General features: G+C 40.5%; 2 protein-coding genes and 1 non-coding gene across 6 annotated transcripts; 2 read left to right on the forward strand and 1 right to left on the reverse strand.

Moving 5' to 3' along the window:
• The first annotated feature begins 2,708 nt into the window (after positions 1-2,708).
• LOC121994513 lies at positions 2,709-2,814 on the forward strand. Its single transcript, XR_006115752.1, has one exon. It is a non-coding gene; the product is annotated as a small nucleolar RNA R71 (small nucleolar RNA).
• A 46,641-nt stretch (positions 2,815-49,455) lies between these two features.
• Positions 49,456-51,252, forward strand: LOC122054709 (zinc finger A20 and AN1 domain-containing stress-associated protein 8-like). 3 transcript variants are annotated; one of them, XM_042616149.1, is made up of 3 exons: positions 49,479-49,573; positions 49,668-49,712; positions 50,456-51,252. In XM_042616149.1, the coding sequence occupies exon 3, from the start codon at positions 50,467-50,469 to the stop codon at positions 50,974-50,976; it is 510 nt and encodes a 169-aa protein (XP_042472083.1). In that variant the 5' UTR covers positions 49,479-49,573; positions 49,668-49,712; positions 50,456-50,466; the 3' UTR covers positions 50,977-51,252. The 3 variants fall into 3 exon arrangements, with proteins under 3 accessions (XP_042472096.1, XP_042472083.1, XP_042472089.1); XM_042616155.1 differs by having other exon boundaries at positions 49,506-49,573; positions 49,668-49,753; XM_042616162.1 differs by lacking the exon at positions 49,668-49,712 and having other exon boundaries at positions 49,456-49,573.
• Positions 50,547-56,833, reverse strand: LOC122054694 (transcription factor bHLH48-like). 2 transcript variants are annotated; one of them, XM_042616139.1, is made up of 7 exons: positions 56,192-56,833; positions 55,967-56,089; positions 55,827-55,892; positions 54,187-54,255; positions 53,945-54,019; positions 53,481-53,727; positions 50,547-51,617 (listed from the first exon to the last, which is right to left on the reverse strand). In XM_042616139.1, the coding sequence occupies exons 1-7, from the start codon at positions 56,666-56,668 to the stop codon at positions 51,580-51,582; spliced, it is 1,095 nt and encodes a 364-aa protein (XP_042472073.1). In that variant the 5' UTR covers positions 56,669-56,833; the 3' UTR covers positions 50,547-51,579. The 2 variants fall into 2 exon arrangements, with proteins under 2 accessions (XP_042472073.1, XP_042472068.1); XM_042616134.1 differs by having other exon boundaries at positions 50,977-51,617; positions 53,459-53,727.
• Positions 56,834-72,089: the final 15,256 nt, after the last annotated feature.

The following is a 72,089-nucleotide window of genomic DNA, read 5'->3' on the forward strand; positions in this document are numbered from 1 at the left end:
ACAAGAATTGCAAATCTAGTTACTTGATCATCATTTCTAAACACAATATTGAATTCATTGTCATTACCTTCGTTGCGTGAAGTCCTTTTGCCTTTGCCCTTCACTGGTTGTTTTCCTTTGTCCCTTGATGGCTCCTTCTCTTTGTCTCCACTGGATCCACCACCTCCTTTGCGAAGTTTCTTCAAAATATTGGACATCTTGATGAGTTTAGATAGGGGAAGAATTATCTAGGGTTGGAAAAATGGAACTCAAAGAACAAAACTTCAAAGAGCAAAGATCTTAGGTTAGGAGAACAAAAAGTCCAAGTCTTAGAGAGGAGGAGAATCCGGATCTAAGAGATCTTGAGAGATTAGAGAGGAGTTTTTAAGAGATTGGGAGAGAAAGATATGTTTTGGAGAGTTGGGGGTGTGTGGAACACGGCCAAGATCTGGTCGTGTAAGGTAGAAAGAAGACTTTAATAACTCTCCTACATGGGCCGTGCAGATCCACACGGCCTCCCCCTCTTCCTTTTCTGGATTCTTCGCACGGCCGTGTCTGGGACACGGCCTCTCCATCTTTCTTCTCTGGATTCTTTACACGGCCGTGTTTGAGACACGACCTCTCCATCTTTCTTCTCGGGATTCTTTACACGGCCGTGTTTGAGACACGGCCTAGACCTTTTTCTCCTCGGGAGATCCTACACGGCCGTGTCTGGATGACACGGCCCAAGCACTTCCCTTCTCTGCAACCTTTGCCTGGCCGTGTATAGCACACGGCCGGGCTCTGTTTTGCACCTAACCTGAAAACAAAATCAAAAGAATGCATCAAACTAAAAGAAATTAAAATACAAATCAAAACTAACTAAAAGAACCCTTGGGTTGCCTCCCAAGAAGCGCTTGTTTAAGGTCTTTAGCTCGACCAAACTTGATCATTCGCTTCTTTTCCTCGCCCTTGGAGGACAGATATACTTTTCATTTTTGTTGGGAGATCTTCTCCCAACATCTTCCACCACATTGTCTCCTTCGTTTGGTGGCCTTCCATGAGGATGGAAATTCCATTCCTCAAGTTTATAAATGCTTGTCCTGCTACAAGCATTTAAAAGAGACGAGACATGGTTAGAGATATTAAATAAATCATATTCCAACCTTTCCTTACCAATTACCAAAGAAAGCTTATGATTTTTTACATCAATTATAGCTCCAGCTATAGCAAGGAAAGGTCTTCCTAATATGATAGGAATCCTGGGGTCCTCTTCCATGTCCAACACGACAAAATCTGTGGGAATAACATTCTCATCCACCTCTACTGGCACATCTTCTATAATACCCAAAGGGTACCTGCAGGAATGATCGACAAGTTGAAGTGTCATAGTAGTAAGTTTAATGTTTTTGAGACCTAATTTATTACAAATTGAATAGGGAATGAGGCTAACACTTGCCCCCAAATCACAAAAAGCTTTTTCAAAAAATTCTTTTCCTATGTTGCAAGGAATATAAAAGCTCCCTGGGTCCTTTAGTTTTGGGGAAGTGTTCTTCTCCAAAATAGCACTACATTCCTCACTAAGCGCAATTGTCTCAACCTCTCCTCTTCTTCTCTTGTTTGACATGAGATCCTTCAGGAATTTGGAAAATCTAGGCATTTGAAGAATAGCATCAATAAGAGGTACCTCTACACAAATTTCCTTAACTTTTTCTAAAAACTTGCCAAATTCTTCATCTTTCTTGAGCATTGTAAGTCTCTGAGGAAAAGGGACAGCTTTGCTTTGATGGTTCAGTGGAAGAGTCTCTTCAACCTCAATGGTACTCTCCTCATTAGCTTGAATCTGATTTGATATAAGAGGAGAGAGCTCTTCTTCTCTTTGTACCCCTTTTGGAGCAGTCACTTGGGAGTCTCCCAAGGTCTGTCCGCTCCTAAGCTCAATTCTATTGCAATGCTCCATAGGATTCACATCAGATTTTCCTGGAAGTTGTCCTGGTGCTCTGGATGATGAGGAAGCTAGTTGGGCAATTTGACTATCCTGGATCTTTTGTTGCTTTTCAGAATTATCCATTCTCTGAACGAGCTTTGCTAAATCTTGCTTCATTTCATTCTGACTTGAGATAATTTCTTCAAGCATCTTTTCAATATTTGACTTTGGTAAGCCTTGAGAAGATAGATGTTGAAAATTTTGTTGCCCAGCTTGAAAATTTGGTCTTGCCCCCATAGATGGTCCTTGATCTTGATTATTTCTGTAAGAAAAATTGGGATGGCTCTTCCATCCAGGGTTATAAGTATTTGAGTATGGGTTGTTCTGCCTTTGATTGTAACTCATGATTGCATCACATTGTTCCAGTTGATTGATTTATGCAGTGATAGCTCCCAATGAACATGAGTTATTTGAGTGCTCTGAACTCCCACATACTTCACAAGATGTACTAATAGCATTGACCATATTAGCACTAGTCCCCATGTTCTCAAATTTCTTTGTAAGAGCGTCCAATTTTGCAGATAAAAGAGTGACTGCATCTACATCAAACTTCCCTGATGCTTTAATTGTTGGGTTTACAGAAGAATAGCCACCACTTCTTCCATTTGCCCATTGATGATGATTTTGTGCTACACTGTCAATAATTTCTTCAGCTTCATCTAAACTTTTATTCATAAGTGCCCCTCCAGCAGCTGAATTAAGGGACACTTTGGTATGATAGTTGATACCATTATATAAAGTGTGCAACACTAACCATCTTTCCAACCCATGATGTGGGCATTGTCTGAGCATACTATTATATCTATCCCATGCTTCAAAAAGAGATTCTGAGTCAGTTTGCTTGAAGCTTGCAATTAAATTCCTCATATGAGCTGTTTTGCTTGGTGGATAGAATTTATCAAGAAACTGTTGCTCACACTACTCCCAAGTGGTGATGCTATTAGGGGCCAAAGAATTCAGCCATTGCTTTGCCCTATCTCTTAAAGAAAACCCAAATAATAATAATCTAACTGCTTCTGAAGGAACTCCATTCATTTTCATGGTACCACATATTTCATAGAAGACCTCTAAGTGTTGATTGGGTTCTTCATGAGGTCCTCCACCAAATTGGTTCTGCTGCACCATAGATATAATTGCGGGTTTGATCTCAAAGTTATTAGCTTCCACTGAAGGTCTTGAAATACTAGATCGAAAACCTCTTGCATAAGGTGCTGCATAATCCTTGAGTGATCTATTCGCCATGTTCAAATGTTCCTGTTCTTCAATTTGTCTTTGCAGAATTCTTCTTTTATGGAAAGTTCTGTCAATCTCAGGGTCAAAAGGAAAGAATTCCCCTGCAAAATTAGATCTTCGCATACACAAGAACAAGATAGCAAATGACAATTCAACAAAAAAAGAAAAATAAAAGAATCAAAAATGCAGAATTGAATTTGTACAAAAAGAATTAACAAGAAGTAAAAGTTATACAAGAAAGTAAAAATAGAAATCTAATGATTAGTTACAACTATGCAATATGAAAGGAAAATAAATGTTATGTTTAGTCTAACTCAATTGATAATTCCTAATGTTATAGCGCAGTCCCAGGCAATGGCGCCAAAAACTTGTTACGCTCCGCAAGTGTATGGAAATGTCGCAAGTAATATAAAAGATTATCGTATCCACAGGGACTGGAATAAGCACTAGAAATGTCTCAATGCGAATTAGCTAAACAACTATCCAATTGTTTCAAATGCAAAGTGAAGGTAAACAAATCTAATATTAAAGATCAACAAACAAGAGTTTAGTGTTTTGGGTTATGATAAAGGGAGATTCTAGGAGTTTCAGTTTCTTTGTAAGATTTCTTGAATGTAAATGGTTCACCAATTCTTATCCCTCAATTGTCAAACACTAGTAGAAAGTTGCCGGTTCTCTCTTGCAATAGATAACCGGCTAAGGACTGAGAAATGTATCTAAATATGATCAATTAGACGTGAACCTACGTTGTCCTTACACAGAAGCGCACTATTACTATGCCTTCCTCGGATATCAACATAGAAGCCCACAACTTATTAATCTATCAAGATACAAGAAACTAATCACAAGATCCATCCTACTCTCTTGAATATTCCTATTTCCTCTTCAAGATTATCTCTCAAACGTCCTTACACGGGCTTGCACCTGTCACGTGGATCCCTCGGATGATCGAGTGAGAGTTTATCTTTACAAAGTCCACAAGAAATCCAAACAATCAATCAAGAATGAGAATTAAGCACAAATCACCATTAATCATTCAAGATCTAATTGATACAAGCAAGATAATGTCATTGAAACAAGAAATTGGTAAATCCACAAGAGATTACATCAATCCATCATACAAATACTCCTTTAATCCTAGAATACAAGATCTACTCCATGAATCGAGGAAGAATACCCGAAGAAATAAAGATTACAAGCATTTCTTAAATCCCTAATCCAAGAAACCAAGAAAAAGGGGAAAAGAGAAAACTTATCTACGAAGAAGCCTCGTCTTCGGATCCAATCCTCGCTCCGGAGTCGAAATCGTCAAGAACTCCCCTCGAATTGCCCAGAAATCCTCCCAAGAATGGGAGGAAACCACCAAATCTTGCCTTCTCCCAAAGGGGGAGAGATCCCCTTTCAATTCATGAAGGAGGGTTTAAATAGAGGAGGAAATCGGGCGCCACACGGCCCCATGACATGGCCGTGTGAGATTCACACGGCCATGTCCAGTTCCTTCTCTGCCAAAGCTGCACGGCCGTGTGACTCACACGGCCAGGACCCTTCTGTTCTCTGGAAATGCTACACGGCCGTGTGGTGCACACAGCCACCACCTGCTTGGCCTCTGGAAACCTCACACGTCCATGTAGATCTACATGGCCATGTAAGGTATCTGCTCTAATTTCTTCAAATCAAGACACGGCAATGTGAGATTCACACGGCCATGTCCTCTTCCCTTCCTGTTAAAACTACACGGCCGTGTGTGGTACACGGCATGATGCTCTCTCCCTTCAATTCCTTCCAAGCTTGTCCGAGGACGCATAATGTTCACCAATTTCGACTCCTGTGTACAGAAAATGCACAAAAAGCAGATCTCCGAACCAAAAGAGTAAATATGCTAAAAGGAAAGCTGGAAGTATAAAAATGCATAGATCAAGCATGCTCAAAGTATGTAAATGTGCGTAAAAAAATGCATAAAAGAGTATATAATCTACGCACATCACTCCACCAGCTCCTCCGTCCTCTTCAAACAATCCCATGGACTACCTTCCCAACTTGGTCAAACTTCTACCCCTGCATCATATGGACAACTTCAGCTAAATGGATCACTAGGTGAATCCTGATTACAATCTCAAACACATATGAAAAGAAGCACCCTATCTGAACGTACTGATGACCATAGTCGCCAAGCTATTGCAGTATGTTTTTAATCTTAACTTCCTTATTTCATAACTACCAAGTATAACCATGCTATTATTCTATCCAGTTCTATGCCTTAAGCTTACATTTGGGTAAGGTGGTTGTAGATTTGGAGAGAACTAATCAAACTTTAAAAGACAAAGTGGAGAAATTACAAGCTGCTTCCAACCTCCCTAACAACAAACTTATTCAGCTACGGGACAAGGTGAAGTCACAGGCTAAGTTTACTGCTAGCTTAGAAAAGGCTTTACAAGACAACCTCCAATTGCTACAATCTCGAGAGGAAGAAAAGAAAAACTTAGAGCTATAATTACAAGGGTTTTATTCTACTCTTAATGTTGAAAAGGCCTTAAAAGATAAAGCTCTCTCAGATGTTGCTCACAAAACTACTCTGCTAAACCAGCTGCAGCAATTACATAGTTTGGGGTCCCCTGAGTTAGGCCAGAGTTGGCTTCTAAATACTTTACCTTGTTTCAACAACAAGAAAGATTGTGAGCCCAAGATTTGCAAAGAAGCTCACTTTTTAAAAAACTAGCAGAGGTTAAAGCAGAGAAAGCTATTTTATAGGGGGAAAAGGATAACCTACAATTTGAGCTTCAAGCATATAAGGCAGGCGAGGAAGAGCGCTGGCAAAGCAGGCGCAGATCTTATTCAGATTCTCCCGAGTTTGGTAAGGGGTATGCTAGGAGCATTGTAGGAACTCTCACCCACTTTATTGAAGAAGTAATCCAACAACTAAGAGAGAGGGGTTGCCTATTTAAAGATCCTCATCCCCTATTTATAGATCGCAGATGACTTAACCAAGAACTTCTAAAAGACCTCCTAAGCAAATTTGAGTAAACTTGGGATCTTGTATCTATAACTTTTTATAATTTCATAACTACTGTATACTACCTGTTGTTTATAAAATGTTAATGAAAATTCATAATTACCTGTGTCTTCTTGTGTAATTTCCCTGTCTTCATAACCACCCAAATGTTTATATAAATGAACTTTTTTGATATACTCACCAGATGTAGAGAAATTGCATAAAGAAATTATACTCAAAGGAAGTATACCTCATAATCATTTTTTGAGTGATATAATGTTGAATGAACCTTTTTTGATGATCTCCGGATTTGTATGATAAGTTAAATACCTTGCTTATATATGAAGAATTCTCGACCTATATGATGGACCAGTCGGATCTATATACCCGGGCGAGTTTAATCATCTATAATATAAATGCTCCTTTGGGCTTTACTCGACTGCATGAGGAACTGGTCAAATTTGTATGCCCGGGCGAGACTAAACATCTGACTGCATGAGGGGTCGGTCGGATTTGTATGCGCAGATGAGATTAAACATTTCCAATATAAATGCTCCTTTAGGCTTTACCTGACTACACTAGGGACCGGTCGGATTTGTATGCCCAGACGTGACTAAACATCTGATTGCATGAGGGACCGTCGGATTTGTATGCCCGGATGAGATTAAACATTTGCAATATAAATGCTCCTTTGGGTTTTACCCGACTGCATGAGGGACCGGTCGGATTTGTATGCCCGGGTGAGATTAAACATCTGACTGCATAAGGGATCGGTCGGATTTGAATACCGGGGCGAGATTAAGCATCTACAATATAGATGCTCCTTTGGCCTTTACCCAACTGCACGAGGGACTGGTCGGATTTGTATGCCCCAGCGAGATTAAACACTTGCACAATAAGTAATGTTGATGCTAAAACCCATGGATGATCTTAGGGAAGGTTTAAAGTCTCCAATTCCCCTTAAGGAAGCATGTCTGATCACTCCTTAAGGTCCCCGATCGACTGTTCAATGGTTTAAAATCTCTGGTTCCCCTTAAGGAAGCCTGGTTGGTCACTCCTTAAAGTCCTCAATTGACTATTCAATGGTTTAAAGTCGCTGATTCCCCTTAAGGAAGCCTGACCGGTCACTCCTTAAGGTCTCCGATCGACTGTTCAATGGTTTAAAGTATCCAGTTCCCCTTAAGGAAGTATGGCCGGTCACTCCTTAAGGTCCCCGATCGACTATTATGATTTAAAGTCTCTGGTTCACCTTAAGGAAGCATGGCCGGTCACTCCTTAAGGTCCCTGATTGACTGTTATGATTTAAAGTCTTTGGTTCCTCTTAAGGAAGCTTGGTCGGTCACTCCTTAAGGTCCCCGATCGATAATTCAATGGTTTAAAGTCTCCGGTTCCCCTTAAGGAAGCTAGGTTGGTCACTCTTTAAGGTTCTCGATTGACTGTTATGGTTTAAATTCTCTGGTTCCCCTTAAGGAAGTCAGGTTGGCCACTCCTTAAGGTCCCCGATCGACTATTATGGAGGTTTAAAGAAGTATATGACTCCTCCCAAATAATATTGCCGACACTTTTTTTGTTATTCATATCAACAATGTTTGTACAAAATACATAAATGACTTACAGATATATTTGTTAAGTTCTATATGGTTGCAAATGATTAACATTCCAAGGTCGTTCGAGTTTTCTCCCTTCTACATCTTGGAGGTAATAGGAACTCGATACAAGTTTCTGCACGATTTTATAAGGTCCTTCCCATTGGGGTTCCAGCTTGTTAATATCTCCAACAGACTTGATGTGCTTCCATACAAGATCACCTACCTGAAAGAACCTTGGAATAACTCTTTTGTTGTAATTCTGTCTCATCCTTTAACGATATGAAATGAGCTGGGGTGCCGCTTTGTCTCGTGCTTCCTCTATTAAGTCAAGTTCCATGAGGCGTCGATCCACATTGCTATCATCATAAAGCCTTCTTTAATCAAATTCTACTCCAACTTCAATCGGGATCACTGCCTCACCCCCATAGACCAGGTGAAAAGGAGTAATTCTCGTGGCTTCTCGAGGAGTGGTACGATATGCCCAGAATACACTGGGTAATTCATCTTCCCAGCTACCATCGACGTGATCTAATTTAGTTTTCAGTCCTTTGATAATTTCCCTATTGGTTACTTTAGCTTGTCCATTACTCTGTGGATACGATACAGAGGTAAAGGCTTGTGTGATGCCATAATCAGAACATCATTTTTTAATTTTCCTACCCTAAAATTACCTTCCATTATCAGAAATTATTTTGTGGGAAATACCAAATCTGCAAACAATATGTTTCCATAAAAATTTAATAACTGCATATTCAGTAATTCAGGCCAACGGTTCTACTTTTACCCATTTAGAAAAATAATCAACGGCTATTAATAAGAATCTCCTCTGAGCAGGTGCAAGAGGGAAAGGCCCAACTATATTCATGCCCCATTGATCAAAAGAACAAGATGTTGGAACCCCAAAGAGTTTTGATGTGATCAAACAAGTTAAGTTAGGTCATGCTTTGTCTAACCATTGTGTCTAAGTGTGCAGGAGCTTAGGAACATAGGAAGTTGAGTGGAAGATGCGACTAACGATAAGGACGACATGGGGAGAGAGTCAACGGGCTCGGTGTGTCCGAGGGATGAGGTGACCGCGAAAGAGTACACTGGTAGACGAGAAGAACGTACGCGACGTTCGAGGGACGAGAAATCAGGAAGGAAGGCTGCTCGAGGAGAAGGTCGGAACTTGAGTTCGGGTGAGCCCTATTCCGGATGGTCGAGATCACCCAAGCTAGCGGAGCCGGAACAGAAGATCTGGACCAAGACGAGCTGAACCGGAGCAGTGGAACCGGACCACAAAAAGTCAATTAGGTTGACTTAAGTGATCCGGGCACCCGGAACCATTCCGGGCGCCCAGAAGTGGATTTTGACCAAATCGAGGTTCAACTCGATCTGAACATTGGGGGATAAAGTTTTATCCCCCCCAGGGCGCCCAGAACCCTTCGGGGCGCCCCGAACAGTGCTATAAAGCACTGATTTGCACATTTATTTACTTCACTTGTAATCAGTTTCTTTGCGCTTTACTTTTCTGTCTGTGCTGTCAACGTTGTAAAAATGCTACTCCGCCCGAAGGAGATCATCAAATAGTGCGTCATATTCATCTTGGATTAGCAATCTTCTTATTACAAACCAAGTAAATCCCCTGTGTCTGTTTTCTTTTAATTAGTCTCTATTTCTTTTATTACAAGTAGTGTTTATTATTTAGTTGAAAATTCGAGAAAGGTTAGATTTATTTTTTTAGGGCAATTCACCCCTCCCCTCTTGACGGCCTCCAAAGGGACCAACAAGTGGTATCAGAGCAAGGCACTTCAGGAGGACTAATCGTCGATCGAAGCAACGAGATGGCCAGACCAAGCATTGTTCCACCAAAATTCGAGGGAGACTTCGTACACTGGAAGCGTCGTATGGAGGTATTCCTGAAAACTGATTTCGAAATTCGGTTAATTATAAAGTATAGCTTTGTAGCTCCGACGAATCAGAATGGAGAAGAAAAAGAAGAGTGTCAGTGGACAAAGAAGGAGCAGAATGATTTAGTAGCGAACAACCGTGCGGAATATCACCTGCTGAGCGTGTTGCCGCCTCAAGAAGTCAACCACATCGGAAGCTACTCGTTGGCCAAAAAACTCTGGGAGAAGTTCCTGGAGCTCCACGAAGGAACATCCGAAGCCAAGCTAGCAAGAAGAGACATCCTCCGGAACAGACTGACGAACATCCGTCTGGAAAAAGGTGAGAAGGTAGTCGATCTACACGTGAAGGTAAAGGAATTGATTACTGGTCATGAGAACCTCGATGAAACGGTAACAAATCAGGACACCATACGCTACGCACTCAATGCGTTTCCTAGAACTCCATAATGGACATCAATCGTCGACACCTACTATATTTCAAAAGACCTGGAGGTAAGTACTTTAGAAGAATTGTTCTCTACTCTTGAATTACATGAAACCAGGTGTGCAGGGACAACAAAGGAATCAAGCCAAATGATCGCACTAAACGCAACCAAGAAGGATGAACCTGAGTCAGACTCAAAAGAGGATCAGGAAGCATATATGGTAAGAAATTTTAAAAAGTTTTTTAGATCTAATAAATTTAAAGAAATGCGGAACAAAAAGAATCCAAGAAATAGAAGAAGGATGCGTTGCTACCAGTATCAAAAGGAAGGACACTTAAAAGAAGACTGTCCAGAACTAAAGAAGGACAAAGTCAAGATACCTAAGAAGCACAAGAATCTAAAAGCAACTTGGGACGATAGTCCATCATCTGAGCCCGAGATTCAAGAATATGTCGGGATAGCACTGATGGCAAGCTATGAAGGGCAAAGTACATCAGAACCCAGCATCGATGAAGGGGGAGGGACGTCAGATGAATGCAGCGAAGTAGGGGGAGAGTCAGGCTTCAAGTCTAATATGGTAAGTGAGGTATGTCTCTTACCTCCTGATCAGCTTTATTTCGGTATTAAGGCTATGGCTAAGTCTATGTACAAATTAAAAGGTAAAAATACTGAATTAAAAAAATGAAAACTTAGAAATAAAAAGAACTTTAGCAAAATCATGTCTATTAGAGGATTTTGATAAGATTAAACTTGAAAATGAAAAATTAAAAGAAGAAATAGAAAGATTGAAAAACTCTACCTGTTCAAATATTTCTGGTTTTAAAAATTATAGAGGACTAAACTAATACTATAGGTTTCACCAAAGTCAAATCAGAAAAATAGCAAAAGCCTATGTACCTAGAAAATACTTGATTAACCTTGTAGAAAGGAACCTCTATTGGACTCCAAAAACTTGCTTAATTTAAAAATCAAAATTAGACTTAGCATTTTCAGCAAGAGAATTAAACATGTAATTTCTTTATGCGGCTTTGTCTAGAAAGTGGTTGTTGCTCCAATAACCAAGAAGGCCTAGTGTCTCACCACTGCTTGGAAGCCAAGTATCGAAATGAAAAGTTTAATTGACTGACTGAAAAAGCATTAATTTAAATCACTTAATGCTTTAAAAGAGTTATTTAATTTGTTCTAGAAAACATATTCAAAAATATTTTTTTACTTATGAAAATTTCTTCTAAATTTTGAATTATGTTTGAAACTTAAAAATTATGTTTGTCAAACACTTCGAAATTTCTTTTAAGTTAGATTTTTTTTTTGTTGCAATTTGCCTTAATTTTTTTCTCTCTTATGAAATTTTTTTACACTTATAGTTTCTTTAAGTTAGAATTTACCTTAAACTTGTTAAAAGGAATCCCATTTTTATGTGATCAAAGGGGGAGAAGAATGTTAAGTCTAGGGGGAGGTATACATTCTTTAAATTAAAAAAGCTTTTGGACTTATTTGCAAATTAATTATTTTTATTGCATATATTTACCCTAGCTTAACTTGGGTTGCTCACATAAAAAAGGGGGAAATTATTGGAACCCCAAAGAATTTTGATGTGATCAAACAAGTTAAGTTAGGTCCTATTTTGTGTAACCCTTGTGTCTAAGTGTGCAGGAGCTTAGGAACACAGGAAGTCGAGCGGAAGACGTGGCTAACGAGAAGGACGACACGGGGAGAGAGTCGACGGGCTCGGTGCGTCTGAGGGATGAGGTGGCCGCGGAAGAGTACACCGGTGGACGAGAAGAACGTACGCGACGTTCGAGGGACAAGAAACTGGGAAGGAAGACTGCTCGAGGAGAAGGTCGGAACTTGGGTTCGGGTGAGCCCTATTCCGGATGGTCGAGATCACCCAAGCTAGCGGAGCTAGAACAGAAGACCTGGACTGAGATGAGCTAAACCGGAGCAGTGGAACCGGACTACAAAAAGTCAACTGGGTTGACTTAAGTGATCCGGGTGCCCGGATCCATTCCAGGCACCGGACCGTCCGGGCGCACGGAACCATTCAGATCGCCCAGAAGTGGATTTTGACCAGATCAAGGTTTGACTCAATCTGAACGTTGGGGGATAAAGTTTTATCCCCCCAAGGCACCCGAAACCCTTCGGGGCGCCCCGAATATTGCTATAAATATAGCACTGATTTGCACAGTTTATTTACTTCACTTGTAATCAGTTTCTCAGCGCTTTACTTTTTTGTCTATGCTGTCAACGTTGTAAAGAAGCTACTCCGCCCGAAGGAGATCAACAAATAGTGCGTCGTATTCATCTTGCATTAGTAATCTTCTGATTACAAACCAAGTAAATCCCCTGTGTCTGTTTTCTTTTAATTAGTCTCTGTTTCTTTTATTACAAGTGTTTGTTATTTAGTTGAAAATCTGAGAAAGGTTAGATTTATTTTTTCAGGGTAATTCACCCCTCCCCTCTTGTCGGCCTCCAAAGGGACCAACACAAGATACTATGGAAGTCTTCAATAATTCAGTAGGATGATGAGGAATATTTTGATGTCTCTGATAAGATAAACAGGTTCTCACAAGTTGAGCAGCATCTACTTGTAAAGTAGGCCAAAAATATCCAACTAATAATATCTTTCTAGTAAGAGATTGACCTCCCATATGGCTGCCACAAGAACATTGATGTACTTCTTGCAGGATATATTGTATGTCATCTGATCCAGCATATTTGAGTAGAGGACTAGAGAAGGCTCTTTTATATAGATGATCTCCAATCATAGTATATTGCTTTCCCTTTTCTTGAATACCCTGGCTTGTTCCATATCAGTGGATAGAATTCCTTTCCATAAAAATAGAATGATAGGTGTTCTCCAATCACCCTGTATTAGCCTTTTGCTCAATACAAGATACTAATAATGTTTGCTCCACTGATTTATCCAAACTCCAAGGTATAATAGCATAAGCTAGTTTAGCTAATTTATCTGCTGCTTGATTGTCTGTTCGAGGGATTTTATTTACACTTACTTCATGAAATTCAGCTTTCAATTTGTCAAATGTCTCTGCAAATAGCTTGAGTCTTTCATTGCTAATTCCAAAGTTGAATGTTAATTGTTGTGCTGCCAATTGAGAATCAGAATGAATTACCATATGAGCAGCTTCCATATACTTAACAGCCTGCAAGACTGCTATCAATGCTTCATATTCAGCTTCATTGTTGGTGGCTCTATAATTCAATCTAACAAATAATTGTATCCGATCTTCCCGGGGAGATATAAGCAAAATCCCTACTCCACTACCTTGTCAAGTAGAAGATCCATCCACATAAATGATCCAGGTTTCCTCTATTTCTAGACTTGGTATTTCTGTTATGAAATCTGCCAAAGCTTGAGCTTTGATGGTTGTCCGAGGCTGATACTGTATAGTATATTCACTGAGCTCGGTCGTCCACTTAATCAACCTTCCGGATGCTTCTAGGTTAATGAATACCCGACCAAGAGTGTTGTTAGTCAATACTATAATTGGGTGTGACAGAAAATAAGGACGTAATCTCTGAGCTGTTAAAACCAATCCATAAGCTAACTTCTTGAGTGTCGTATATCGACACTCTGCTCCTTTTAATAAATGGCTCAAAAAACTCCTTTAAGTTCTTTGGAGGAGACATGTCTTGTAATGCTTTCACTTTGCTGGGGTTGACTTTTATTCCCCTCTCGATCACCATGTATCCCAGGAACTTCCCACTCTTGGCCCCAAATAAACACTTGTTGGAATTGAGCATGAGCCCATACCTCCTCAGAGTCCTACAAGTTTCTTCAATATTAGCACATAAACTAGAAGCCCGTATAGATTTAATAAGAATAGCATTCACATAAACTTCCATGTTTCTTCTGATCTGCTTCTAAAAGACCTTGTGCATAAGCCGTTGATAAGTAGCTCATATATTCTTTAAACCAAAAGGCATAACATTGTAACAATAAGTACCCTCAGTAGTTATAAAGCTAACCTTTTCCTGATCTGCCTTAACGAGTGGAATTTGGTGATACCCTTGATAAACGTCCAGCATACTAATGAATTCGCATCCATCTGTAGAATCCACCACTTGATCTATATGAGGCAGAGGATAATAATCCTTTGGGCAAGCCTTGTTGAAGTCCCTAAAATCAATACATACTCACCACTTATTACCGGGCTTAGAAACCAAGACTACATTAGCCAGCCAGCTTGAAAATTGTACTTCCCGAATATATCTATCCTCCAATAGTTTATCCACTTCTTCCTTGATAATTTTATTTTGGTCAGCTCTGAAGTCCCTTTTCTTTTGCTTGATCGGCCGAGCATCTGGATATACATGAAGAGTGTGCTCCATAACTGTTGGTGCCACACCTTTCACCTCCTTAGGTGTCCAGGCGAACACGTCGTTGTTTCTCATTAAGCATTTTACCAAATCTTCCTTGAGATCAGTAATAAGATCGGTCGTAATGTAAGTAGTAGCTTCCGATCGGCCGGTCTGTATTTGTACTTCCTCCTTTTCATCATATATAAGGGTGGGTGGTTTCTCATGGATAACATTGATATCCATCCTTTGATCTTTTCGAGCGGCATTAACTTCTGCCCTCACAACCTCCACGTAGCACTTATGTGCTACTACTTGATCTCCCTTGACTTCCCCCACTTGATCATCCACAGGGAATTTTATTTTCTAACAGAAAGTAAAAACAACCGCCTTGAATTCATTCAATGTCGGCCGACCCAGGATAACATTATATGCTGATGGGGCATCCACCACCATGAAAACCGATCGGTGTGAGATATGGCCAATTTTATTTGACCCAATGGTTGTACTTCATTGCCCGTGAACCCGTATAATGGAGTAACCATAGGCTAAAGCATACTTAGGTCGATCTACAGCTGATCAAAATCTTTTTTAAAGATAATATTAACAGAACTTCCAGTGTCAATAAAAGTATGAGCAATGTTGTAATTGGATATAGCAGCCTTAATTATTAGTGCATCATCATGGGGTACTTCTACCCCTACTAGATCTTTGGGCCCAAAATTAATTTCTGGCCCTGCCGCCTTCTTAGCACTACATCCAGCAGCATGGATTACTAATCGCTGAGTGTGCGATTTCCTCGTCCGGTTGGAGTCACCATCAGTGGGTCCTCCAGCTATCATATTTATACTACCTTGAGCATCGTTGTTGCAATTCTCTTCTTGCCAAGCGGATGGTTGCTCTAGCTATACTTGATCCGACATTTGTGCTTGTGCAGTAGGGAGAGGTAATATTCTCGTTTGTGGTCTGCTCGGTTGATACTCAATTTTGAGAGGACTATTCTTCCGTGGATATCGTCTATAATTTAGAACTGGGGAACGCCGACGGTAACGGGTGTTACCTGATTGTTGATTCTTTAAAGTAAAACAATTCTCAGTATTGTGAGTACTGGTTAGATGATATGTGCACCATCTCTGAGGAAAGTGTTGAGGAACCTCCACATGCTATACTGCTTGAGGTCGAGGCTCTGTATGACGATGATGTGAATCTGCCCGAGGCCCTTTAAGGGGTTGGATAAGTCCCACCAGACGTACTGCTGTCGGAACTGGCGCAGAAGTGTTGATGTCCTTCCTGCGGGCAGCTTGAGCTTCTTCCACATTAATGAACTCCAAAACCCGCTCGATTAATATATCAAAATTGGTACGAGAGTTCCTGACCAAATTCTTAAAGAAATCATTATCATTAAGCCCCTGAGAGAAAACGCTTACCAAAATCTTCGTGGTGGCCGAAGGGACATCAATAGCCACTTGGTTGAACCTCTTAATATAAGCTCTGATAGATTCTTTAGGGCCTTGCTTGATGGAAAAGAGATTCCAAAGAGTTTTATGATATCTCCAATTACTAGAAAAATAATGTAAGAATACCTTGCGGAAGTCCTTGAAACGCCAAATAGAATTTTTCAACAATCGCTTGAAGCACCTCTGAACTGCTCCTCCAAATGTGGTAAGAAACATCCGACATTTAACACTATTAGTAAATTATTGAAGAAGCACCGAATGTTCAAATTTGAGGAGATGATTCTCGGGATCAGTTGTCCTTGAGTACTCCCTAACATTTAAATTTTGATAATGTTTTGGCAAGGGATCATCCAACATTCATTGAGAAAATGGAGTAATAATCCTCTCAGGAGAACTATCACTAGCTACAACCTATCCCTTTCATTTTTCTTGTACAGGGGTTTTTCCTGAGTACTCCTGAAGAATTGCTTTTCGTCCTCCTTCTTCAAGAGGTGTCCGAAAATATGCTTTAGGGCGTCGAGTAGGAGAGAGAGGGATATAGAGCAAACTAGCAGGATATGCCCCCTCGATCCCTCTTCCCCTATGATGAGAAGTTACGGACACCACCGGATGTGGTGCTATAGGTAGCATGCCACCAGTATCAGCTTGTTGTTGTTGCTGTAATATGTTCTGCACCCTAGCGTTGATGAGTAGTTCCAGATCTTCCTGCGATATAGTAATGGTGTTGAGTTTTCCAGCTTCCTCCGTCCTCGTAGCTTTAGATTTAGGTGAATAGTTTTCCACAAACGATACCAAATTTGATCCTATCTGAAATCTAAAAAGACGTGCGCTTGCTTCGGTGAATGATGATTTCCGATGAAGATAACCTCCTGGAGATCTAGAAGAAGCCCTTCATGATCCTACGCACAGCGAGACAAACCAACAAAGCGTTAGTGACCTAAGACCGGGGTGGGGATCCCTAGCTAGGCCCTCCGATGCTCAAGTCAGTTTCTCTCTCAAAGGTGGAAGAAAAGAAGAAGAAGTGTAACTGAAGTGATACAGAGTTTAGATGCTAGAACTTGCGTACCTTGCCAACGGAGAGGATCCCCCTTTTTATACTACCTCACGTGACCTCCGCAGCTGTGAAGTAGTCCCCAGTTCGTTAGGGTTTGTTAGGAGATGAAGTCATCTTCTATACTTCATGCAATAATCCTCTATGGAATCTTTTTTGTATCCCAAATGTACCTCTTTTATAATTTGTGACTTGTATTTGTGATAAGGACACGTCATTATAACTGAAGAAGTGTAACGACCCGCCTTCTACTGACTAGGCTGTGAGGTCAATCGTTACATTATGTTGTGCTAACTATTCCCTGACCATCATTAAATCTAAGTGCGGAAGCTGTACTAATTAAAATTTTGCTAACTATTATCATTTCTTGGTTCTACATGTGCTAAAGGGTGTGATCTAAACTATTCATGACATATATTACATTCCCCAATGGTCAAGGAACTTAACTAAGGGTTTCTTTCTGATATCAGGCCTCCCAATCGATCCACGGATCGATTGGAATGGTCGGATTGATCCGTGGATCGATCCAGGTGGCTACTGTATGTGGGGCTTAGGTTGGATCGATCCAGTGATCGATCCAGCACGCTACTGTGCTCGGGCAATATTCTGGATCGATCGGCTGATCGATCCAGACTGGCCAATCGATCCAGTGATCGATCCCAGAGCATTCTGTTCGCGACAGAATTTGCTGGATCGATCGGCTGAACGATCCAGAGGCCTACTGTTCGCGGTACAAACTTCTCAATCGATCGGCTGATCAATTGAGAAGCCTCCAATCAATCAGCCGATCGATCGGAGTTTCAGATTTCGTACCAGAAGTCTGATTTCAGCACTTGTTCATGCCAAAATCTCATATTTCACTTATACAATCCATAGAATATATTCTAATGACATAAAGCTAGCATTCTAAACTGGATATAAAGCATGGTTTACTAGTTCGTAGCATTTAACAATTAAAAGTGCATAAAAATAGAAATACTAAAGGTTCAATTGTTTAAGCTTGCTAGATCCCCTAAGGATCTTTTATTCCATGTTCCTGCCACACACACCATCTCTGCATTGACCTCCAGCTTCCTCTGCTAGTCCATCTTCCCTTTACCTTTATCTGCAGTATAAGGGAAAATAGTATCTGTAAGCTTTAAGCTTAGTAAGAAATCATCTACCTCACTAAAACATGCATACGATGCAATATGATTTTAAAACATGCTATTTGAAAATACATACTGAATATGCTAAGCATGGCATGGCATACAACACATAGAAGTAAACTGATCATGGCAATAAAGCTAATGATAAACTATCATTTGTATCAACAGAAAACTAAACTGATCTGAACATAAACTGAGCTAGACTGAAGCTGAATTCAAACTCAACTAACATAACTAATCTTTGTGAGTTTTGAAAAACTAATAATGTAATAGATTAAAGTACATAATCATACTGCTAGTGGGCCCGACAACTGTACATGCTATGCGCGCATCCTTAACTAGACTCGGGGTTGCAAATCCCGAATTTAGTAAGGTTTACTAGGTTATCTAAACCTAGGGACCGACTATGGGAGCCCAGCCCAGTGGATATCTAATCCTGTACAGTGTCACTGAAAATAAAATACTGAACATAACTACTATTTGCTTATTTTGCTGTTTCTAGGTTATCTGAACATAGAGCTAGGTTATTTAAACCTAGAGGCGACTGTGGGAGCCCACCCATTGGACCGTAGTCCCATGTAAGCTGTAGTAAGGCTAACTAAGCTATTTTAAATGCTTCTATTGCATTTACTGAGCTCTTAAAAATACCTAAGTTGCATTTTACTGAGCTAATCATTTAATCGAACATCTAGTGTGCTTAAACTCTCCCCTCTATTAGGGAGACTACCTCTAGGTACCCGACAACATCTAAAACCTCCAACTGAAGGGAGAAAGACGTGTCCGGCCCATCTAAAGGTACTCACTAAATCCCTAAACCTGCGAGGAGGGTTAAATATACCCTATGTGTCCGAAAAATCTGCATATAACTAAACTAATGCATGGAAAACCAAACGGAAGCTACTTATACTGCAGGTGAGGGGTTTCTTACCTCGTACGCTAATTTTCTTACAATTCTATTCGCTAGAATTCCGGTGGAGACGACTTCTCGACGATCTTCTCGCGTCTAAGCGTTCCCCTCGCGAAGGAGAGCGTCCTCGTACCGGAGTTATCGCCGGAAGATGTCCTTGGGGCCCTAGAGAGAGAACCCTAGGTCTTCCTTGTGGTTGGCGCCGAGAGAAGGAGAAGAGGAAGGGAGCGGCGTGAGGTTAGGTCTCGGTGGAGAAGTTGCCGAACCAAAATAACCCTTCACCTAATTAATTCCCTATTTATATTAAGTGGGTATTTCGGCCCAACTTAAACTCAAATATAAATGTTTCCCTTTTCTTTCAGCACGGCCCTGCTGGGTTCAACTGGTTACTAGAATTATCCATAAACCATAGGTCTCGGGTTCAATTCCCGTCTAAGCTATTTTGTGGTTCTAATTATTTTTGCTGCTTCCGCTACTCGGAAAATTTCGGAAAAATATCTAAAAATCCCAAAAAAATCATAGAATATTTATAATGCAGTTTCGAGAATTTTTTTGGATGTTACAATCTCCCATACCTTATAAAAAGTTCGTCCTCGAACTTAGAATAATTCTGGGTACTTTTGTCTCATGCTGGCTTCTGTTTCCCAAGTTGCCTCTTCTGCTGTGTGACTGTGCCAAATGACTTTGACTAATGGTACTTCCTTATTCCGCAATTTCTTAACTGCTCGGTCTATTATCTGAATAGGCCGACTATCATAGCTGAGGTCTTCGCGGATCTGTACCAACTGGGGCTCAATCACTTGGGTGGCATCTGGGGTATGCTTCTTCAGCATAGAGACATGAAATACGTTGTGGACAGCCGACATTTCCTGGGGTAGCTCTAGCTCATATGCTACCTTGCCCACTCTTCTGCTGATAAGGTATGGTCCCACATATCTGGGACTTAGCTTGCCCTTCTTCCCAAAACGCATTACTCCCTTCATAGGAGCTACTCTGAGGAACACTGAATCCCCAACTGAAAACTCTAAGGGTCTGCGCCGTGTATCAGCATAGCTTTTCTCTGTCTCTATCCTCCGGCGGATCTGCTGTATAGCTGCTGTGGTATCTGCTACTAGATCTGTCTGAAGCTCTAGTTCTTTCTGTTCACCACTCTCATACCAGCAGATTGGAGATCTACACCTCCGCCCGTAGAGAGCCTCGTAAGATGCCATACCGATAGTGGCCTGATAGCTGTTGTTGTATGCGAACTTTGCTAAGCTCAGATATTTGCACCAACTTCCCTTGAAGTCTAGGGCACATGCTCAGAGCATATCTTCGAGTACCTGATTTACTCGCTCAGTCTAACCATCTGTCTGAGGATGGAAAGCTGTGCTAAATTTTAACTTCGTGCCCAAAGCTGTTTGTACACACTCCCAGAAGTGTGATGTGAACCTACTGTCTCTGTCTGAAATAATGGTTCGTGGGACTCCATGCAGCCTGACGATCTCCTTGAGATACAACTGAGCTAGTTGCTCCATGGAATAGGATATCCTGATAGCTAAGAAGTGGACTGATTTAGTCAATCTGTCGACTATTACCCAGATGGTATCAAAACCATTCGTGGTTCTGGGTAATCCCACTATGAAATCCATGGAAATATCCTCCCACTTCCATTCTGGTATCTGTATGGGCTGCAAAACTCCCCATGGTCTCTGATGTTCTGCCTTAACCCTCTGACAGGTTAGGCAGGTGCTGACATATCGAGCGATGTCTCTCTTCATCCCGGGCCACCAAAAACGCTTCCTCAAGTCCTGGTACATTTTGGTGGAGCCAGGATGCATCGCATAGGGAGTCTTGTGAGCCTCATCTAGGATTTTCCTCTGTAGTTCCTCCTGATCTGGAACACATAGCCTGTTACCGAAATACAACACCCCGCTATCTGATATTCTGAACTCTCCACCTTCTGATTCTGCTATACCTTGCTTGATTCTCTGAATTTCAGGATCCTGCTCCTGAGCTGTCTGGATGTCACCAAGCAAGGTAGACTCTAAGGTCATAGTAGAGAGCTGCCCAACTATGAGTTCGAGACCGAAATCAGTGATCTCTTTCTGTAGGGGTGGTGACATGGCTGCTAGAGATAATAAGGTAGCACTGGACTTTCTGCTAAGTGCATCTGCTACCCTATTTGCTTTCCCTGGGTGGTAGAGGATGTCTATATCGTAGTCCTTGACCAACTCTAGCCATCTGCGCTGTCGCATATTCAGATCCTTCTGAGTGAAGAAGTACTTCAGACTCTGATGATCTGTATACACTCTGCACTGAGCTCCATACAAGTAATGTCTCCAAATCTTAAGAGCGAACACCACTGCTGCAAGCTCAAGGTCATGAGTAGGATAGTTCTTCTCATAATCCTTGAGTTGTCTGGAGGCATAGGTGATCACCTTGCCATCTTGCATCAGCACTGCTCCTAGTCCCAACTTCGAGGCATCACTATATATGTCAAAGCTATCTGCGTTCTCTGGTAGAGTCAGAATAGGTGCACTGGTCAATCTCCTTTTCAGCTCGCTGAAACTGTTCTCGCAGTCCTCTATCCACTGAAATTTTCTGTTCTTTATGGTAAGAGTTGTCAGTGGGGAGGCTATCCTGGAGAAGTCCTCTACGAATTTCCTGTAGTAACCTGCTAATCCCAGAAAGCTTCTGATCTCACTGGCATTCTTGGGTCTTTTCCAATTGCTCACAACTTCTATCTTACTGGGGTCTACCATGATACCATCCTTTGAGATGATGTGACCTAGGAAGGACACCTGATCTAGCTAAAATTCATATTTCGTGAACTTGGCGTACAGCTGATTCTGCTGAAGGGTCTGCAATACTGTCCTCAGGTGTTCTGCATGTTCTTCCTGAGTTCTGGAATAGATAAGGATGTCATCGATGAACACGATAACAAACTTATCTAAATATTCCCTGAATACCCTGTTCATGAGGTCCATGAAAGTAGATGGAGCATTTGTCACGCCAAAGGGCATAACTACGAACTCATAATGTCCGTATCTGGTCCTGAATGCTGTCTTGGGTATATCCCCTTCTTTAACCTTCACCTGATGATAACCTGATCTGAGGTCTATTTTAGAGAACACTGCTGCTCCCTTTAGCTGATCGAACAGGTCATCTATTCTGGGAAGAGGATACCTGTTCTTAATGGTGACTTGGTTCAGTGCTCTATAATCTATGCATAGGCGCATGCTCCCGTCCTTCTTCTTCACGAACAATACAGGCGCTCCCCATGGTGAGTGACTAGGGCGTATGAAGCCTTTGTCAAGTAGCTCCCGTAATTGCTCATGAAATTCCTTCAGTTCGGCTGGAGCCATGCGGTAGGGTGCTTTGGAAATAGGGTTGGTACCGGGAATGAGCTCTATCTCAAATTCAATCTCCCTGTCTGGTGCTAATCCTGGTAACTCTTCAGGGAAGACTGCTGGGTAGTCACTTACGACTCGGACCTCTGCTAGCTGTTGGTCCTTGTCCTGACTGGTACTGATTACGTGTGCTAAAAATCTCGTACACCCTGAATCCATTAATCTCTGTGCCTTCATAGCTGAGAGAAACCTCTTGGCCTTTCTTTTGGGTTCTCCGACGAATTCGAATTGTGCTTCTGCTTCAGGTTGGAATATGACTTTCTGCTTACGGCACTCGATGGAAGCACCGTATCTGATCAAGAAGTCCATTCCAAAAATGATGTCGTAGTCAGTCATATTTGGCACGATCAGATCACAGAAGAGTTCTCTGTCTGCTATAATGACTGATACTGCTCTGAGCTAGTGCGTAGATGTCATAATTTCTCCTGAAGGTAGTGTCGTCAGAAACTGACTACTGAGTACCTCTGGAGGTATTGCTAACTTGTTTGCAAATGCCCTGGCTATATAAGAATGGGTTGCCCCAGTATCGAATAAGACAGTTGCTATTTGCTGAAAAATACTAATCTGACCTGTAACAACTGTCGAGGCATTTGCTACGTCCTCTCTGGTGAGTGAGTAGATCCTCGCATTGGTCATAGCTGGAGGGGCTTCTAATCTGCCCTGGCTGATGTGTGGACCATCTAGAGCGGCCTGCATCTGATGCAACTGTGCTGGCTGGCCTCCGTACTGAATCGGCTGTGGCTGAGGAAGACTGGTCTTGTTTGGGCACTGCTTAGCCATGTGCCCTTCTTGTCCACATTCAAAGCATCCTCGTGTGCCCTTACGACAAACTCCAGGATGGAATTTCCCACAAGTAGCACACTTTGGATAACTGGGCTGCTTGCTGGCTGGTCCTCCTTTTGGGTAACTCCCTGGTTTGCGCTTGTTGCTGGAGTTCCCTTTCCAGTTGGCCCTGCTGCTTCTGGGTACCTGAGCCTCCTTGACCCTTAGGTTCTGAGGGGATTTGCTTCTGCTGCTTGATACTATTCTGGTAGTGCTCAGTGGTCAAGGCGCTGCTGACTAGTTCTTCGGTGGTTTGCGGCCTGTGGATGCCGCCAGCCACGTTCATTGCTATTTCCGGCCTCAGCATCTTGAGCATCAACCGGACTCGTTCTTTTCTGTGCTGACTAGTTCTGGGCATAGACGAGCCAACCTGTTGAATTTCTTCACGGCTTCCTCCACTGAAAGGTTGCCCTGACGAAACTCTGTGAACTCGTCGTAGTGGCGGTTCGTGACCCGCATGTGAAAGAATTCCTCAAAGAACTCCTTCTCGAAGTCAGCCCATAACATCTGGTTCACTGGGCGCTCGATTCTCTCCATGCATCCCTACAGGCAGAAGGAGGTGCACTTCACCTTCTCGTGTTCGCCACCCGTAAGCTCCATCGTTTGAACCAAGCTTGTGCATTCCATAGTTCACTAGTGCCGAGAAGTTCTCTGGCTTGACTCTCTGCCACTGGATCAGATAGGCTTCCCTCTGTGTTCCTACTGCTGGAGCCACTGGTGCTGTAGGCTGGACTGGGGGAACCTCTAAGACTACTGCCGTTGCTAGGTTTGGTTTCGGGGTGACTGTGGGAGTGTTCTGCTGACTAGCCTTCAAGGTGGCTATCTCCTGTTGCTGTTCAGCTAGCTGCTGCTGTAACTGAGCCACTAACGCTGTAAGGTCTGGGGGAGGCACTGAACTGCCTGCCTCATGCTGGGGCTCAGTAACTGGTGTCCTTCTAGCTGGGCGTCCTCGTGCCATTTCTAAAGATATAGAGGACAGGACATGTATAACTAATACAATTATAATTGTATACTATTGCTATCATGTTATCTATTATCACATACTAACATGCATCAGTTATCTATAAACATGAACTATAACAAGAAAGCAAGGAACATAAATAAAGTAGAGGTATTCTTACTTGGAAGCTGCAGGTTCAATGTTGATGTGTGTGTAGAAAGTATGGAACACTGCTCTGATACCACTCTGTAACGACCCGCCTTCTACTGACTATGCTGTGAGGTCAATCGTTACATTATGATGTGCTAACTATTCCCTGACCATCATTAAATCTAAGTGCGGAAGCTGTACTAATTAAAATTTTGCTAACTATTATCATTTCTTGGTTCTACATGTGCTAAGGGGTGTGATCTAAGCTATTCATGACATATATTACATTCCCCAATGGTCAAGGAACTTAACTAAGGGTTTCTTACTTATATCAGGCCTCCCAATCGATCCACGGATCGATTGGAATGACCGGATCGATCCGTGGATCGATCCAGGTGGCTACTGTATGTGGGGCTTAGGTTGGATCGATCCAGTGATCGATCCAGCACGCTACTGTGCTCGGGCAATATTCTGGATCGATCGGCTGATCGATCCAGACTGGCCAATCGATCCCAGAGCCTTCTGTTCGCGACAGAATTTGCTGGATCGATCGGCTGATCGATCCAGAGGCCTACTGTTCGCGGTACGAACTTCTCAATCGATCGGCTGATCGATTGAGAAGCCTCCAATCGATCAGCCGATCGATCGGAGTTTCAGATTTCGTACCAGAAGTCTGATTTCAGCACTTGTTCATGCCAAAATCTCACATTTCACTTATACAATCCATAGAATATATTCTAATGACATAAAGCTAGCATTCTAAACTGAATATAAAGCATGGTTTACTAGTTCGTAGCATTTAACAATTAAAAGTGCATGAAAATAGAAATACTAAAGATTCAATTGTTTAAGCTTGCTAGATCCCCTAAGGATCTTTTATTCCATGTTCCTGCCACACACACCATCTCTGCATTGACCTCCAGCTTCCTCTGCTAGTCCATCTTCCCTTTACCTTTATCTGCAGTATAAGGGAAAATAGTATCTGTAAGCTTTAAGCTTAGTAAGAAACCATCTACCTCACTAAAACATGCATACGATGTAATATGCTTTTAAAACATGCTATTTGAAAATACATACTGAATATGCTAAGCATGGCATGACATACAACACATAGAAGTAAACTGATCATGGCAATAAAGATAATGATAAACTATCATTTGTATCAACAGAAAACTAAACTGATCTGAACATAAACTGAGCTAGACTGAAGCTGAATTCAAACTCAACTAACATAACTAATCTTTGTGAGTTTTGAAAAACTAATAATGTAATAGATTAAATTACATAATCATACTGCTAGTGGGCCCGGCAACTGTACATGCTATGCGCATCCTTAACTAGACTCGGGGTTGCAAATCCCGAATTTAGTAAGGTTTACTAGGTTATCTAAACCTAGGAACCGACTATGGGAGCCCAGCCCAGTGGATATCTAATCCTGTACAGTGCCACTGAAAATAAAATACTGAACATAACTACTATTTGCTTATTTTGATGTTTCTAGGTTATCTGAACCTAGAGCTAGGTTATCTAAACCTAGAGGCGACTGTGGGAGCCCACCCATTGGACCGTAGTCCCATGTAAGCTGTAGTAAGGCTAACTAAGCTATTTTAAATGCTTCTATTGCATTTACTGAGCTCTTAAAAATACCTAAGTTGCATTTTACTGAGCTAATCATTTAATTGAACATCTAGTGTGCTTAAACTCTCCCCTCTATTAGGGAGACTACCTCTAGGCACCCGACAACATCTAAAACCTCCAACTGAAGGGGGAAAGACGTGTCCGGCCCATCCAAAGGTACTCACTAAATCCCTAAACCTGCGAGGAGGGTTAAATACACCCTATGTGTCCGAAAAATCTGCATATAACTAAACTAATGCATGGAAAACCAAACGGAAGCTACTTATACTGCAGGTGAGGGGTTTCTTACCTCGTACGCTAATTTTCTTACAATTCTATTTGCTAGAATTCCGGTGGAGACGACTTCTCGACGATCTTCTCGCGTCTAAGCGTTCCCCTCGCGAAGGAGAGCGTCCTCGTACCAGAGTTATCGCCGGAAGATGCCCTTGGGGCCCTAGGGAGAGAACCCTAGGTCTTCCTTGTGGTTGGCGCCGAGAGAAGGAGAAGAGGAAGGGAGCGGCGTGAGGTTAGGTCTCGGTGGAGAAGTTACCGAACCAAAATAACCCTTCACCTAATTAATTCCCTATTTATATTAAGTGGGTATTTCGGCCCAACTTAAACTCAAATATAAATGTTTCCCTTTCCTTTCAGCACGGCCCTGCTGGGTTCAACTGGTTACTAGAATTATCCATAAACCATAGGTCTCGGGTTCAATTCCCGCCTAAGCTATTTTGCGGTTCTAATTATTTTTGCTGCTTCCGCTACTCGAAAAATTCCGGAAAAATATCTAAAAATCCCAGAAAAATCATAAAATATTTATAATGCAGTTTCGGGAATTTTTCGGGCGTTACAAGAAGCTTCTAGAAGATATTTCCCACCAAATCTGCTAAGTTGTTAGATTTTTAGCCGGTTCTTTAAATTAGTCACATATATAATAAGAATACCATCTGTTAGGTGTGTCTCAGTCGGTCGTTCAAGCCGGCCATACATGTTAAGAATATCTCTTGTTGGTCATGTCTCAGTCGGTCATTAAAGTCGGCCACATATATGAGCTCATTGATACCTGCTTGTTAAGAACCATATATAGAACTAAGTACCTTTATGCTCGAGCGGGCTTTGCCCGGCTGACCATATATGAACACATGAGTGCTACTCGGCCTTCGGTCGATCGGTAACATATTGAGAATCATGCCTTTATGCTCGGGCGGGTTTTGTCTGGCCGAGCATGTATGAGCACGTGGGTGCTCGCTCGACCTTCAGTCACTAGTAATATACTAGAAGTTATATATAAGGCTAAGTGTATTTACGCTCGGACGGGCTTTACCCGGCTGAGCGTGTATGAGCACATGAGTGCTCGCTCGGCCTTCCATCGGTCGAAAACATGCTGAAAATCATATATAAGGCTAAAAGCCTTTATGCTCGGGTGAGCTTTGCTCGGCCGAGCATATATGGGCACGTGGGTGCTCACTCGGCCTTCAATCAGCTGGTAATATACTAGAAGTCATACATAAGACTAAGTGCATTTACGCTCGGGCGAGCTTTACCCGGCTGAGTGTGTATGAGCACATGAGTTCTCGCTCGGCCTTCGGTCAGTCGGTAAAATGCTAAAAATTATATATAAGGTTAAATGCCTTTATGCTCGGTTGGACTTTGCCCGGCCGAGCATATATGAGCACGTGGGTGCTCGCTCGGCCTTCAGTCGGCCGGTAACATACTGAAAATCATATATAAGGCTAAATGTCTTTATGCTTGGGGGGGCTTTGCCCAACCGAGCATATATGAGTACGTGGGTGCTCGCTCGGCCTTTGGTCGGCTGGTACATGCTGAAAATCATATATAAGGCTAAATGTCTTTATATTCAGACGAGTTTTGCCCGGCTGAACATATATGAGCACGTGGATGCTCACTTGGCTTCGGTCGACCGATAATATACTAGAAGTCATACATAAGGCTAAGTGCATTTACGCTCGGGCGGGCTTTACCCGGCTAAGCATGTATAAGCACATGAGTGCTCGTTCGACCTTCGATCGACCGGTAACATGTTGAAAATCATATATAAGGCTAAATGCCTTTATGCTCGAGCGGCCTTCATTCGGCCGAGCATATATGAGCATATGGGTGCTCGTTCGGCCTTCACTCGACCTGCCACATATCCCTCCTATCTTTCTTGACCTAAACCCCTCTTTCACTCGCCAGACTAACCTATCATAACCCATGTCAGAAACGTAAGATTGTTAACACTCGTTACCTTGATGAACACACTATGGAAATTTTAGGGACCAAGGAGGATGTAATATGGATGATTCATAGGCTTGGGTGGGAAAACTTGATGAGTATATGAAGTCCTACCTACACTAGATCATCCTAGAGTTTTTAAGTTATGTTGAAGTGGAAATTTTGTCGAGAGAACATTGTGAGGAAGGAAGGATTATATTTAGATTAACGAATGAAGAGTAACAATGGACCATGGAGGAGTTCCATTATTTTTTTAGTTTGCATCGAGGAGGAAATAGGAGGGTTCCTAGAGGATTTGAGCCCAACATTTCTGGAGAGAGATAACTAATCAATCACCCTATGACTCATCTAGATCTAAAGCTTTTGCTCTTCAAAACCCGACCTTTCGTTACATTCACCGCATCATGGTGAATATTATTTTTGGTCATGGAGAGGGCAATGGGATGGTACGGAGTGGTGAATTGTTATTTCTATGGGGAATGTTAAATAATAACAATATTGATTCTGTATCTCATTTTATTAGGTACTTAGTAAAGGTTGGAAAAGTTATTGTTGGGGCAATTATGATTAGAGGATTGATCACTAATATTGTCGGAGTCTGGGTTATGATTGTGAGGATTTAGAGGTTATTCAAGGGAATTCAAGGATTGACTTGGTGGTTTGCTTAGCTACTAAGATGGTTTGTAGAGTTGGGGATTCATATGGGTTAATCATAGGAGATCAAGCACCCCTTGTATTACCAAATTCTGAACTTACCTCCATCCAAAACCCTGCTAATTGTTGGTTGGATATAGTTTCACCATCCCTTGGTCACCTGGGAGACGAGGGACCCTCCATGACATTTGACCCACTTGCCCCTTCATTTAGCCATAGACCATCGTCTCCCACACAAAGAGATGAGCCCCATAGACATTCTTTTGCTTTTGGTGATACTACTACAGGGCATTCGACATTCAACTTCTATAAGTTCAGGATTACCTTCGACTCCATTAATGATGAGCACGTTGATCAGAGGCAGTATTGGGAGTGCAGGGAGGCTATTTTTTATTAGCGTTATCACCACTTGGAGCAGCGCCTTCATAGGGTGGAGTAGCATCTCAATAAAGGAGAGCAATTTTATGACCAGGAGGAGGACTACTTTCAAGCAAAGGGAGCTCATCGGCGATGGCAATAACAACAACGGGAGTGTGATAATGAGTACTAGGATGAGGTATGATGAGCAACATATCATATCAACCACATCTATGCATAACATGAGCATTTAAACAACTTTTCACAATCACCTAGGTTTCCTCCTCCCCCTCCTTATTGATTTCGTTTTGGGGTATTGCATGACCTAGGTCTGGGGGGTTCTTTTCTGTTGGATGTTTAGTGTTTTGCAGGGATTTATTTGTTAGTTTAACTTGTTTAGATAGTATGCATCATATCATGTTTGTTTTCTTCATTCCATATATGTTTACTTTTTGCAATTTTATTTTGTTTCATACATGCATGAGACTTATCCTGTTTAGCAATTGTTCAATTGTATAGGATTGAATGTTATCATGATAATATGCTCTTATGTCTTAGCAGTTCGTATTTTTCTATCTTGACATAGAATTTGATGTAGGCTCTTGTGTCAAGTATTACTTCACCATGCACTTGCTTGATTATTTGCTTATTCACTCACAGTTATGACTTGTATCCAAAAAGTTTGATTTAGTATAACATAGGAATAATTCATCTTGTTGGACTAGTACTTTAGAATCCATAGGTGATCCCGTCTAGACATTTTAGTTACTGGATAACACTCAGTTTGTACAAACCCATTTAGAAAAATCAAGATTCCTAAAAATGGGGTTGCTCAAGTGTTTCACCTTGCAAGTACTTAGTGAAAAAAAGTACGTGATAAAAAAAATAGTTATCGCAGGTGGAAATGATAAGATACCCCTTTGAGACTGAGTTAGATTATTAGGAAAATATCCATTAATTTCTCTCATTACCAAGTGCTCCTTTGAGATTTTGTGTCTAGATTAGGGGATGAACCTCGCGTATGATAGGTAAGTGTCTAATGCCGAAAACTTTATGAACACAATTGAATGATAAATTGTCTTGGTTTAGAAATTGAAAAAAAACTCTAGGCTTTTGAGTTATGCACATAGCATGGTGATGGTACTGTTGGACTTGGTAAAGTTATTTACACACCTAAGCTTGATTATTTTATTGCTCGATAATTCTAGGTGAACTGGCTAGAGATCAAAGATGTTTATTCATGTACATTAAACTTGACATCAATTTTTACTTAGAACAAAAAAAGGTTTAGATCTGAGAAATTTTAATGAGTGTATTTTATATAGAATTTTATTTCATATTTTGCTCTCATCTTGTTATATTCTAGGAGTATATTTTACATGATTAATTCACCTTTAGTGTTGGTTTGTTATTTTTCTTATTCAGAGATCTACTCGTATACTTTTTATTGATAAGATGAAGAACCAGAGCTAAAACAAAGTTAAAAGAGCCTTGGAATGATGACATCAAGAAAGGAATACAGTTTGGTCGTGTCCCAAGACACAGGTGTATTCCTCGGGACGAAGAGGAGCAAAAATGAAAAATCCAAAGTTCGACACAGCCCAACTGTGTGTTTTCACACGGTCCTGTGTCATTTCTCCAGAAGAACCCAGAGTTCTATAAGGCCTGGATGTATGTTTTCACACGACCATGTGAAATTTTCAGCTGAGAACTCAGAGTTTCACATGGTCCAGCCAAGTGTTTTTCACGTGGTCGTATCACTCTACCGCAGATTTTGTTGGCTCAATATTTTTGGAAGTTATTTCTAAATTTAAAGGTTGGAGAGGCTTTAAAAGGACCCCCAAGGCTCATAGACAGGGGGAGAAGAGTTTCCTAATGACAATCAGACCGAGGAGAGTAGTTCCAAGGAGCAAAAAGAGTTCTCATCCACATTTGGAGTTGGAGAAGCAGCTCGAAGACGTCCTTCGCTTCATGAATAAATTTTTCTCTCTTTCTCTTAAATTTGGATTGTAAAAGCTTGCTTCAAACATATCTTATTGTTATAACTTCATATCCATGGAATAATACTCTTATGCTCTATTTATCTAGAGGAGTGGATCATGGAAGGATGAAACAAACCTAGGGATATGGGAAGGGAACAGAATTCATAGTTTGTTGTGTTTGTTTACCTTGATCGAAAAAGGTAAAAGGTGAGTAAAATCAATCCCTTAAATTGTTTACTTAGAGAAATGGAAAGAAAATTAAATTGTTTATTGTCCAAAATACTTCTCAACTTAAGGGCTAATATTATATAAGCCTTAATTTTTTTTATTTGGAATTAATCATGTGGATGAATTCACGTCAATAAGAATAATTTTAAAATTGAATATATTATATTATTTGTAAATTTTATATTAATGTCACTGGTAGGGGGTGCGACATATAATTTAAAAATAATATTTATTTTATCTTTATAATTAAAAAATATTATTAATCAAAATAGAATCTACAATTTAAAATTATCAATCTTATTTTTTTAAATAATATTTACTACAGTTCAACATTACTTTATATATATATATATACATTATTTCTTATTTTCAAATTTTTTTTATAGACTTGCAGGGATTTTTCAAATTTTTATGACGTATCAAAACATTATCAAAAGTGACATAGTTTAACCAAAATTATCTTTTACTTAGCATACACCTATATTTAAATCTAAATAAATTAGAATACATGTATATTTAGAAGAAAGGGCACATGTGTCTAATTTTGTGGGGAAATGAAAAGTCACATATTTAATTATATATAGTGTGTAATTTTGTAATGGAAGAAAGGGTACATGTGTCATTTTATTTTATATGTTGCTTTCCACTCAATTTGACAGTGATCAATTTTGACTTCAAAATCATCAGTTGATGGATTAAATTTCCTTTTCCTCCCAAAATTTTAACAAAATGGTGGAAATTTTTCCACTATGAAAAACTTTCCTCAGTTTTTCTTTCCACTCTCCTAAGTAAACAAAGTATTAATTCTAGAACTAGAGAGTAGCCCTTTGGCATGTAGACACTTGCTTTTCCATGTTTTGATATATTTGTGTTTCTTAATTTCCATGATTTGATTATTTGTGGCCTGGTTCTATTGTGCATACATGAACTCGATGCCAAAAGTGCATTTTCATATCCCAAAGGGTCCAGAGAAGGACTGAAAGATGAACTCAATCCTCTGACCTATAGAATACTAAGACATAGGGGGTTGGTCACGAAAGTTGGTCGGGTTACCACGAGAATTACCTAGACTTTCAAGCATCTTAATAGGACCGCCTCGATTCAGCATCACATAATAAGGGAAGGCAACTTCAGAGCCGTAGGGCATCTCGTGACAGGAGCCTCTGTAAGAAAGTGATTCTTTAGTAATGTAGCTCAAGTAGGATTGTGTCGGTACATACTAAAGAATTCCTACAAGATTATACACATAAAAGTTAGGAGATTACAAATATAGGATAGAGTGTCTATAGTCATTATGGTGAAATCGAAGCCATAGGAATGCTTCCTAAAATAGGATTTTCCTCGTAGAACTTTTCTCACAAGTTTTCTTAGTTTTCTCAAGACCTTTGCGACTTTTGAATTCTCTAAATAATTGTTTTCACATCATATATCAGTACTCGATTTGTAATGCTCGTGGGATCGATACTTTTATTACTTGACGATGATTATGCACTTACAATTTGCGACATATCAGGAGCAATAATTAAGGGGAGTTATATTTTATTTATTCATATATAACTGCACTAACTCTATATTCTTTATATTTTGAATATAAATTCAAAATTCAACTTATTTATTACTAACTTTAACTTAGTTTTCATATTATCAAAAAGGAGAAGATTGTTGGTGTTGTGTGCATACTATTTAATCCAGAGTTTTGATATATGACTAAGGTTAAAGTTAGGTTAGTTGTAATCTAACTAGTTGTGTCAAGTTTGCAGCTGCAAGATACTTGAAAGATGTTAAAGTCCTGGTTATAAATTAAGCAATGACTAAATCCTAGTGGATCTTGACATCTAAAGTCCTAATTAAGAATCAAACATGAGCTAAGTCTTGGTTGGAGATCAAACAATAAATTTCCTAACTAGAGACTAGGTGAATCATGTTATATTTGAGGGTAGGGCTATAAATGAACTAAACGTTCATGAACAAATTTAGTATTCGGCTTGGTAAGAGCTTGTTTATATTCATTCAATATACACAGGATCAATTAAATAAACAAACTTGAACAACTTATTAAATTAAATAAATAAATTTGAACACATATGTATTCAGCTCGTTAATGTTCGTAAACAACATTCGTGAATAATGTTCATGAACAATGTTCATGAATGACGTTCATGAACAATATTCACGAACCATATTCATGTTGGTGCTGGAAGCACTAGCCAATCAAACTTGTGTTTTGATATTTAGCAAAGGTTCAAAGTTAAGTTGTATTGTTGTTTTAACAAGTTTAACTAAGTGCACAGGAAAGTCCTAAGTGATCTTAGGAAAAGAAGTCCTAGTAGATACTAGGCAGGTGGAAAGTGCTAGCTGCGGCTAGACAATGAAGTCCTGATCCATGGGAATGGGCAAAGTCTTAGCAGGTTGAGGACGTTGGACAAAAATCTTAGGGTCAAGGACATTAAGTGAAAGTCCTAGAGGTTGCAAACACCAGGCAGGAAATCCTAGGGTTGAGGACACTAGGTGAAAGTCCTGAAGTGTCAGATGCTGAGCAAAGTCCAAACGGTCTGGAGGACCGGTTTGACAAAAGGTAAACTTTTCTGAGAGGAGTAGGTGAGGACGCGTTCCCTGTTGAGAGAATAGTAAGCGTCGATTCAACCTAGGGTTTCATGGAAATATAAAAATTATAATCAGATAGTTCAGAAACTATTAAATATTTTATTTCTATATTATTCATTGTGTTAACTTTGTTTTGCAGGGTATCTTTATGTATTTAGACTAATATGTTTTGCAAGAGCTAAAACACACAAGTTAGCCTTGGGTGAACAGTGCTCGAGGCATTTCAAAGCTTCTTAGAATCGCCTTAGATCCAGTAGAAGGCACCTTAGATAGGGCAAAGGTACCCTCGCGTAGATAAACTTTGGAGATAAGGTTTTCATTGTGGGAAGGCACCTTGGAGTGCATGGAAGGCTCCCTAGAGCACTTGAAAGGTGCCCTCTAAAGGATAAATAGTGCAGTTCGTGCAGCTTATCACAATCGAACCACAAGGGATAAAAATCACAGCTGGAGGCACTTTGGATGCAGCTGGAGGCACCTTTAACAGCTTATAAAAGTAGGGTTCGAGCAGAGAACAAAATACAACTTTAATTGATGACTTCTCTCTTGTGCGCTGCTCTAAAGACGACACTACGACTCTACGACGTGACTCCGATGACCCAAAGCCCAAAACTTCTAATCCTTAATTGTCGGTATAATTTCAATTATAGCATTTAAATTATTGTAATTATACTTATTTGAATTATTAGTGAATTGCTCAAAGTAAACACTCAACGAGTGTGGGCTTTGAAGTAGGAGTCGTCACAGACTTCGAACCAAGTAAAAAAATAAAGTATTGCATTTGTTTTCTTTTACTTTCTATTTCCACTGTGTTATTCTGATCGATTATTTTATAAAATAGTGAAAAAGCCAAGAGCGTTATTCACCCCCCCCCCCCCCCTCTAGCGCTTTCAATCCTACAATTCATTAATAAAACTCTTATCAATATGCTAAATAAATAAATAAAATAAAATAAACAAATAAGTTTGAATTATCAAACTCAATAACTAATCAAACAAGTAAAAATTTCAAATAATCAAATAAGCTTGAATTGAGAGCTTGATAACATCTAAATGAACCAAGCTTGAATTGAGAACTCGATAACATCTAAATGAACCAAGCTCAAGCCAAGTTTTAAACAAGCTCAAGCTCATAAAAAATAAATCAAACCAAGCTTGAACAATCATTTCAAAGGCTTGGTTCATTTTAAACTTGGCTCACCTTGGCTTAGTTACCTTATCAAACAAACTTAAACACCCTAAATCTTGGCTCAGCTCGACTTGGATCGGCTCGGCTCGCCTTGTTTATAGCCTTATTTGAGAGGTGTTATAAAGGCAATCGCCTTTAAATATTGTATTGTGTATTTGATAAATAAAAATCACTATTTGAGTGTGCATTATTTATGTATAAGATTTGATCTTAAACTCAATTAATAAAATCTACAATACAAAGTATAGAATGAGAGAAATTGTAATTGGATTACAATTAGTAGGTGTCTCATCAAGTGTAACTATGTACGTATTAAAATCTTTCTTAGTCGATGAATTGATGAGATTGGACATAGTCAATTCTATGAGACTAGTATATATTATACTCCTTGGTTTATCCAAGTAGTCGATCCTCGATGGCTGGAAATATTGGGATGTTGAGTCTTAACATGTAAATGTTAGCTATGGATAATTAGTTTATTGGATGTGATCTACTATGAGATTTCATGTGGTTCTTTATATGTCAATGAAGATCTCGTTACAAGTCGAGTGTAAGTTTCCTTAGACTTGAGGTATTCAAGTTATCTTGATCATGGAGACTTATACTTTAACATCTTAGTAGGGCATCTCCTAAGAGATGTAGATCTGGGATGATTGGGTATAAGTCAATGTGCATAAAGATGGTTGAATAGAATACAGAGGATTCACCGCTCCTTTTATAAGGAGACATATACCCTATGGTCTCTTGTCAAGATTATTACTCCTAAGTCTTTGTCCAAAGCAAACACGTCAAGAGGATAGTCTTCTTAGACATGTGTTTTTGAGTAATTTGAATCCATAAAATAAGTAAATACAACTTGAGATAGGTGTGACGTAGTCAGCCTGGTGGGGGAGTAACACATACATCATGTCTTGAACCAAGTGGGTATAAGATAAGTGAAAGAAATAGATACACTGATAACTGTAGCTACTGAAGGGTTCAAAAGATATTCCAAAATTCATTGGGGATCATGATATACTACTAGGTGTCAATTATAATTGATTCATAATTAATGATTAATTATGAACGATCAATATAATTAGGAATCTATTGGGTCATACGTACTATGAGTATGTCTTAAAAACCTAAGAATAAGTTGAGAATAAAATTCTCAAAGAGAAAGGGATTAAGTTTGGTTAAACCAAACGAAAGACAAATATTGAAAGTATTTATTGCAGTGGAAGGTCTAATTGGTTATACCTCTTGTAGGTAAATTGAGCCTACTCATGAGACATAGTTTTGGATCATACCTCTTGTAGGTGGATTAAGCTAACACATATGATGTGGGCTTAAGATTGGGTTTGGGCTTGGGTTATGACTTATTCCCCGAGTTTTAATGAAAAGGTTTATATATACGTCTTCATAGAACAAGAGGGTTAAGATTTTTTTAAGGGTTTTCCTCCTCTTGATTTTTGGTGTGCCACCCCTTCAAGAGTCACTGCCCCCTCTCCCTTGCCATTGCCCCTTTGTAAGACTCTGGACAAAAGTGGGCAGGCCTTCTCTTTGTCGTTTTCCCTTGGTGTGTGGTCGATCTGTCCTTCCTTCTTCTTCTAGCCAAAAGGTGGCCAGAATTCTTAAAGCACCACCGAATCTACAAGGGAGCATCGTCAAACCTCCTTTTGGTGTCACCAGGTTGCAATTGTCGCCAAGCGCCAAATTAAGTCATGGGTTTTTCTCTTCTCTCATGTTGTCTCCTCGTTTGGCTAGTACCAAACGAGAGGAAACAATTTGTGGCTTGTGAAGTCATCTTGAAGACAACTCGACGTGGATTTTGATAGAGGCAAATATTGCAAGGTTTGCTAGTTGATGTCATTTTCTACTAAACGTCATTCGATAGGTATAATTCGTAAGCAAAATTTTTAATCTATGGTTATGCTTACACATGTGCGTTCTTGTGGATGCATGTAATGTGTGTTATAATAATTTAGAATTTTATTTTTCTTCCATTGTATGTTTTCAAAAAACATGTTTACACACGCATAGATTTGCACGCCCATAACCGAACAAATCAAGTTCAAGTGATTAAGGTTTGGCAGATAAATTCCTAATTGTGTGTTAGATGAATCAAGTCCAAGTGATTAAGGCTTGGCAGACAAAGGCTTGGCAGACAAATTCCTAACTGCAAGTTAGGTGAATCAAGTCCAAGTGATTAACGTTTAAATTCTCAGATGGGTGCTAGATGAATCAAGTCTACGTGGAGTCAACTGTTAGTGCAGGAAGCAACAAACGATCGAACCTGTATTTTGATTATGTCAAAGGGTTCAAAGTTAAAGTTATTTATTGTTTGACAAGTTTGAATGAGATTGCAGGAAAGTCCTGAGTGTTCTTAGGCAAAAGTCCTAGCTGCGGTTAGGCAAGTGCAAAACCCTAGGGGGTGGTAATCCTAGGTGAGGAAAAGTCCTAGCTGCGGTTAGGGAAATGGAAACCCTAGGGGGTGATAACTCTAAGTCCTAGGGGGTGGTAACCCTAGACAGAAAGTCTTGGCAGGTTGAGCGCTTCGGGCAAAATCCTAGAGTCAGGGACTCTAGGTTAAAATCCTGGTGTCTCGAACCGGGTGGAAGTCTGGACGGATCATGGAGTGAACGTTCAGCATGAAGACCGGAAGCTTCGGACGCTGAGCAAAAGTCCAGTTGGTCTGGAGGATCAATCTGGCAATAGGTAACTTCTCCTGAGAGGAGTAGGTGAGGACGCGTTCCCCGAAGAGGAAACAATAGGCGTCGGTTCGACCTAGGGTTTCTGAGAAACTCAAAGTCAGAACAGGATAGTTTGGTGACTATCAAATACTTGCATTTGTTGTATTTTATTGTGCTAAATTGGTTTTGCAGGGTATACTTTGTTTGTGGACTAATATACCTTGCAGGAATAAAGTTACACAAGGATATGCTCGGATGAACAGTATCCGAGGCACCTACGGAGTTGTTGGGGGTGCCTCGGGTGCCTTGGCTGGAGCTGCGTAGGAAGCAAACAGAGGGCGCCCTCCAAGGCTGCTGAAGGCGCCTTCGGTGCTGGATGGGAGGTGCCCTCCATGGAACTTGGAGGCACCTTCTGGTGGATAAGCAGCGAATGCCACGGAGCTTATCAACGCGGCTAACTCGAGACTGAATGTTAGAGTGTATACTAAAAGTCTAGCTTTTATAAACATTTATTTTGAAATAAAGAATCACATTGGTCAAATGTCTACATTTATATGCTAAGTGTAGTTGTTCAATTAATTTATATTGTAGATAACATGGTGTGTGGTGTCACACACAGAAGATCATGTTATCAATTTCTTATAAATTATAAACAGTAGCTCATGACTAAGATGGATAGAAACAAACCATTGGAATAGTCATAGTGTAATTTGGTATTAGTTTATCTTGACTATAAAATTACATTAGTACACTCTGAGTGTATTGAGCAGGACAATTTAAGGTAAGTTCTTTTTATACTGACTGCATAAAAGAACAAGACCTTTGCTATTATGGAAGTGTGTGCTCTTAATCCTGATATAATAACAAGTGCATATATTTAGTATTTATTTCTTTAATTTATCAAAGGGTGTGATTTAGTTCGATAAATCAATAGGCCCGATAAGTTGAGAAATGGTAGTTCCTTAAGTTGTCTCTAATTCCTAAGAACATACCACAATCCCAACTTGGTAGTTCTTATGGTTTTCCTAAATGTGCTAATTTAATTTTAAAAATAAATTTCTCACATTATGGCACATCTTACCCTTTCCAAGAGTAACTTGGTTATCCATTTCATTTTCAAAGGTTAATAATAACCTTGAAAATGCTCTTAGAGTGTCAACTTCATCATGGTTGGGTTAACTACCCTTTCAATTTGAGTTGACACTCTCTAACCCATCTAAGGGGTAAAGAAAATGCTCCTAGGAACCCAACATCTATTTGTGCTCCTTGGATGATCTAGGTACTCACTAGGAATAGCCTCCCTGGATACCTTCCTAGTGACCTTGTTAGGCTTCTTAGGGCCTTGGTCACATTTTCTAGGTCAACCCTAGGGATTGCTTCCTTTGTGACCTTCTTAGTAACTTTCTTAGACTTCTTAGAAGTCGTAGCCACATTTGTTACAAAAATACTCTTAGAGATAACCTCCCTAGTATTTTTGACTTGACCACTGGGCCTAGGGTTAGTTCCATAACTATATGGGACTCTATGGTAAGAGGACACATCCTTTTTGGTTTTAGGTTTGTATCCCAAACTTCTATGGCCCTTGGATGACCCTTGTTGTCCTAAACCTAGGTCTTGCTCATTTTGCCCTCTTATGATACTTTCCATCCTTTTAGGGTCTTTTCTAATTTATCAAGTCTTGACCTCAAGACTTGATTTTCTCTCATTAAATCCTTAGTTTTTGGTTTTTCATTTAATCCTTGAGTAATTTTATTTTTAGGCTTATAACTATGGTCCTTAGTGTTATTGCCTAAACTTTTACCTACCTTCCTAATCCTAGGTGCGGTAGTCTTAGCATGGAGAGTCATATGTTTTTCTTTAATGCTATCATGCTCCCTATTTTTATGGTAAATAGCATTAAAATGATAAAAATTTGAATTAGCATGATTTTTACCATTATTTAAAGGGGTAGGCTCAATAAATGATACTTTGCGTTTTACCTTGGAGGCTCCCCCTAGACTCATGCTTCCTTCTTGAGCCTTGACCACTTTCTTCCCCTTGGGACATTGACTCCGGTAGTGTCCCCTTTGATTGCAAGAGAAGCACGCAATATGCTCCTTGCTCTTCTTTGTTCTGGGAGCGGTCTCTTTAGGCTTCTCCTTGCCCTTTGGTGCCACTTGGCCCTTCTTCTTGGCCAATTTAGGGCATTTGCTCTTGTAGTGCCCATGTTCCCTACACTCAAAGCATATAATGTGATTTTTATTTTTAAATGAAATATTTATACCTTCATGTGTAGGGATGGCATCTTCTCCTTTGGATTCGGAGGTAGAGGTCTCCTCTTGATTCGACATTGATACTCCTCCAATATATTTGACTTGTCTTATGGAGGTGGAAGCTTCTTCATCCTCTTCTTCTCTTGACCCGGATGTGGAGACTTCTTCTTCTTCTTGATCCGGTGTCACCGAAAGTCGCTCCCCCTCAATCCTAGAGGTGGAGGCTTCTTCTTCTTCATCTTGTATATGGAACAAAGAGTATGCTTCCTCTTTGCCCTTTTCATTGTACTCCTTTGAAGATGAGGCTTCTTGGACTTCTTCTTCTTCGAAAGTTTAGCATCTCTCAACTTCGGAGTTCTCTTGCTCTTGGTCTTGCTCCAATGAGTTGCCCTCTTTGGATTCTTCTTGATTTGGTACAGTGGAGGGTTCTTCATAAAGTTTGTCCAACTTACTCCACAATTCCTTTGCATCTTCAAATTCTCCAATTTTGCAAAGAATGGTGCTTGGCAATAAATTAACCAATAATTTGGTTACCTTGTCATTCGCCTCGCACCTTTGAATTTGTTCTTGGCTCCATTTGCACTTTTTGAGGATTTTTCCCTTTGAATTTCTTGGAGCCTTGAAGCCTTCCATGAGAGCAAACCATTGCTCTATCTCCATCATAAGAAAATTCTCGATTCTTGATTTTCAAGAATCAAAGCTTCTCATGGTGAATGGTGGAGGCACCCTTGTATCGAATCCAAGTCCATCTTGGAATTCCATTTGAAGTTGAGCTTCTTAAATGAAGTCTTTGACTTGTAGAATTTGCTCCAACTTCTTCACCCTCTAGCTTTTTACCCCTTCCGGCAATGATTCCGGTGAAGAGCAACCTTGCTCTGATACCACTTGTTAGGACCGAAATGTAGCTAGAGGGGGGTGAATAGCTCGGCGCGATCTCGTGCTCGTCGTTGCTTGTTTCTTGAGATGATGTGCAGCGGAAAATACAAAGAAACAACACTCAACGCTAACACTAGGAATTTACTTGGTATTCACCTCAAGAAGAGGTGACTAGTCCAAGGATCCACACACTCACGCACCCTCCACTAATAAAATACTCCTTTACGGTAACTACCGAAGGCGGAGAAGCCCTACAAGCTCACAGTACAAGAAGAAAGGGAAGGGAGATACAATACAAGCAAAAGCTTACAAGATATACACAAGGAACCCTAACCCTAGCTTCTTCCTTGCCTCTTGACTTAGACGTGCACCAGCACAAGCCTCTAAGAACCTTCAAGATCTGGCGTGAGAGCTGTGGAGAACTGCTGTGAAGATCTGTGTTCGCTGGAGAAGAAAGCCGTGGAAGTTCTGCCGAGAGAAACGCTCGCCAATAGCTAAATACGACGCCAATGGTCGAATCTCAATCGATTGGATTGCTCCCAATCGATTGGGAAGGTTTTGGATCGATCGGTCGATCGATCCAGAGTGCCTCTGTGCTCCAGGGAATTGCCTGGATCGATCGGCTGATCGATCCAGGGCTTATCGCGCAAAATCGCAGCTCCCAATCGATCAGCCGATCGATTGGAGGCTCCCAATCGATTGGCCGATCGATTGGGAGGCTTTCTGTTCGCGCGACACTTCTCCCCAATCGATCCACTGATCGATTGGGAGGAGCCTTATCGCGGGGACTCACCCAATCGATCAGCCGATCGATTGGGCATGAGCCAATCGATCGGTTGATCGATGCAGCTCCTATTTTTGCCCAAAAACAAATCCAAAGTCCCCTACACCAACATCCGGTCAATCATGACCTGTTGGTTCATCATGCCTAGCATCCGGTCACCCTTGACCTACTAGGACTCCCTCACCAAGTGTCCGGTCAATCTCTTTGACCCACTTGGACTTCCACCAGATGTCTGGTCAACCTTGACCCATCTGGATTTTCTTGTGCCAAGTATCCGGTCAATCCCTTTGACCTACTTAGACTTTCCAGCACCAGATGTCCGATCAATCTTGATCCATCTGAATTTCCTGTGCCTGGCTTCACTCACCAGGACTTCACTCACTAGGTCTTTCACCTGGCTTCACTCACCAGGATTTTCAACTGCCCGGCTTCACTCACCGGGACTTCCCTTCTGCCTAGCTTCACTCACTAGGTCTTTCACCTGGCTTTACTCACCAGGATTTTCAACTGCCCGGCTTCACTCACCGGGACTTCCCTTCTGCCTAGCTTCACTCACTAGGTCTTTCACCTGGCTTCACTCACCAAGATTTTTCAGTCAAGTATCCAGTCAACCTTGACCTACTTGACTCTCCTTCACAATCTCCCCGCATGAACAATTGCACCTGCAATCTCCATGTGTCGTCTCCATGTATTGTCAAACATCGAAACCCAAACATCAAGACTCAAGTTTGAACCAATTCAAGCTCAGTCAACCAGGTCAACCTTGACCTAGGGAATATTGCACAAACAATATCTTTCCTTATTTGTAGTTAAAAGGAAGATTTTAATTTTTGATAAAACTTTCCTTTTTTATAACCATCCTCATTATTTTAAAAGAGAGTTTTAAAATTAAATCTTTCCTTTTATAGTTTCTACAAAAGATTAAGAGAAAGGTTTGATATCTTTCCTTATTTGTAGATAGAAAGGAAGATTTTAATTTTGGAGAAAACTTTCCTTATTGTAATCATCCACATGTTTTAATAGAGAGATTTTAATTTATAAAAGTTTCCTTTTATAACCAACCATGAAGGGAATTTTTAAAGAGAAATTTTTATTTTAAAAATTTCCGGAAACAAATTAGGAAGTTTTAATTTTGTGTTTAAAACTTTCCTTTTTTGGAAGAGTTGTAGGGGTCGGTCACATTAATAAATTAAAGGAATTTTTAATTAAATTTTCCTTTTCATTGGCAAGGAAATTAAGGAAGTTTTAATTAAAACTTTCCTTATTTGCCAAGACCAAGGAATATAAAAGAGAGGGTAGAGGTGTCTCACCTCATAACAATCTATCTTCTATTATTCCTCTCTTCCTTGTGGTGGTCGGCCCTCTCTTCTTCCTCTTCCCCTATTCTTCTTCTTAAGTGGTCGACGGCATCATCTTCTTGGAGAGATCTTGGTGGCCGGATTTTGCTTGGAGAAGAAGGAGAGATAGGAGGCTTTGTTTCTTAGCATCCCTTAGATCTTGGTTGGTGGCCAAAAGTTCTTCATCTCTAGAAGACACTTGGTGGCCGAAACTTGCAAGAAGAAAAAGGAGGCTTGGGTGGATTCTTATCTCGGTAGATCTTCGCCCACACGACGTCCGAGATAAGAAGAGTATACGACAAAGATTGTGAGGTCTATAAGTTATAAAAGGTATAACTAGTTATTAGTTTCCGCATCATAACTAGTTCATCCTTTTATTTAGATCTTGAAATACCAAACACAAGAGGCTAATGAATCTAGGTTATCGAATTTATGTTTTTGATTTTGTATTTCTTTTGTTTTTCGAACTTGTGATTCGATTGTTCTTTTGGATAAACCTAGGGTTACTATTGTAACGACCCGCCTTCTACTGACTAGGCTGTGAGGCCGATCGCTACATTATGCTGTGCTAAATTACTATTGCGGAAATCTGGATTGATTAAAATTTTACTAAACTGATTACTGTAAAATCTGAACTTAATATTCTAGGTGTACCTAGGAGTTGTACACATGCTAGGGAAGATAATCTATGCCTCTCAGATGTCCTGCTAGCTGTAATCAGGCATTTCAATCGATCCATGAATCGATTAGGCTGTCGAATCGATCCAGTGATCGATCCAGCTTGATACCGGCACGGAGAAAAACTCTAGATCGGTCGGCTGACCGATCCATAAGCTATATTGCTTTTGTATGCGGCTGGATCGGTCTACCGACCGATCCAGGAGTACACTGATCGGTCGGTAGACCGATCCAGTGGTTCACTGATCGGTCGGCTGACCGATCCAGTGGCTCACTGATCGGTTGGCTGACCGATCCAGTGGCTCACTGATCGGTCGGCTGACCGATCAGTGAGCTTCTGTACTCTGTATGCGGCTGGATCGGTCTACCGACCGATCCAGGAGTACACTGATCGGTCGGTAGACCGATCGAGCACCGATCGGTCCGATCGACCGATCCAGCCACACTCTGTTAACTCTCGTTCGATCGGATCGGTCACCGACCGATCCAGGGCACCCACCTCGATCGATCAGATCGATCCGGGTTCGATTTCAACGAACCCACGATTTCAAGACTATTTCGTGCCTCAATCACATTACATGTTCTAAGATGGCTAGGAAACACTCTAACAACCACAACTAACATTCTAACATCATAAAGAACAATGTTCTAAGCATAATAGAGTGCATGGTTAACTAATTCATAGTGATCAACATACTAAAGTGCAAATTGCTAAAACACTAAAAAGTACTAATGTTTAAACAAAGCTTGCTAGAGTTCCCTAAGATCTTCTTTCCAAGTTCCTGCCCACACACATCTTCGTAGCATTGTCCTCCAGCCTCCGCTAGTCCATCTTTCCTTTACCTTTACCTGCAGTATAAGGAAAAGAAAGTATCTATAAGCTTTCGCTTAGTAAGAAACCATCTACCTCACTAAAACATGCATTCGATGCAATATGCTTTTAAAACATGCTGTTTGAAAGTACACTGATTAGACTGAAACATGGCATGTTATCATACATAGAAATCAAAGCTAGTCATGGCATACTATCATCTAAACATGTGTAATAAAAGTTGAACATGAACACCAAAGCATGGCATACAAAGCTAACCATAACTATCATGTGTAACAACAAGGAAAACTGAGCTGAACATGAATTAAACTAGTCTGGAACTGAATTCAAACTCAACTAACATAACTGATCTTTGTGAGTTTTGAAAAACTATAATATAATAGATTAAAATACATAATCATACTGCTAGTGGGCCCGATGCTATGCGCGCATCCTTAACTAGACCCGGGGTTACAAATCCCGAATTTAGTAAGGTTTACTAGGTTATCTAAACCTAGGGACCGACTATGGGAGCCCAGCCCAATGGATATCTAATCCTGTACAGTGCCCCTACTGGAAGTAAAATACTGGATCATAGCTAATTAATTTACCTTGCTTTTACTAGGTTATCTGAACCTAGAGGCGACTATGAGTGCCCACCCATTGGACCGTAGTCCCATATATGCTGTGGCAAGGCTAACTAAACTATTTAAATGCTTCTATTGCATTTACTGAGCTATTAAAATGCCTAAGTTGCATTTTTCTGTGCTAAATAATTTAATCGAACACTTAGTATGCACTAATTCGCATCCTTGTGCCGAAAGTCTACATATTACTAAACTAAAACATGGAATTCACACGGAAGCTACTTATACTGCAGGTGAGGGGTTTCTTACCTCCTGTTAGGATTTTCTAACGATTCTAATCGCTGGACTTCCGGAGGAGACGATCCTTTCGACAATCTTCTCGCGTCTATGCGTTCCTCTCGCGGAGGGGAGCGTCCTCGTGTCGAAGTCGTCACCGGAAAGTGTCCTTGGCCGAACCTTAGCCTTCCTTGTGGTTGGCGCCGAGAGAGGGAGAGGAGAAGGGGGCGGCAGAATTAGGTTGGTGTGGAGAAAGCTACGATCCAAAAAAAATAACTCTTCACCTAATTATTTCCTATTTATATTAAGTGATAATTCCGGCCCAACTCCAACTTAAATAAAATTGTTTCCCTTTCCTTTCAGCACGGCCCTATTGGGTTCAACTGGTTACTAGAGTTATCCGTAAACCATAGGTCTCGGGTTCAATTCCCGCTTAGGCCGTTTTCGTTTTCTATTTGTTTTTGCTACCTCCGCTACTCTAAAAATTCTGTAAAAATATCCTAAAATTCCTGAAAAATCATAGAATATTTCTAAAATAGTTTTGAGAATTTTCGGGCATTACAACTATACAGAAATTAAATATTGAATTTCGTTGAAAGGCTTTGTCTAGGAAGTGGTGGATGTTCCCATACCCAAGAAGGCCTAGTGTCTCACCATGTTTAACCTGGAAGCCGATCTCTGAAATTAATATTTAATTGAATTTGTAACATGAGTGGATTTGGATCAATAATGTTAAGCATTGTTTGCGATCCAAGTCTAAACCACTAAGAACAGATAAGTTGAATTTGGAATCAATAATGTTAAGTTTTGTTTGCGATTCCAAATTTAATTTCTAAAGAACACAATAGGTTGTTAGGAATGGTTCAGGACTTGTACAAAATTTTTGTACAGGAGAACCGGTACGATATTCCGAGTAGCAACCAACACTGAAGGCGTCTCCTATGGAGGTTGGAGGTGCCCTCAATGGGCTATTTAAGCCTAGTTTGAGCAGATGCATAGATACAGCTTAAAAACTTACAATCTTCTTCAGCTAACAAGATGATCCAACAAAGTCGTAACTCGACTCCGATGACCGGAAGCTTTAAATTCTTTGTTCTTAGTTGTTGGTATAATTTTCATTACTGCATTTAATCATTGTACTTGTAATTCTATGAATTTATAGTGATTGCCCACCGAAAGCACTCTTATATACGGGCCTTGGAGTAGGAGTCACCACAGGCTCCGAACCAAATAAATTCTTGGTGTTTGCATTTGATCTTTATTTTCCACTGAGTGTTTACTCGATTATTTTAAAAATGAACGAATTAGCCACGAGCGCTATTCACCCCCCCCCCCTTCTAGCGCTTTTCGATCCTACATCAGCTAGGAGCTGAAGGCTTGACAAACAAATTCAAGTGGAAGCAGCTGGAATCTATGACTTGGCACCTCACTCTAGATGAGTCAGTTGGAGCCTGAACATGCAAACTCAATATAAATGTGAGTAACTTTATATTTTATATCCTACTCATTACGTGTAACAAATACAGGAAAGCATGTTCGACGATTCCAGACAATCAGATGGAGTCAGGGGCAATTGGTTGGTGATAACTCTTAATGAAGGAATATTGGAGGGTCTAGATGATCATATAGGATCTAAGCGACCAGTGATATGAGCGACTAGAGCAGCTTCCAAGCGACTAGGAGATGACATTATCAATAAACCGAGCGAGTCAAGTCAAGATGAGATTTAACTCTTCTCTAGGTGATCGGAGAGCTTCGTTAATATTATCAAACAGATAGAAATTATAATCACATCAGCACATATACAGGTTACCGAGAAGGCTCCAGGGGACCGGAGGAGTCCATATGAGAAGTTTTGAAACAAAGCTTGAAAATCACTAATCTACACAGAATTCACTTTTGTTCTCATCCTCTTCGTCTTCTATGCTGCGACACACTACGACTTGTGCTTCATTTCGATTAACAACACCTATAGTAACATTTTCATTTTTGTTGTGTCGCCTAATTTTTGTTATTATGCTTAATTTTTATATTCTTTTTATATAAGATTTCTCCACCTAGGAGAAATTAAAAATAAGAATCATATTTTATAATTATTATGTATCTATACTTTTAGTTTGATTAATCAACTTATATGCTAAAATTATTAGCTAAATATATTACATATTTTTATTGCCTTTTGTCCTACTTGAGTGAATCAATTTAAGTTTAATTTATTTCTAATGTACTACTCTTATTGATTCAACTGCTTTAATTATCATCTGCCCATTTTTTTAAAATTCGTAATGCTATTCACTCCTTTAGCATTAAATTCGATCCCACAAAATACTATACCATAATCCTAAGTCTTAAAAATAATTGTACTAGGTAAGCATGAGGTGTGCAACATATCAAATGCACATCATAAGGTGTGCATCTCGCATGTACTTAGTCGCCCAAGCTAGGCACCCTATATATATATATATATATATATGCGCGCAAGCATGAGCGAAATCCGACGTGGACTATCTGACATGACAAAAACTCAATTTTTTTAATCTTTCTCTCATCTGCATGCAATAACTTTTCTCTCTCATCTGTATGCAACAACTATAAAAATCTCATTTCTCTCTCATCTGATTACATGCAACAATCACTATACTGCTAATTTTTAAAGGTGATGTAGTTGCTACAATATTGTAGCAGCTACTACACAATAGTTGCTACATGTTGTAGCAGCTTCTATATAGTAGTTGTTATCATGTGTAGTGGTGTTATTATGTAGCTACTATGTTATAGCAGCTACTACACCATTGTAGCAGCTACTGCACTGTTATAGCAGCTACTATCCCGTTGTAGCAGCTACTATCCCGTTGTAGCAGCTTCTGCATCGTTGTAGCAGCTACTGCGTCGTTGTAGCAGCTACTGCGTCGTTGTAGCAGCTACTGCGTCGTTGTAGCAGCTAGTGCATAGTAACTGCTACAAGTTATAGCAGCTACTGCATAGTAATTGCTACAACATTGTATCATGACTATCACAATAATTTTTTTGCATGTAATAATAAGAGAGAAGATAAAATATCATTTTAATTTAAAAAGAAAGAAAGAAAAGTTGTTGTAGACAGATGAGAAAGAGATTAAAAAAATTAAGTTTTGGCTACGTCAGATAGCTCACGTCGGATTTCACTCACGATCGCGCACAAAGTATCGCTTAGCATATCAAATTTCTATAGATATATATCTAATATAAACCTCAAATGGCATATCTACAAACTAAAAAAATAAATTAAAAAAAAATAACTCAATCTTTAAATCTCGAAGATAAAAATTTTAAATGGTGTAATCGTTCGTTAAAAAAAAAAAAGCAAAGATTTGTACAGTAGGATTGTAGAATGTCCGCAGATTAACAATTGTGTGTGTGTATATAATTCTAACCGTTTAAATATTTAAAATAATTAATAATTATGCATCTAAGAATATGGTAAGTACTCGGAGGGACATAAAAGAATTATAATTTAAATTTAAAATGAGATAAATATCTCGAGGTCAACTGTATGCATTAATCAATACGAACTAAATGACAAGTCACCCATCTTCATATTAATCAGGTTAATTTTGATATACTTTGATAAATTATGAAGGTAAAATAAAAAGTGCGTAACTTGGAGTGGTGCAAGGGAAATTAAATTATACATATAATATATTGGCATTAAGCAAATGTATAGCACCCAAGAGTCGAAATTAATTATTAAAAAAATAGATTTTTAAAAAAATAATAATAATAAATTTTGAATACGGAAAGAAGAAAGAAGAGGAAAGAAAATCGATTCCGCTGGACTCGGGCCAAACCGGCGACTGGAGCCGGGCCATGTTCAATTAGTTGGGTCAGTCCGCGATGTCAAACTCTTTTACGACGTTGGTACCGCATAGAGACTTCTGTAGGGGAACTCCTTTCCACCGCCCATGTCTCATCGCGGCGAATCATCTTTCACCAGCGAGGCGAGGTGGTGCGATCGGACGGCGGAGGGAACTTGCCGCATATACTATTCTATGCATCACCTGATTGACAAGATAAGCCCGAAGTCTGCGTCCACTCGGAATAAATACCTCCCCACTTCTCTCTCCGTGCGCTGGTTCCTTTCCTCAAAACTCTCCTTTTGGGATCCCTCGATTGCACGATTTCGAGGCGATTTCCGTCAGCATAAGGTTAGGGTTTCGATTCCCTGCTTCTTGTTGTTCATGTCTCCTTCTATATTATAGGCTTGGTCATGGGATGGAGATTTATTTGCACTCTTTCCAGTACATCTCCTGCGTTAGGGTTCGTCTGGCGTTCCGAAGAGGAAAGGTGTCTTTTTTTCGTTGCCTGTTTGATTTGAATCCCGAAAGGTCTTTCTTTGATCTCATGGTTGCTGTCTAGGGTTTTGATCCTTAGTTTTTTTTTAAATATATATTTTGTTTCGAATGCTAGAAGTTTTGTGACGATCTGTTGTGGTTGATTTGTATATCTTGGTGGTGAATATGAGAGTTGCTACATAGTTTTGAACTCTTGTTTGGCAGATAAACCTTTTTGGATTGTTACGACTTTATCTATCGTTCTGGTTCTGTTGTTCGTACGAATCTATAGAATATGTTACGATGTTATATGTCAAATTTGCCTTTAGTACTGGTAAATTGTGAAAAGTTGTACTGGGTCACGAAGTGTAGGTTTGTGTGATGGAGAAGATAGTTCAATAGATGAAAAATCTTTGTTCTCAGTTAGTGGTGGTAATTCAGTTCATGTTCTGCTTAACTTGAAATTATCACATTTCTTTCTAGCATAATTTGATATGATTGAAGATTAATTAAACCTGTAGCACAAACAGGTTAATTTGGTCTACACATTTGCATGTTCTACAGGTTAATTTGGTATATACGTTTGCATGTTTTACAGGTTAATTTGGTCTGTACATTTGCATGTTCTACTTGTCTTGTATCATATCACTCTTGGATTTCATGTTTCGAAATGAGTCAAATTGGATCTTTTCATATTTTGTCTGGTTTTGTGTAATATTGTTGGCCCTAATTCGAGTTCATGTTGTTGTGATGCAGGAGAGTTAGAAATGGACCATGATGAAACTGGATGCCAAGCCCCTGAATGCCCAATTCTTTGCATCAACAATTGTGGTTTTTTTGGAACTGCCGCGACCATGAACATGTGCTCCAAATGCCACAGGGAGATGATTCTTAAGCAGGAACGGGAAAAGCTGGCACAATCCTCAATTGATAGCTTTGTCAATGGCAGTGGTAGCGGGAAGGAACCCATTGTTGTGGGCAATACTGATGCATTTGTGAACTCTGCTGAAGTAAAATCGCTTAAGCTCCAACCATCTGATGGTTTGGGATCGAGTGAAGGTGGAGAAACAAAAATCAAGGAGGGTCCGAAGAAGTGCACAGCCTGCAAGAAACGTGTGGGCCTGACTGGATTTAATTGCCGGTGTGGAAACCTTTTCTGTGCTGTACATCGCTACTCGGACAAGCATGACTGCTCATTCAACTACCGAGAAGAGGCTCAGAATGCAATTGCTAAAGCAAATCCTGTCGTCAAGGCAGAAAAGCTTGATAAGATCTAAGGGCATACAATGAAGCTCGATCATCTCGGTTACAGTGAGATCTGCATACAGTGCCTTTTCTTTCAAGATGTCAGTCTTCTGTGTTGCTGTATGAATTGCTGGAGGAATGATGCAGTAGGGGCATCCTCCTTGCACCCGCAAAAACTCTATCTTCTTATTGGAAAGGGTTTGCATGTTGCATCTGGTGTGTGAGCTTTAAGTTGTGCTGGTCTAGTAGACAAATATGTTCTCATCAAGTATGCTTCGGTTATAAAAGTTGCTACCGCTGCTTCTAAATCTTAGTTGTTGGTAACAAGTCGCAATGATTGTATTGATGGTCCTAATTCATTACTTCCACACCTTATTCTTACCTTGCCAATGCCCATAACAAACATTTAGGCTAATAATGTACTATATAGCTTGTCATATTACAGTAACAACTTGGAGAACCACTCAGTGAAATGCACTTCAATAGAAATAGTAAATTTGTACACACATAATGTAGGAGTTAGGTATCGCATTAAGCAATTGCTGATCACGGGCGACGGCACCGCTGGGAAACCTAACTCCGTACTGTACAATGTACATAAGTCTGATAAGTTGCTGGAGCACCAGTCTATAAGTTTAGAGCTCTGTCTTCAGCTGTTTTGAGTTTGGCGGTACTGCAATCAACGAGACATGGAGAGAAATGTCAGAAATTTATGAATTCAATCAACGGTACTGCATAAGTTTGATAAAGGCTCTATCCGCATATACATCACCATTATTAATCCAAATTATTTGAGATCTGGTATATTAATCTTGATAAAGCATCTGTCCTCGCATACATCATCATCCTTATTAAGTCAGTTGTATTCATCCAAAGTATTTGAGATCTGCTATAATAAATCTCATTCCTCTTGCCACTATGTAAGACTATTCACTGGTTTGCACACACGTGGCAAAATGTGAAGTTGTCACCTTAGCAGTCCCTTTAGAAAGGTCTCATATACTCTGGAATGGAATAAATCATGGAAACTTATTCAACCTTAGTCGAGTAGCCTTCCTACACAAGGAGCATTGGTCACTAGTTTGCAGACACGCACCAAGAAGGATTGGTCCTTCAATGATCATTTGCAATTGAAAATAGGTCCTTTGTCATATCATTGTTTTAAAAATCATAAAATAAAATTCAACATTAAGAAAGAGGAGGATAAGATTGATGAAATTAGTTTGTGAAATCTCTCTCAGATCTACTTTTCAATGGTGATATTAAGGAATATGTTATTAGAAGGACTACTATCAAGATGCAATTAGTGAAGACGAAAAAAAAACAATAGATTAGCTTGGCCTATACACGCATACAGCGACTTCCATAGTTAAACAAGATAGAACCATTAGAGTTGCACCATAAAAAGCATAGAGGACGAAAAAGGAAAAAAAAATTACTTTCATAATTAAAAAATTATGTACGTTACAGTGTGCATTGGCAGGACAAGGTTCTTATTGTTCGACTGAAATGCGGTTGACTCCCATAGTCAAGCCTTATAGTTTCTTATTTTATGAAGAGTAAGAATTTAAGGACATCTAAACGACAACCAGATTCTACTTATAAGGCATCATGAATCAAAGGGGTAATTGCACTGGATAGCCTTGGTTTCTAGTTTGAAAATGTCAGATGATTGACAGACTCGCAACAACTGGTAGCCCACCTTTAACAATTTCCACAATGCATGACTTGTTCTATCCTTAGGACTATTCATACAGCTGGCTCCATACCAAACCAACCAACATTGTCGACGTCCTAGCACCCTTGAATGAAGAAAATCACTATTAATTTTTAACTTTGATGAGAGTGCAAATCAGTAATTGGCAAGGTTTGAAACGAAATTGAACCAGCATTGTCAATGCTGCTACCCATGCGATTAGAGAAAATTGAGACCAAGAGGATATATGCAGCGCTGTGGTTGTTGAACATATGTAGGAACAATAGAAGAACAGTGATTTCACAGGCTAGAATGCTTTTCTTCCTGATATGTTTCTTTTGAACAGAATAAAACTTGATGACACCGTCTCTTTTTTTCTGCTAGCCAAGAAAGTGAGAGATAACAAACACGGACAGTTGTCCAAAGTGATGTGGGAAATCTATACGTCATGGGGACCATAGGGACCAGATTTAATAAGAGGACCAGTGGAAACTAAATTAAACTTGAGAAGAGAGCTTCCTTGGCTAAAGCAATCATTTATGGCTTTGGGTCCGCCAATGCCACCTGATTGAGACAGGTGCTTTCAAAATCCACAAGAAAAGAGGGCGTTGCTTTTTTCCTCCTTAAAACTTATTGAACTCAGAATCCGCTAAGCCACGTTTTAAACTACAAATTCTACAGATCTACGCTAAGGATGCTTCAGTGGATAATTAATTGTTCATGAGCCATGTCTAATTTTATGAAATTTCTCCTATGTTTTAGTCCAATTAAATCAAGAGTGCATGGATTAGTAAGATCTTGCATTAAAAATGACTAACCGGTGAGGTACGTTGGTATCACCTGAATTGGCAGGATCATAAAGAAAGAGGGAAGTAGTAGGGTTGGGTAGGAGCTGGGAATGGGCTGCGCCATCCCTCTCCCAAGTCGTTAGAGATTGCTGAGGCTGAAGCTGAGGTGGCACAAGATCGATGTGCCAGAATTGCGGCACCAGCAGCCGTCTGGTTGCTTCTGCAGTAGCATCGGTCGGCCACAATGAGGGATCCACGACCACTCCCCCTGGGCCGTTTCGCACTGTTACAGGTCCACACTGCAATGAATGGCCAAGGGATCACATTTTTCCATGTAGGACGTACACGCATTTTTTTTAAGGATTTAACACTTGACAAACTACGCAGTTATTTTCTTGTAAAGAGAGGAGTGTATTCGTAATGCCTACGTATATATATTACAAAGGAGTTGCGGTGACCCTTCCTGCATAGAATTCAGTGAAAGGCATCATTAAGCAGACAACAAAGGGTTGTTACCTCCGCCGATAAATAGCTGTCAAGGCTACTAAAGTCGATCCTCGGGTTGACCGCTGCCAGTCTCATTGATAGGAACTGAGAAGCCCAGTGGAGAAATCGACAATGTTACTTAGAAATATAATCTTAAAGAAAAGGGCAGTTAATTTCAGTGATCAAAAGATATTTGTCTGTAAAAGTAAATAAGAGAATTTTAGATAACGCCGTGACTGACATTATTGACAGAATGGGGGGATGTTGCTCACCTCTACTTGCCTTTGGAGCGTCTGAACGTGATTGATGATTTCATCTAGCACTAAAGCCGTACCTGTTATCTGCGATCACATGAACCAGGGGTGAGCCAACTTCAAGTGCCTTGAGATGACCAGAAGCTTTAATTATAGTAACAAAGGTGAAGTTGCTGGTCAAAATAATTAGTAGTTTGATTGCCAAGAAAAAGATGGATTGGTTTATCTATGCTTAAGGAAATGTATTGAACTAGCTTTTGAGGAAGATGATGTTACTGATCTGTGACAAATGAGAAATGTATTGAACTAGCTTTTGTTGAAGATGATGTTACTGGTCAAATGAGAGTATTGATTGTATCAGTCATATCTAGTAGCAATAGGATGAACTTTTTTCAAGGCACGAAAAAGACAATGGAGTAGCCAAATTTCTGTGAACTTTCTTCGAAGCCAGTGAGCCTGATCTTTAGATTAAATTACCCTTATCCAGAGGGTTGGCTTACTAACTGCTGGTCTGAGCAGATAGCTACATACAGCTAATTAAAGGCCGCATTCAGACCCACCTGCCATAGCTACTCCATTCCTTCACCATACTCCCCCATCCCCAACAAATCCAGCACACAACTAATTAAAGTTCACATTGTAATTTCATGGCCGCTGCAAATCAGCTTGCGGCACAGCAGGGATTAAGATTAAAAAATTATAGTAATAGGAAGTTTAATATGTTCAACTTAACGTGTCTCAAAATTCAAAATGGTATAATTTTGTAAAAATATTACCACGATATAACAATATAAGTCTAACATATTTGATTAGGGAGTCTCAAAGCTTTAAATACTGCATGTCCTAATCAATTTGTAAATCAACTATCATAGTCAAAAAAAATGGCACAAACCTCCAGGTGATTTACGCATTAAACTTTCATAGATTCACAATTTCACATTATATTAAACTTAAAGACATCCTATAACAATTATATGTCTCATCCTAACTAATTTTTTAAAAAATTAAGTATTTTAGGGCTATATCTTTAGTACAAACTGAAATAAATTCAAAGTCAAGTTTTTTTTAAAAAAAAAATATTAATCATTTATACTTATGAAAGGCATATTTTGGCAAAAGACTAGATAAAAAACCCAAAAGTGATTGTTATAAAAATGAAAATTTTCATCTTTCAATTGTCCTTGTGCTTTATTCTCCAATTGAAATAACCTGACATAAATCGATCACGCAACCAATGAACACATATTAGCAATTCCTATTTTTCTGGTTTGATTCCATTGATTCTCCCCTATTTTCCACCCTTTTATCATTATCCCAGACAAGAGCCAGAAGAATCCAAGTAGGAGGGCCCAAAGTAAAAGTAAGACAAGGTTACTTGCAAAAAGAGCCCGACACATTGTTTGGTAAGCCGAACCACATCCGAGTCATTAAGCACCAGGCAATCCCCTCCCACTGCCTGCCTCATCTTTTTTTCTTTTTTTCCCTTTTTTACCTTTTTTCTAGAAAGTAAACTTTTGTGCAGAATTCACTTTTACATTTTTAAAATTTATAATCAAGAACGAGGTAACTTATAGTTGGTATAAATCACAAGAAGTGTCAATTAAGTAATCAAGTAATTATAACGACCGAATCAATAAATGTTGGAGAAATTCACCAACCTTACTGCATCCAGGGACCAGTTCTTGCAATAGCTTCATCCGCGCATTAATTTTTTCCCTTCGCGCCTACAATAATTAAAGCAAGGTTAGAAATTTAGGCTAATTATTAATGAATCATTAAGATAATTAAGCAGCAGTACCCTTTCCGCCAAGCTGTGGTTATCCGTGGCTTGTCCTCGGCGAGCGCGGACGTGAACATACGGGAGCTTATCGCCGTCGGTATTCTCCTCCGCGTTCTTACTCTTCTTAGCTGTGACCTTTGCCTGTGATTTGAAGGAAAGGCTTAGACGAACGTCGCACTGCCCTCGGAGAAACGGAAGGTTACATTACCGAAAAAGGAAACCCTAGCGAGGCCGCCCCCTTACCTTACTCCTGCCGGTGTCCTTCCTTTTCGCCGGTCCGGTAGGGATCGGATCTAGCGGCGGGGAATCGGAATCCTGCGGCTCAGCTTTGAGCCTTCCGGAACTCGACGCCGGGGATCCCTCGGCGGCGAAGACGGAGAATCGGGCAGCGCGATCCACGAGGGTTGCGTTGGAGGGGAAGGCGGAGGAGCAATCCAAGGGCAGGTGGAAGGGCCTATGCACAGGATGCTCGCCTACACGGATCCGCGAGGCAAGGGGCTCGCGTGCGCCCGAGTCGTGGAGGAGCTCCACGGCCTGGTTGGCCGGCAGTCCGAGGAGCGCGGTGAAGGAGCCTCCGCCGGTGGGAGCCGCAGAGCCGTCGAAGCTGCTGGGGTGGATCAGGCTCTGAATCTCCTCCTCGAATCGGAGAGTCTCGGCGATCTCCGGAGAGTACTCACCGGAATTGTCGATTCCGACGCCGGAACTTCGCGGTGGTTCCATCTTTCGCCTCGAATCGTGAACTGGCCCAGTTCGCTGAATTCCCTGCGAAATGCCACCGGAAATGAGTGGATCGAGCCGATAGTGAGCCCCCAAAATGGCGAATGCAAGCGGCGGCCGGAGGGAATCGAAGCGGGAAGAGAGGAACGATAAGGCAAACGTCGTCAAGTGGGCGTAATTGATTTATAAAGATCTCTTCCTATAACTTAGCGGAACGGAACGGCCGTGCTCGGGCAGTACTGTTCACGAAAGTCGCAGAACGGGATTTGGATGGTAAGATTACCGTTTTTTAAAAAAAACAATTTGATTAATTAAATAAGTATTGCAAGAAAATTATAAAAACAGTGTTTTCTTTCAAACTTATTAAGTAATTGATTAGTTTGTCTCTAGTGTCCCTGGCAATCTATCCCTAAGTAAATATAGAAAAGATAAATTATGAATAACTATTAGCTATAAGTGCAAGTGACTAAAACTAAGGTTATAAATAAATCAAGCGTTTATGAACAAACTTAGTATTTAGCTTAATAAAAATTTATTTATGTTCGTTCAATATACACAAAATTAATTAAATAAACAAGCTTGAACAGTTCATTAAACTAAACAAACAAACTTGAATATATATATGTTCAGTTTGTTAGTGTTTATGAATAATATTTGTGAATAATATTTGTGAACAATATTTGTGAATAATATTTGTAAACAATATTCGTGAACAATGTGTTGGATACAAACAATATGTTGCCGGAGATATATAGAGTATTAACTGAATTTAAACTGTTCTGAATTAAATTCAACTTACAGTCGAGATGACCTGAGCGAATAATCTCAGGCTATCAGCAGGAGCTGATTTCTGATGTCACGCCCCGAGGAGTCCCCGCCAGACGAAAATCCGACAACATCTCCCCTGTACCAGTGACAATACGAATCCCAAAATACATATATCAACATACTCGGCCCACACGCCCGGCACAATACACTAAATAGAATAAGAAGACAATCCACGCAGTTTATAATGCAACCTCTGGCTGCTAACAAATATTACTAAAAGAAAAGACGATATAGAGATTATCACAGATAACCTACTCCACTACAACGAGAAAAACAAACTCCACGACGTAATGTAAATACCGCAGCGGAAAACAAGAGTAGCAAACCTAAATGTTTGACATAAAGTCCACAAGTACAACCACATAGTCCACAGTACAACAAAACTCAACAAGAAACTAAAAGTCTAAAAACTAGAATTCGTCACGATAAAAGGATGGGGGACTAGCAACTCATAAATATGAGCAATATATATATATATATATATATATATATATATATATATATATATATATATATATATATATATATATATATATATATATATATATATATATATATATATCATCTATCTCTATGAACATAGATACGCGTGGCAGAAATAAGAGTATACAAGTCTAATGTATAACAGCTAACAGTAGAAATTTGTAACAGGTATCAAATAAGCTAAAACCAGGGAAAAGATAAATCTACCAATTACCACTAGTTATATATATATACTACACATATCATAAGACACTATCAAGAGATAAGTCAAAGGGTACCCGCCTCTATAGAAAGTACTATCAAGCCAAATCCGACGTCGAGACACTTGTCTCAAATCAGATCCTGCATCGATCAATATACATATATTTTTATTTAGCTAAAATTCATAGAATTAAATAGCTAAATAAAATCCCCAAGACTAATTTAGGGAACCCCCTAATCAACATAATCATTTGTCTACCTAAATAAAATCCAACGATTAATTAGGATTAGTTACCTTAACCCTAATTATTCCACTAGATTAAAAATCTAAACCTAAATAAATCTACACATAATCAACAACTAATTACAACTTCGAATTCAAACCAAATTCAATACATAGCAATCCTACCTTAGTAGTTTACCAATGGAAACAATCAGAGATGCTTACTATTAAATGCTTATCTAAAGATATAGAAGAAATCAACAGTTCACAACCCTTCTAGCCTCTGCCGGCAACTACCAAAACAACTCACTGATCCCCAACGTCTCCAATCCGTGACCTAAATCAGCCGCAAAGAAGAGGAGGATCAAGAATAGAGGAGGATCGGTGAACAGAGAAGAGGATCGAACAAAAATAGTGAAGACAAGGGTTGTTACCTCACCCACACCGCTGTCGCTGGACAGATCCGTCGTTGGTAGCCCTAATTTCCCTTCGACGGAAGCGATTGGGGTGGCGATGGCAAGACCGTCAATATCGCTTGTCGAGGCCGAGGAGAAGAAAGAAGCCGGAGAATGAATGAGGCTGGAGACTCGACAGGTTTCCCTCCTCCACGCTCCAAGATCGATTCGTGCCGCTGACGCTGATTATCCTCCGTCAGCGTTGAGTCGTTCGCGAGAGAACAGAGAGAGGAAGAAGGGGAGTTCGTGTCGGGGAAGAGAGGAAGAAGGCTTCGGGATCCCGATGGGTTGGGGGAAAGAAAAAGAAAAAAGGAAATATATAGTAAATAAACATTTCCTCACTTAAGTGGGATAACCTAAATAGGCTTTTCTCCGAACCCCCAATTCATCCCTTCAAACCCGTCGTACGAGCTCCGAAAAATTCTCAGAAAATTTCTAAAAAATTTGAAAAATTTCGTTAAGGTTATTTGTCCATTTAACCTTATTATTTATTTGTCGTATATTACATTATCCCCAACTAATAAAAATTTGGTCTCTAAATTTCGTTATCTACCATCAGCAAGCACTATAGATAGAAAAATAGTATAAATGTTGAACAAAACTCTAACCCACATACCTCAAGTAAAAAGATGAGGGTATCGAGCTCGGATCGTATCCTCGAGCTCCCAGATAGCCTCCTCGTCAAAATGATGCTGTCATTTGACCTTAACCAGCGGGCAATCTTGTTCCGTAGCTGACGCTCTCTGTGGTCTAGAATCCGTACCGGAACCTCCTCGTAAGTAATGTCAGGCTGAATGGAAACTGATAAATCTGACAGAATGTGTGCTGGGTCAGATACTTATTTCCTTAGCATAGATACATGAAATACATCGTAAATGTCAGCTAAAGATGGTGGTAGCGCCAGACGGTAAGCTACTGCTCCAATCCTCTCTAAGATCTAGAACGACCCAACATACCGTGGAGCTAGCTTACCTCGGAGATCAAATTTCTCCACCCCTTTTGTGGGTGAAACTCTCAAAAATACATGGTCACCAGTAGAGAACTCCAGGGGTCTCTGTCTCCGATCAGCATAACTCTTCTGACGGTCCTGAGCCTATGACATACTCCGTCTGATAGTGCGAACCAACTCTGCCTCCTGCTGAGCTCGATGAGGTCCTAATAACTGGGCCTCCCCAACCTCCTCCCAGAGAGTGGGTGTCCAACAAGGTCTACCATACAACGCTTCAAATGGTATCATCTAGATAGTCGAATGATAACTGTTGTTGTAGGCAAATTCCACCAATGACAGGCGGTCCTACCAACTGCCTCCGAAATCCATAACGCAAGATCTCAGCAAGTCCTCCAAAGTCTGAATGGTTCGCTCTAACTGTCCATCTGTCTGTGGATGGAATGTCGTACTGAAACGGAGTTGTGTGTCCAAGGTCTGCTGCAAACTCTGCCAGAATCGGGACGTGAACCGTGGGTCTCTATCCGATATAATTCTCAAAGGAACATCATGCAATCTGATAACCTCTCGACAATATAGCTCGGCTAATCGATCCAGAGAATCAATCTTTCGGATCACGAAAAAAATGTGTGGATTTAGTTAATCGGTCAACGATTACCTAAATCGCATCATGGCCTCATCGGATCCTAGGCAATCATACCACAAAATCCATAATAATATGCTCTCATTTCCACTCTAGAATAGGGATCCTCTAAAGTAAACCAACAAGTCTCTGGTGCTCAGCTTTCACCTGTTGACAAACAAGACATCTAGCTACAAACATTGCGATGTCTTTCTTCATACCGTTCCACCAATAGGAATGTCTCAAATCATGATACATACGGGTTTCACCTGGGTGGATAACAAATCTAGAGTGATGAGCCTCTTGAAGTAACTCCTCCATGACTGGGTGAAACTGAGGCACACATAATCTGCTTCGAAAATAAACAATATCCTCGTCATCTCGTGTAAACTCAGTCTGCTGTCTGGAAGCTATCTGTCAGCCAATGAACTGTAAATGCTTATCTCCAGCCTGGGTCTCTCGAATCCTCATCCTAATCAACTACTAAGCAACCATAGTAACAAGAATACCCTGCTCTATCCATCCCTGCTCCTCAAGGCCCAGCTCAGAGAAACCCTGAATCAAGTCCGTGACTAAAACTAAGTAGCAAGCTAAAGTCCCTTTGGACTTCCTGCTAAGTGCATCGACAACCACATTAGCTTTACCCTGGTGGTAGCAAATAGTGCAATCATAATCATTCAGGAACTCCATCCATCTCCTTTGTCGGAGATTAAGTTCCTTATGTGTGAAAAAATATTTGAGACTCTTATGATCAGTAAGAATCTCAAAAGTAATACCATAAAGATGATGCCGCCAAATCTTCAAAGCAAAGATAATGGCTGCTAACTCTAGATCATGTACTGATAGTTCTTCTCATGCTCCTTCAACTGGCAAGAAACATAGGAGACTACCCTGTCGTGCTGCATCAAAACAACTCCCAAACCCTGTAGAGATGCGTCGGTGTAGAGTACGAATCCGTCCTCTGCAGAAGATAAAACTAAAACTGGCGTCGATACTAATCTCTACTTCAGCTTCTAAAAGCTAGTCTCGCAGGCTTCTAACCAAGTCAATTTCACTCCTTTCTTGGTCAGACATGTCAGCGACATAGCAATGTGAAAGAAACCCTCGACGAACCATCTGTAATATCTAGCCAGCCCCAAGAAATTATGGATCTCCTGAACTAATTTCGGCTGCTCCCAGCTGGTGACAGCCTCGATCTTCTGAGGGTCTACTGAAATACCTCGACTTGAAACCACATGTCCTAGAAAACCAATTAAGGGTAGCCAAAAAGCACACTTGCTAAACTTCGCATATAGATAATGTCGTTGAAGAGTCTCCAAGACTATGTGAAGATGCTGCGCATGTTCCCTCAGAACGCGAGTAGATCACTTTGTCATCGATTAATACAATAACAAACTAATCTAGATACTTCAGAAAGATATGGTTCATCAAATCTATAAATACTGCGGGAGCATTGGTAAACCCAAATGACATTACCAAAAACTCGTAATGCCCGTATCTGGTACGAAATGTTATCTTCTGAATATCAGAATCTTTGACTCTCAGTTGATGATATCTGGACTGCAGATCAATCTTAGAATACACTGATGTATCTCTAAGCTGATCAAACAAATCCTCAATTCGTGGCAAGGGATACTTATTTCTGACAGTCACTGCATTCAGCTGCCTATAATCGATGCACAACCTCATAGTATCATCCTTCTTCTTGACGAACAATAACAGAGAACTCCACGGAGATACACTAGGGCAAATAAATCCTCTATCCAATAACTCCTAGAGTTGAACCTTTAATTCGTCCAACTCTTTCGGTGTCATACGATAAGGAGCTTTTGATGTTGGCGCAATTCTCGGAATCAACTCTGGGACTCCATAAGGACACCGAAATGCTCCTGGCCGTGCATGCCATATGCAGCTGCTGCAGGGGGAGCTGTCCTCTGCTGACGATGCGAAGATTGAGCTTTCGGTCCACCTCGTTGAGTCCCGGACTGACCAAACTGTCCTCCCGAAACAGAAACTCCGGAAGCTACATGCTGAGCCTTCAGCGAACAATCTCGACTCAAATGCCCAAGCAGTTTGCAATAATAGTAAACTGACTGTCCCAGGGAGCATGCTAAGGTGATGTGATCTCGGGATCCGCATCTTGTGCAGTGAGGGTCACTGATGGACTGTTTCCGGTTCTGCTGAGCAGACTGGGAACGTCCTAATGAAGATCGTCCGGACTTTTGAGGTCGGCCAGATGACCCAGAAGTACCCTGACCCGACTATGTGTGACTGCTCTGATGCTGTCCGATAGCCTGTGGCTGCTGGATCTGTCCGGAAGTCTGATCTGTCTGCTTTATTTTCTTATCAGCATTCACTCTTTGCTGAGCTGACTCAATCATAGGAGTTCTATCCAATGCCTCTATGTGTGATGAAGTACCAAAACCCGTAATGTTCACCTGAAGATGTCCATCCAATCCCTGAACAAACTGAAGCATACGTGACCTATCCTCAGCAACTAACTCTGGACAGAATCTGGCTAGCCGATTAAATTCAGCATTATATTCCATCACTGAGTGGTCATTCTGCCGAAGACTCAGGAAATCTTGACGACGTGTCATCTGATATGCTCGTGGAAAATACTGACTCTCAAATGCCTCCTTAAATCTCGCCCATGTAATATGTTGCTCGCCTATAATCGAGCGCTGCGTGTCCCATAAGATTTCTGCCTCATCTCGTAAGTGAAAAGCAGTCAGGTCAGCCTTCTTCCACTTGGAGCAAGCCATATAAAAGAATGTCTGCTCCATAGTCTCTATCCAAGAATGAGCTATGCTCAGATCAGTCTCCCCACGAAACAGTGTCAATCGACTTTTCACCGACTCTGCCAAAGCTGGGATCTGTGCTCGTGCCGCAACCATATCAGTAGGGATCACGATGGAACTGAGCAAAACCACTGTAGCTGATCCTATGGGTGGTACTGTTGGATAGGTCGGAAGAGGTATCCCTGATGCTGCTGCATAAATCGAGGTAGGTACTGCTGATGGAACTATAGAGTAGACATAAGTAAGGGCGACTGAAGGTATGATGGGCAGTACCGGGAAAGAAATAACCGGTACTGCTGGTACGGGCGTTGAGTATGCAGTAACTAGTATAGGTATCTGTGGTGCCAAGTAAGCAATAGCAGACACGGCTAGTGGGGGTGCCGGGTATGCCGCAGATACTACTAATGGGGGAGGCGCCAGATATACCGACGGTGGTACCACTAGTGGTACTATCGAGGTAGGTACCTCTAAAGTCAGAACTGTTGGGGTCTGATAACGCGACGTGCCCACAATACCTTGAGGAGTCTGTCCCTGACTGACAGGCTCGACCCCAGCAGACCTCTCTGAAGACTCTGTCGTCAGAGAATCTATCGCCCTCTTACGTGGCCATCCACGTCTCGGTACTGGAACACGTGTATGTGTCATATCTGAAAAAAAAATGTTACCCAAATATCACTATAGGTATGAGAACTATAAAATTATCTAATTTACCTATTTGCCATCTGAAGATGTCCTGTCGCCTAGTCCCCAAATAGAACCTCGTCTAATATACCTCGGAATTCCAAATCGAAAAATCGATGGAAATCCGTACAATCCGAAAATACACCAGTTAAACTCGTAAAAACTAGGCTCTGATACCAAAAATATTGGTATTAGGTTAACTCGAAAAATCTGGAACACGAAAAAACAGGTATCGTAAACCTGCTCTGATACTAAAAATATTGGTATTAGATTAATTCGCAAATCCAACACACGAAAACAAGTATCGTAAACCTGCTCTGATACCAAAAGAATTGTCACACCCCGAGCAGTCCCCGCCAGATGAAAATCCGGCAGCATCTCCCTTGTACCAGTGATAATATGAATCCCAAGATATATATATCGACATACTCAACCCACACGGTCGGCACAATACACTAAACAGAATAAGAAGACAATCCACGCAGTTTATAATGCAACCTCCGGCTGCCAACAAATATTACTAAAATAAAAGGCGATATAGAAATCATCACAGATAACCTACTCCACTACAACGAGGAAAATAAACTCCACGACGTAATGTAAATACCGCAGCAAAAAACAAGAGTAGCAAATCTAAATGCTCGACATAAAGTCCACAAGTACAACCACACAGTCCATAGTACAACAAAACTCAACAAGAAACTAAAAGTCTAAAAACTAGAATCAGTCACGATAAAAGGATGGGGGACTAGCAACTAATCTAGTATACAGGAGCACTATATATATATCATCTATCTCTATGAACATAGATACGTGTGGCAAGAAATAAGAGCATACAAGTCTAATGTATAGCAGCTAACAGTAGAAATATGTAACAGGTATCAAATAAGCTAAAACCAGGGAAATGATACATCTACCAATTACCACTAGTTATATATATATACTACACATATCATAAGACACTATCAAGAGATAAGTCAAAGGGTACCCGCCTCTATAGAAAGTAGTATCAAGTCAAATTCGACGTCGAGACACTCGTCTCAAATCAAAGTCCTGCATCGATCAATATACATATATTTTTATTTAGCTAAAATTCATAGACTTAAATAGCTAAATAAAATCCCCAAGACTAATTTAGGGAAAACCCTAATCAACATAACCATTTGCCTACCTAAATAAAATCTAACGGTTAATTAGGGTTAGTTACTTTAACCTTAATTATTCCACTAGATTAAAAATCTAAACCTAAATAAATCTACACATGATCAACAACTAATTACAACTTCCAATTCAAACCAAATTCAATACATATCAATCCTACCTTAGTAGTTTACTGATGGAAACAATCAGAGATGCTTACTGTTAAATGCTTACCTAAAGATATAGAAGAAATCAACAGTTCACAACCCTTCTAGCCTCTGCCAGCAACTACCAAACCATCTCACTAATCCCCAATGCCTCCAATCCGTGACCTAAATTAGCCGCAAAGAAGAGGAGGATCAAGAACAGAGGAGGATCAATGAACAGAGAAGAGGATCGAACAAAAATAGTGAAGACAAGGGTTGTTACCTCACCCACACCGCCATCGTTCGACAGATCCGACGCTGGTAGCCCTAATTTCCCTTCGACGGAAGTGATTGGGGCGGCGATGGCAAGACCGTCACTGCTGCTTGCCGAGGCCAAAGAGAAGAAAGAAGCCGGAGAATGAAGGAGGCCGGAGACTCGACAGGTTTCCCTCCTCCACGCTCCAAGATCGATCGATGTCGCCGACGCTGATTATCCTCCATCGGCGTCGAGTCGTCTGCTAGAGAACATAGAGAGGAAGAAGGGGAGTTCGCGTCGGGGAAGAGAGGAAGAAGGCTTCGGGATCGTTATCGAGATCGCGATGGGTTGGGGGAAAGAAAAAGGAAAAAGGAAATATATAGTAAATAAACATTTCCTCACTTAAGTGGGGTAACCTAAATAGGCTCTTCTCCAAACCTCCGATTCATCCCTTCAAACCCGTCGTACGAGTTTCGAAAAATTCCCAGAAAAATTCTAAAAATTTTGTTAAGGTTATTTGTCCATTTAACCTTATTATTTATTTATCGTATATTACATCTGATACGAGCCGAAGAATTGCTGAGCAAGAAGATCGGCTGAGTCGCTAGTATGTGTGGCCGAGCGGGCGGATCGGCCAAGAGAGCAAGCTAATCGAGGCCTGCGAAAGTCACAGTTTCCTTGAAACATATTCGTCCTCACCTCCGGCTGTGCTTCGAGGCTTACTCGGGTCGTCTGTTTCCAAGATACAATGGTTTGACTGTAAACCCCACCAAGCACTAGTGGTCATGGCGAACTGAGTGGCACCCGAGTCAACATGATTCGGTGCAATCCAGGCTCTGAATTTGCACCCCCCCTTGCGCACTCACGCATGAGAGAGAGTCTCTCCCCATGCATTTGTTCACATCCTCAATGCATGCGAATCAATATAAATCAACCAACAAGCCTTGAAGCTCCTAATGTGGGACTAAAGTCTCATTCACAATGGAGCTTCTCTTTTCTTCCACCTCTTCTCTATTCACATATTTAACACAATGTTTAGTAATCATATTCATTAATAAAACTCTTATCAATATGCTAAATAAATAATAAAATAAAATAAACGAATAAGTTTAAATTATCAAGTTCAATAACAAATTGAACTAGCTGAAAGTTTTAAACAATCAAATAATTTTGAATTGAGAGCTTGATAATATTTAAATGAATCAAACTCAAGTCAAACTTAAATTGAGAGTTTGATAATATCTAAACGAATTAACATCAAGTCATGCTTCAAATAAGCTCAAGTTCATAAAAAAAATTAAAAAAAAAATAAATCAAGTCAAACTTAAACAATTATTTTAAAATTTTGATTTATTTTAAATTTAGCCCGATTCAACTCAATTACTTTATAAAATAAATTTAAATATCTTAAAATTCTACCCATCTTAGACTCGTTTACTGTCCTAACTATAACTATAAATATAACTATAACTAAAACAGGGAAGAAGGTACGCTCTCTTTTGGCTTATCACGGTGGTAAAAAACGAATACGCTGGCCCCCAGTGCCCCCGTCAACCCGTCCCAGGGCAAACATGGAGGAGGTAAATCACGGGCGGCTACTAGCCTTTGGAATAGTGATTAGCACATAAGAGATGTATTTACCTTGGTTTTAAAACCCCAAACCTCATGGTGGCAACACCTCTTTTGGCTTATCACGATGACAAAAAGGCGAATACGCTTGTCTCTAGCGCCCCCCGTCAACCCGTCTCAGGGCCAATACGGATGAGGCAAATCACGGATGGTTACTAACTTTTGAAATAATGACTAACACGTAAGATAGATATTTATCTCAATTTTATTAAAATTTGAACTTTAAATTTTATGATGATAACACTTCATATTAATTACTAGATCCATGTGAGGATTTTTTTTTTTAAAGCTTATCACGCCCTCACGTGGCAGGGTTGATTAGCCCTCTTTGTGGCTTTTCAAGATTTAGAGAGAGAGAGTGATCAGACCACACCTTTGTTGGTGCAACCTTAGGTCAAGGTTGACCTGGTTGACCCGACTCGAGTTGACGTGACTCGAGTTGTATTTTGATGTTTGACTTGGGAAGATTGTCGGTGCAACCTTAGGTCAAGGTTGACCTAGTTGTGTTGCATGTTGATGTTTGACACTCGTGAGAGAGTTCTATTCTTGATGTGGGACAAGAATAGATGTTTGGGAGATTATTGATGCAACCATAGGTCAAGGTTGACCTGGTTGACCTGATTCGGGAAAAGTCCAAGTATGAAGACTTGGCACGGAAAAGTCCAAGCAGGGAGCTCACGAAAAGTCCAAGTATGGAGACTTGGCATCGGAAAAGTCCAAGTACGGAGACTTGCACGGGGAAAGTCCAAACAGGAGTTTGGCACGGGGAAAACCTAGTGAGTGAAGCTGGGGGTGGAAGTCCCGTGAGTGAAGCAGACATTGGAAAATCCTGGTGAGTGAAGCGGTGAAAATCCTAGTGAGTGAAGCTAGGTGAATGAGAAAGTCCTAACTGGATGTTAGGCAGTGGAAAGTCCCGGTGGGTGAAGCTGGGAAAGTCCCGTGAGTGAAGCCGGCAAGGAGAAAGTCCTAACTGGATGTTAGGTGTCTGGAAGGGAGAAGCCGTGAGAAAGTCCACCGTGAGTGAAACTGCGATGAATCCAGATGGATCGGGATGACGACTGGTGTTGAAAGTCCAAGTAGGTCAAAGGGATTGACCGGACACTTGGTGGAGTTCTAGCAGTCAAGGGAGTGACCAGATGTTTGGGATGAAGTACCAATAGGTCAAGGTTGACCGGATATTGGTTCGAAGTCTTGGAACTTGGTTTGGGCAAAATTGCTTCGATCGGTCACCGCATCCGATCCAAAGGATATTTGTTGCCCGACGGTCCGTGACCATCGACATCGAATAACTGTTGGCATCGATCGGCCTCGTGACCGATCGCCAAGCGAACAGAGGCGAAAGAGGCAGCCGATCGGTCCACGCATCGATCAAAGATGTCCCGACGGCCCGGGACCGATCGAGACGATGTCGCGAAGCACGCCAGAGTTGGATCGGCCGGACCGATCCAGTAGCCCGATCGGTCCACACACCGATCGTAGTACGCATGTATGTTCTACTAACCGACGGTCGGGACCGACAAGATAGGCCTCGATCGTCCGCAGACCGATCAGAGTTCTAGCCGTGCGACGCAACGGCCAGTTTCTTCGCCTTCTTCGCGGTATAAAGGGGTCGAGGGCCGCTGCCGCGCGACAACTTCTTCCTCTTCTCTTCTTCCTATGTAGTGCTGCTCGTGCTTGAGCTTTGTTGAGCTCTTCTTCGAAGCTTCGCGTGAGCTTCTCGAGGATATCTCGTCAGCTGGTGTTCAGGAGCTGCTGCTTCAACGAATCCAGTCGGCAAGGAGGCAAGAAAACCTGTGTTTTTACATTCATTGTTCTTGTCTTCTTGTATCTCTTGTTGTATTCCTTTCTTGCTGTTGCAAGAATATTGTGGCGAGGTTTCTCCACCCACAAGGAGTATATTGTATTAGCCGGTTTTCCGGGGACTCATCCACCGACGATTGAGACTTCGTCCACCTTACGGACACGCCGAGGAGTAGGAGTATCATCTCCGAACCTCGTTACATCGACGCGTTGAGGTTTGATCTTCTTGTTTTCGTTTCCTTGTTTGTTTTTCCGCTGCGCTGACAAATTGTAGGAAGAAACGCGAGAATTTGGGGTCGGCTATTCACACCCCCCCTCTCTAGCCGTACGAACGATCCTAACAAGTGGTATCAGAGCGAGGCCGCTCTTCGACGGATCAACACCCGTGGGAGCAAAGCTAGAGAATGGATCTCTATGGAGAAGATGTCACCATTCCACCTTTCTACGAATGCGGCGACTTCGCGTATTGGAAGGTAAGGATGAAGTATTTTCTTATGACTAACATAATGAATTGGTTTTGTGTACAAGAAGGTTTTACTCCTCCGGTGGATGAAGAAGGAAAACCACTTGAGAAGGAGGAGTGGACAAGAGAACAAATTCACAAATCCGAAATCAACGAAGAGGTAACGAGAATAATTGAATTTTCATTGCCTACTAACATCTTGTGTAAGATAGGTTACAACAATGCCAAGGAATTATGGGATAACTTGGCCAAGTACCATGAGGAGAGCTCCACTTCAAGCCATGAAGAGGAGCCTAGTGAGCCAAGTAGCTCACATCATGGAGGGAGCGAATTGGGAGTTGAGGGCTACTCAACATCCAAGGAAGAAGAGGAGGAGAGTTCCTCTTGTTCAAGATCGGAGCAAGAAGAAGATTCTACCTCCGGAAGGGATGAAGGAGAGAGTCATCCATCCCAAATCCTAGGTAACTCAAGCATTTTAGGTTCAAATAAATTACATATATTATGCTTTGAGTGTAGGGAGTATGGACATTACAAGAGCAAATGTCCAAAGAGAGTTAGGAAGACTCCACCGGCGCCAAAGGTCAAGGTAGCCGGAGTCCCAACACGCAAAGGCAAGAAGCACGTGGTGTGCTTTCAATGCAAGCAACGGGGACACTATAGGAGCCATTGTCCGAGGGGGAGGCAACCTCACAAGGGCAAGAGACCGGGCACATCGATAGGGGGAGCTAAGGCAAACCCTAAGGTATCTTTTAAGGCTCATTCGTGCAAGTCTAGTAGGATACATGCTAGTAATTTTATTGCATTAGTCAATAATGATAAGCATGTTAACACTAGAAATCAATACATGTGCTTAGGTGCTAAACATGTCAACCTAGATAGGGATACTACTAGGAATACTAACCCTAGGATTAACACTTCTAAGGTTAAGGAAAACCTAGGTAGAAACCCCAAATCAACTAGACACATGCCTAGGAATGCCTCAAAGAAGAATGACAAATCAAAAATTGAGGTATTAGAGAAGGAGAATCAAGTCTTGAGGTCAAGACTTGATACTTTGGAAAAGGCTCTTAAAAACTTGGAGAAGTCATCTCTAGGGTTTAAGGGTCAAAACCAATGTCCAAGGACAAAAAGGGTTTGGGTCACAAACCTAAGTCCCAAATGGTCAAGCCCACCTATCATAATGTTCCATTCGATTATGGAACAAAACCTAAGGCTAGGAAGACCATTACCAAGGTCACAAGGGGAGTCACCCCTATAGTTGACCTTGATGAGACCCAAATGACCAAGGCTTTAAAGCCTAAGAGGGTCATTAGGAGGGTTGCTAGGGAAGTCATCCCTAGTGAATATTTAGTGAACCCAATGAGCTCAAGTAGGTATTGGGTTCCTAGGAGCATCTTCTCTACCCCATAGATGGGTTAGAGAGTGTCAACTCCAATAAGAAGGGTAGTTAACCCAACTTTGAGGAAATTGACACTCAAGGAGCATTTTCAAGGTTTTTGGGAACCTTTGAAAATGAAATGGAATAATCTTTATCATTCACTCCTTGGAAGAGTAAAGTGTGCCAAAGTGAGAATATATTAATCTTACTTTAAATTGACACAATTTGGAAAAACCTAGAGAAATATCAAATTGGGATTTTGATATTCTCTTAGGTAATCAAGGCAATCCGGGCCTTAATTTAGAAATGCTACTCTTGTAGAATTTTAAATGGTATAAATCAAACAAGAGATCAAGAAATGCCAATTTGGGTTTTGACATTTTCTTGGAGCACTTTTGGCAATCTAGGATTAGAATTTAAGTTAGCTAAGTGATTAAGGATACTTAGATAGGTAATCTAGGTATTTTATTTGTGTTAACTTACCATGGTTGTTTGCCATATGTCATGTCATGACATCATATTTAATTTATGATCATTTGAAATGTCATGATAATGCTTAGGCTAGTTTTATGTCATGTTTATTTAAGTTTCAAACTTTATGTCATGACATCATGACATTGGCACATGTTTTCATTTATGATACCATTTTATGCCATGTCATCATCTCTTGCATTAGTAATCAATTGAATTGATTTAAGGATGAAAAACACACTTTGATATTGAGATCAAATTTGTGTTTAGAAAATGCATGAGACCTTAGTCTAAGATATCTAAACCCATATCTCACATCAAAATTGACTTGGATGTGTTTGATGCACTTTAGATGTGTGTGAGATATTAGGATCATGAGTTAGGATCAAGGTGTATAGTTTTTGTACCTAGATGAGCCTAATTCAAGAAAATGGGGATCATAGGGAAAGCTTGTGTACAAGTCATGTGCATATAGCCCTAAGATTGTGGTCCCAAATTAAAGAGTTTGAAATCATTTCAAAATTGTTTTGAAAAACCTTGATGAAGCTTTCCTAGTGATAGCATTCATCATTGACCAAAGTGATACAAAGTTGGACTTAACTTTGAACTATTTCAAAGTTTTTGAATTTTGTATCAAGATTTGAAAATGGAAGTTATTTTCATAGAAAACTATTTTTCCATGATAGTGTATGATATGAGGAATGTATCCTCAAAGTTTCGTAATTTTTGGAATTTTCTTGAATTTATTAGGAGTTTCTGAATTTCCGGAAGGGGAAATCAGAAGTTCTGATTTCAGTGGCTGGATCGGTCCGGGGACCGATCCAGGGAAGCTCTGATCGGTCTGCGGACCGATCCAGAGTGTTGTGGATCGGTCTGCAGACCGATCCAGTGAGTTCCAGTA

The sequence above is a fragment of the Zingiber officinale genome, chromosome 1B, assembly GCF_018446385.1.
Source record: "Zingiber officinale cultivar Zhangliang chromosome 1B, Zo_v1.1, whole genome shotgun sequence".
In the NCBI taxonomy this organism is placed as follows: Eukaryota; Viridiplantae; Streptophyta; class Magnoliopsida; order Zingiberales; family Zingiberaceae; genus Zingiber; species Zingiber officinale.

Excerpts from the sequence above, each read along its gene's own strand:
- LOC122054694 (XM_042616134.1), bottom strand. The coding sequence starts at position 56,668 with ATGGAACCACCGCGAAGTTCCGGCGTCGGAATCGACAATTCCGGTGAG. Across the intron at positions 54,020-54,186 it reads CGCTCCAAAGGCAAGTAGAG|TTCCTATCAATGAGACTGGC; the intron begins GTGAGCAACATC and ends TGGGCTTCTCAG. Across the intron at positions 51,618-53,458 it reads GATACCAACGTACCTCACCG|TACCGCCAAACTCAAAACAG; the intron begins GTTAGTCATTTT and ends CGTTGATTGCAG.
- LOC122054709 (XM_042616162.1), top strand. The coding sequence starts at position 50,467 with ATGGACCATGATGAAACTGGATGCCAAGCCCCTGAATGCCCAATTCTT.